This window comes from Heterodontus francisci, chromosome 30, assembly GCF_036365525.1.
Source record: "Heterodontus francisci isolate sHetFra1 chromosome 30, sHetFra1.hap1, whole genome shotgun sequence".
In the NCBI taxonomy this organism is placed as follows: domain Eukaryota; kingdom Metazoa; phylum Chordata; class Chondrichthyes; order Heterodontiformes; family Heterodontidae; genus Heterodontus; species Heterodontus francisci.
In genome coordinates this window covers 22,082,464-22,154,552 of record NC_090400.1, presented here as the reverse complement: position 1 = coordinate 22,154,552, position 72,089 = coordinate 22,082,464, and the positions used below count along the sequence as shown (strand labels likewise).

The 72,089-nt window shown below is 45.0% G+C and overlaps 1 protein-coding gene across 1 annotated transcript; it reads right to left on the bottom strand.

Moving 5' to 3' along the window:
- Positions 1–29,500: 29,500 nt before the first annotated feature.
- On the bottom strand, positions 29,501–37,658 carry fzd9a (frizzled class receptor 9a). Its single transcript, XM_068010200.1, has one exon. The coding sequence runs from the start codon at positions 37,189–37,191 to the stop codon at positions 35,443–35,445; it is 1,749 nt and encodes a 582-aa protein (XP_067866301.1). The 5' UTR covers positions 37,192–37,658; the 3' UTR covers positions 29,501–35,442.
- Between the last annotated feature and the right edge of the window lie 34,431 nt (positions 37,659–72,089).

The window sequence follows — 72,089 nt, the reverse complement described above, 5'->3', positions numbered from 1 at the left end:
GCGATGTGAATATTGGAGATGTGAGTATTGAAGGTGTGTGGATTGGCAATGTGAGTATTGAAGATGTGTGGATTGGCGATGTGAGTATTGGAGATGTGAGTATTGAAGATGTGTGGATTGGCAATGTGAATATTGGAGATGTGTGGATTGGCGATGTGAGTATTGATGATGTGAGTATTGAAGGTGTGTGGATTGGAGTTGTGAGTATTGAAGGTGTGTGGATTGGCGATGTGAGTATTGGAGATGTGAGTCTTGAAGGTGTGTGGATTGGAGATGCGAGTATTGAAGATGTGAGAATTGAAGATGTGAGTATTGGAGATGTGAGGATTGAATATGTGTGGATTGGCGATGTGTGTATTGGAGATGTGAGGATTGAATATGTGTGGATTGGCAATGTGAGTATTGAAGATGTGTGGATTGGCGATGTGAATATTGGAGATGTGTGGATTGGCAATGTGAGTATTGGAGATGTGAGGATTGAAGATGTGTGGATTGGCGATGTGCGTATTGGAGATGTGAGGATTGAATATGTGTGGATTGGCGATGTGGGTATTGGAGATGTGAGTATTGAAGATGTGTGGATTGGCAATGTGAGTATTGAAGATGTGTGGATTGGCAATGTGAATATTGGAGATGTGTGGATTGGCGATGTGAGTATTGAAGATGTGAGTATTGAAGGTGTGTGGATTGGCGATGTGAGTATTGATGATGTGAGTATTGAAGGTGTGTGGATTGGAGTTGTTAGTATTGAAGGTGTGTGGATTGGCGATGTGAGTATTGAAGATGTGAGTCTTGAAGGTATGTGGATTGGAGATGCGAGTATTGAAGATGTGAGTATTGGAGATGTGAGTATTGGAGATGTAAGTATTGAAGATGTGTGGATTGGAGATGTAAGTTTTGAAGATATGTGGATTGGCAATGTGAGTATTGGAGATGTGTGGATTGGTGATGTCAGTATTGGAGATGTGAGTATTGGAGATGTGAGTATTGGAGATGTAAGTATTGAAGATATGTGGATTGGCAGTGTGAGGTTTGGAGATGTGAGAATTGAAGATGTGTGGATTGGCAGTGTGAGTATTGGAGATGTGTGGATTGGTGATGTCAGTATTGGAGATGTGAGGATTGAATATGTGTGGATTGGCGATGTGAGTATTGGAGATGTGAGGATTGAATATGTTTGGATTCGAGATGTGTGGATTGGCAGTGTGAATATTGGAGATGTGTGGATTGGCGATGTGAGTATTGAAGATGTGAGTATTGAAGTTGTGTGGATTGGCGATGTGATTATTGAAGATGTTTGGATTGGCGATGTGAGTATTGAAGGTATGTGGATTGGAGATGTGAGTATTGAAGGTGTGAGTATTGAAGGTGTGTGGATTGGCGGTGATTATTGACGATGTGTGTATTGGCAATGTGAGTATTAGAGATGTGAGGATTGAATATGTGTGGATTGGCAATGTGAGTATTGGAGATGTGAGGATTGAATATGTGTGGATTAGCAATGTGAGTATTGGAGATGTGAGGATTGAATATGTGTGGATTAGCAATGTGAGTGTTGGAGATGTGAGTATTGAAGATGTGTGGATTGGCAGTGTGAGTATTGGAGATGTGAGTATTGAAGATGTGTGGATTAGCAATGTGAGTATTGGAGATGTGAGGATTGAAGATGTGTGGATTGGCAATGTGAGTATTGGAGATGTGAGTACTGAAGATGTGTGGATTAGCAATGTGAGTATTGGAGATGTGAGGATTGAAGATGTGTGGATAGGCAATGTGAGTATTGGAGATGTGAGTATTGAAGATGTGTGGATTGGCGATGTGAGTATTGAGGATGTGTGGATTGGCGATGTGAATATTGGAGATGTGTGGATTGGCGATGTGAGTATTGAAGATGTGAGTATTGAAGGTGTGTGGATTGGCGATGTGAGTATTGATGATGTGAGTATTGAAGGTGTGTGGATTGGAGTTGTGAGTATTGAAGGTGTGTGGATTGGCGATGTGATTATTGAAGATGTGTGGATTGGCGATGTGTGGATTGGCGATGTGAGTATTGATGATGTGAGTATTGAAGGTGTGTGGATTGGAGTTGTGAGTATTGAAGGTGTGTGGATTGGCGATGTGATTATTGAAGATGTGTGGATTGGCGATGTGAGTATTGAAGATGTGAGTCTTGAAGGTCTGTGGATTGGAGATGCGAGTATTGAAGATGTGAGTATTGGAGATGTGAGTATTGAAGATGTGAGAATTGAAGATGTGAGTAATGGAGATGTAAGTATTGAAGATATGTGGATTGGCAGTGTGAGTATTGGAGATGTGTGGTTTGGTGATGTCAGTATTGGAGATGTGAGGATTGAATATGTGTGGATTGGCGATGTGAGTATTGGAGATGTGAGGATTGAATATGTTTGGATTCGAGATGTGTGGATTGGCAGTGTGAATATTGGAGATGTGTGGATTGGCGATGTGAGTATTGAAGATGTGAGTATTGAAGGTGTGTGGATTGGCGATGTGAGTATTGAAGATGTTTGGATTGGCAATGTGAGTATTGAAGGTGTGTGGATTGGAGATGTGACTATTGAAGGTGTGAGTATTGAAGGTGTGTGGATTGGCAATGTGAGTGTTGGAGATGTGAGTATTGAAGATGTGTGGATTGGCAATGTGAGTATTAGAGATGTGAGGATTGAATATGTGTGGATTGGCAATGTGAGTATTGGAGATGTGAGGATTGAAGATGTGTGGATTGGCAATGTGAGTGTTGGAGATGTGATTATTGAAGATGTGTGTATTGGCAATGTGAGTATTAGAGATGTGAGGATTGAATATGTGTGGATTGGCAATGTGAGTATTGGAGATGTGAGGATTGAAGATGTGTGGATTGGCAATGTGAGTGTTGGAGATGTGAGTATTGAAGATGTGTGGATTGGCAATGTGAGTATTGGAGATGTGAGTATTGAAGATGTGTGGATTGAAGATGTGTGGATTGGCAGTGTGAATATTGGAGATGTGTGGATTGGCGATGTGAGTATTGAAGATTTTAGTATTGAAGGTGTGTGAATTGGCATTTTGAGTATTGAAGGTGTGTGAATTGGCAGTTTGAGTATTGGAGATGTGAGTATTGAAGGTGTGTGGATTGGTGATGTGAGTATTGAAGGTGTGTGGATTGGCGATGCGTGGATTGGCAGTGTGAATATTGGAGATGTGAGTATTGAAGATTTAAGTATTGAAGGTGTGTGAATTTGCAGTTTGAGTATTGGAGATGTGAGTATTGAAGGTTTGTGGATTGGCGATGTGATTATTGGAGATGTGAGTATTGAAGATGTGTGGATTGGCAGTGTGAATATTGGAGATGTGTGGATTGGCGATGTGAGTATTGAAGATGTGTGGATTGGAGATGTGATTATTGAAGATGTGTGGATTGGAGATGTGAGTATTGAAAATGTGAGTTTTGAAGGTGTGTGGATTGGCAGTTTGAGTATTACAGATGTGAGTATTGAAGGTGTGTGGATTGGCAATGTGAGTATTGGAGATGTGAGGATTGAATATGTGTGGATTGGCAATGTGAATATTGGAGATGTGAGGATTGAATATGTGTGGATTGGCGATGTGAGTATTGGAGATGTGAGGATTGAATATGTTTGGATTGGCGATGTGAATATTGGAGATGTGAGTATTGAAGATGTGTGGATTGGCGATGTGAGTATTGGAGATGTGAGGATTGAATATGTGTGGATTGGCGATGTGAGTATTGGAGATGTGAGTATTGAAGATGTGTGGATTGGCGATGTGAGTATTGATGATGTGAGTATTGAAGGTGTGTGGATTGGAGTTGTGAGTATTGAAGGTGTGTGGATTGGCAATGTGAGTATTGATGATGTGAGTATTGAAGATGTGTGGATTGGCGATGTGAGTATTGAAGATGTGAGTCTTGAAGGTGTGTGGATTGGCGATGTCAGTATTGGAGATGTGAGTATTGAAGATGTGAGAATTGAAGATGTGAGTATTGGAGATGTGAGGATTGAATATGTGTCTATTGGCGATGTGAGTATTAGAGATGTGAGTATTGAAGATGTGTGGATTGAAGATGTGTGGATTGAAGATGTGTGGATTGGCGATGTGAGTATTGAAGGTGTGTGGATTGGAGATGTGAGTATTGAAGGTGTGTGGATTGGCGATGTGAGTATTGAAGGTGTGTGGATTGGAGATGTGAGTATTGAAGGTGTGTGGATTGGCGGTGATTATTGAAGATGTGTGTATTGGCAATGTGAGTATTAGAGATGTGAGGATTGAAGATGTGTGGATTGGCAATGTGAGTATTGGAGATGTGTGGATTGGCAATGTGAGTATTGAAGATGTGTGGATTGGAGATGTGAGGATTGAAGATGTGTGGATTGGCGATGTGAGTATTGAAGGTGTGTGGATTGGAGATGTGAGTATTGAAGGTGTGTGGATTGGCGGTGATTATTGAAGATGTGTGTATTGGCAATGTGAGTATTAGAGATGTGAGGATTGAAGATGTGTGGATTGGCAATGTGAGTATTGGAGATGTGAGGATTGAAGATGTGTGGATTGGCAATGTGAGTATTGGAGATGTGCGGATTGTATATGTGTGGATTAGCAATGTGACTGTTGGAGATGTGAGTATTGAAGATGTGTGGATTGGCAATGTGAGTATTGGAGATGTGAGGATTGAAGATGTGTGGATTGGCAATGTGAGTATTAGAGATGTGAGGATTGAAGATGTGTGGATTGGCAATGTGAGTATTGGAGATGTGCGGATTGTATATGTGTGGATTAGCAATGTGAGTGTTGGAGATGTGAGTATTGAAGATGTGTGGATTGGCAGTGTGAGTATAGGAGATGTGAGTATTGAAGATGTGTGGATTAGCAATGTGAGTATTGGAGATGTGAGGATTGAAGATGTGTGGATTGGCAATGTGAGTATTGGAGATGTGAGTATTGAAGATGTGTGGATTAGCATTGTGAGTATTGGAGATGTGAGGATTGAAGATGTGTGGATTAGCATTGTGAGTATTGGAGATGTGAGTATTGAAGATGTGTGGATTGAAGATGTGTGGACTGGCAGTGTGAATATTGGAGATGTGTGGATTGGCGATGTGAGTATTGAAGATTTAAATATTGAAGGTGTGTGAATTGGCATTTTGAGTATTGAAGGCGTATGAATTGGCAGTTTGAGTATTGGAGATGTGAGTATTGAAGGTGTGTGGATTGGCGATGCGTGGATTGGCAGTGTGAATATTGGAGATGTGAGTATTGAAGATTTAAGTATTGAAGGTGTGTGAATTTGCAGTTTGAGTATTGGAGATGTGAGTATTGAAGGTGTGTGGATTGGAGATGTGAGTATTGAAGGTTTGTGGATTGGCAGTGTGATTATTGGAGATGTGAGTATTGAAGATGTGTGGATTGGCAGTGTGAATATTGGAGATGTGTGGATTGGCGATGTGAGTATTGAAGATTTAAGTATTGAAGGTGTGTGAATTTGCAGTTTGAGTATTGGAGATGTGAGTATTGAAGGTGTGTGAATTGGAGATGTGATTATTGAAGATGTGTGGATTGGAGATGTGATTATTGAAGATGTGAGTATTGGAGATGTGAGGATTGAATATGTGTGGATTGGCAATGTGAGTATTGGAGATGTGAGGATTGAATATGTGTGGATTGGCGATGTGAGTATTGGAGATGTGAGTATTGAAGATGTGTGGATTGGCAATGTGAGTATTGAAGATGTGTGGATTGGCAGTGTGGGTATTGGAGATGTGAGGATTGAATTTGTGTGGATTGGCGATGTGAGTATTGGAGATGTGAGGATTGAATATGTGTAGATTGGCAATGTGAGTATTGGAGATGTGAGGATTGAATATGTGTGGATTGGCGATGTGAGTATTGGAGATGTGAGTATTGAAGATGTGTGGATTGGCGATGTGAATATTGGAGATGTGAGTATTGAAGGTGTGTGGATTGGCAATGTGAGTATTGAAGATGTGTGGATTGGCGATGTGAATATTGGAGATGTGAGTATTGAAGGTGTGTGGATTGGCAATGTGAGTATTGAAGATGTGTGGATTGGCGATGAGAGTATTGGAGATGTGAGTATTGAAGATGTGTGGATTGGCAATGTGAATATTGGAGATGTGAGTATTGAAGGTGTGTGGATTGGCGATGTGAATATTGATGATGTGAGTATTGAAGGTGTGTGGATTGGAGTTGTGAGTATTGAAGGTGTGTGGATTGGCGATGTGAGTATTGAAGATGTGAGTCTTGAAGGTGTGTTGATTGGAGATGCGAGTATTGAAGATGTGAGTCTTGAAGGTGTGTGGATTGGAGATGCGAGTACTGAAGATGTGACTATTGGAGATGTGAGTATTGGAGATGTAAGTATTGAAGATGTGTGGATTGGCGATGTCAGTATTGGAGATGTGAGTATTGAATATGTGAGAATTGAAGATGTGAGTATTGGAGATGTGAGGATTGAATATGTGTGGATTGGCGATGTGAGTATTGGAGATGTGAGGATTGAATATGTGTCTATTGGCGATGTGAGTATTAGAGATGTGAGTATTGAAGATGTGTGGATTGGCGATGTGAGTATTGGAGATGTGATGATTGAATATGTGTGGATTGGCAATGTGAGTATTGAAGATGTGTGGATTGGCGATGTGAATATTGGAGATGTGTGGATTGGCCACGTGAGTATTGGAGATGTGAGGATTGAAGATGTGTGGATTGGCGATGTGCGTATTGGAGATGTGAGGATTGAATATGTGTGGATTGGCGATGTGGGTATTGGAGATGTGAGTATTGAAGATGTGTGGATTGGCAATGTGAGTATTGAAGATGTGTGGATTGGCGATGTGAATATTGGAGATGTGTGGATTGGCGATGTGAGTATTGAAGATGTGAGTATTGAAGGTGTGTGGATTGGCGATGTGAGTATTGAAGATGTGAGTATTGAAGGTGTGTGGATTGGCGATGTGAGTATTGATGATGTGAGTATTGAAGGTGTGTGGATTGGAGTTGTGATTATTGAAGATGTGTGGATTGGCGATGTGAGTATTGAAGATGTGAGTCTTGAAGGTGTGTGGATTGGAGATGCGAGTATTGAAGATGTGAGTATTGGAGATGTGAGTATTGGAGATGTAAGTATTGAAGATATGTGGATTGGCAGTGTGAGTATTGGAGATGTGAGAATTGAAGATGTGTGGATTGGCAGTGTGAGTATTGGAGATGTGTGGATTGGTGATGTCAGTATTGGAGGTGTGAGGATTGAATATGTGTGGATTGGCGATGTGAGTATTGGAGATGTGAGGATTGAATATGTTTGGATTCGAGATGTGTGGATTGGCAGTGTGAATATTGGAGATGTGTGGATTGGCGATGTGAGTATTGAAGATGTGAGTATTGAAGTTGTGTGGATTGGCGATGTGAGTATTGAAGATGTTTGGATTGGCGATGTGAGTATTGAAGTTATGTGGATTGGAGATGTGAGTATTGAATGTGTGAGTATTGAAGGTGTGTGGATTGGCGCTGATTATTGACGATGTGTGTATTGGCAATGTGAGTATTAGAGATGTGAGGATTGAATATGTGTGGATTGGCAATGTGAGTATTGGAGATGTGAGGATTGAATATGTGTGGATTAGCAATGTGAGTATTGGAGATGTGAGGATTGAATATGTGTGGATTAGCAATGTGAGTGTTGGAGATGTGAGTATTGAAGATGTGTGGATTGGCAGTGTGAGTATTGGAGATGTGAGTATTGAAGATGTGTGGATTAGCAATGTGAGTATTGGAGATGTGAGGATTGAAGATGTGTGGATTGGCAATGTGAGTATTGGAGATGTGAGTACTGAAGATGTGTGGATTAGCAATGTGAGTATTGGAGATGTGAGGATTGAAGATGTGTGGATTGGCAATGTGAGTATTGGAGATGTGAGTATTGAAGATGTGTGGATTGGCGATGCGTGGATTGGCAGTGTGAAAATTGGAGATGTGTGGATTGGCGATGTGAGTATTGAGGATTTAAGTATTGAAGGTGAGTGAATTGGCAGTTTGAGTATTGGAGATGTGAGTATTGAAGATGTGTGGATTGGCAGTGTGAATATTGAAGATGTGTGGATTGGCGATGTGAGTATTGAGGATGTGTGGATTGGCGATGTGAATATTGGAGATGTGTGGATTGGCGATGTGAGTCTTGAAGGTGTGTGGATTGGCGATGTGAGTATTGATGATGTGAGTATTGAAGATGTGTGGATTGGAGTTGTGAGTATTGAAGGTGTGTGGATTGGCGATGTGATTATTGAAGATGTGTGGATTGGCGATGTGTGGATTGGCGATGTGAGTATTGATGATGTGAGTATTGAAGGTGTGTGGATTGGTGATGTGATTATTGAAGATGTGTGGATTGGCGATGTGAGTATTGAAGATGTGAGTCTTGAAGGTGTGTGGATTGGAGATGCGAGTATTGAAGATGTGAGTATTGGCGATGTCAGTATTGGAGATGTAAGTATTGAAGATGTGTGGATTGGCGATGTCAGTATTGGAGATGTGAGTATTGAAGATGTGAGAATTGAAGATGTGAGTAATGGAGATGTAAGTATTGAAGATATGTGGATTGGCAATGTGAGTATTGGAGATGTGTGGATTGGTGATGTCAGTATTGGAGATGTGAGTATTGGAGATGTAAGTGTTGAAGATATGTGGATTGGCAGTGTGAGTATTGGAGATGTGAGAATTGAAGATGTGTGGATTGGCAGTGTGAGTATTGGAGATGTGTGGATTGGTGATGTCAGTATTGGAGATGTGAGGATTGAATATGTGTGGATTGGCGATGTGAGTATTGGAGATGTGAGTATTGAAGATGTGTGGATTGGCAATGTGAGTATTGAAGATGTGTGGATTGGCAATGTGAATATTGGAGATGTGTGGATTGGCGATGTGAGTATTGAAGATGTGAGTATTGAAGGTGTGTGGATTGGAGTTGTGAGTATTGAAGATGTGACTATTGGAGATGTGAGTATTGGAGATTTAAGTATTGAAGATGTGTGGATTGAAGATGTGAGAATTGAAGATGTGAGTATTGGAGATGTGAGGATTGAATATGTGTGGATTGGCGATGTGAGTATTGGAGATGTGAGGATTGAATATGTGTGGATTGGCAATGTGAGTATTGGAGATGTGAGGATTGAAGATGTGTGGATTGGCGATGTGAGTATTGGAGATGTGAGGATTGAATATGTGTGGATTGGCGATGTGAGTATTGGAGATGTGTGGATTGGCAATGTGAGTATTGGAGATGTGAGGATTGAAGATGTGTGGATTGGCGATGTGCGTATTGGAGATGTGAGGATGGAATATGTGTGGATTGGCGATGTGAATATTGGAGATGTGTGGATTGGCGATGTGAGTATTGAAGATGTGAGTCTTGAAGGTGTGTGGATTGGCGATGTGAGTATTGATGATGTGAGTATTGAAGGTGTGTGGATTGGAGTTGTGAGTATTGAAGGTGTGTGGATTGGCGATGTGATTATTGAAGATGTGTGGATTGGCGATGTGAGTATTGAAGATGTGAGTCTTGAAGGTCTGTGGATTGGAGATGCGAGTATTGAAGATCTGAGTATTGGAGATGTGAGTATTGGAGATGTAAGTATTGAAGATGTGTGGATTGGAGATGTAAGTATTGAAGATATGTGGATTGGCAATGTGAGTATTGGAGATGTGAGGATTGAAGATGTGTGGATTGGCAATGTGAGTATTGGAGATGTGAGTATTGAAGATGTGTGGATTGGCGATGCGTGGATTGGCAGTGTGAAAATTGGAGATGTGTGGATTGGCGATGTGAGTATTGAGGATTTAAGTATTGAAGGTGAGTGAATTGGCAGTTTGAGTATTGGAGATGTGAGTATTGAAGATGTGTGGATTGGCAGTGTGAATATTGAAGATGTGTGGATTGGCGATGTGAGTATTGAGGATGTGTGGATTGGCGATGTGAATATTGGAGATGTGTGGATTGGCGATGTGAGTCTTGAAGGTGTGTGGATTGGCGATGTGAGTATTGATGATGTGAGTATTGAAGATGTGTGGATTGGAGTTGTGAGTATTGAAGGTGTGTGGATTGGCGATGTGATTATTGAAGATGTGTGGATTGGCGATGTGTGGATTGGTGATGTGAGTATTGATGATGTGAGTATTGAAGGTGTGTGGATTGGTGATGTGACTATTGAAGATGTGTGGATTGGCGATGTGAGTATTGAAGATGTGAGTCTTGAAGGTGTGTGGATTGGAGATGCGAGTATTGAAGATGTGAGTATTGGAGATGTGAGTATTGGAGATGTAAGTATTGAAGATGTGTGGATTGGCGATGTCAGTATTGGAGATGTGAGTATTGAAGATGTGAGAATTGAAGATGTGAGTAATGGAGATGTAAGTATTGAAGATATGTGGATTGGCAATGTGAGTATTGGAGATGTGTGGATTGGTGATGTCAGTATTGGAGATGTGAGTATTGGAGATGTAAGTGTTGAAGATATGTGGATTGGCAGTGTGAGTATTGGAGATGTGAGAATTGAAGATGTGTGGATTGGCAGTGTGAGTATTGGAGATGTGTGGATTGGTGATGTCAGTATTGGAGATGTGAGGATTGAATATGTGTGGATTGGCGATGTGAGTATTGGAGATGTGAGTATTGAAGATGTGTGGATTGGCAATGTGAGTATTGAAGATGTGTGGATTGGCAATGTGAATATTGGAGATGTGTGGATTGGCGATGTGAGTATTGAAGATGTGAGTATTGAAGGTGTGTGGATTGGAGTTGTGAGTATTGAAGATGTGACTATTGGAGATGTGAGTATTGGAGATTTAAGTATTGAAGATGTGTGGATTGGCGATGTCAGTATTGGAGATGTGAGTATTGAAGATGTGAGAATTGAAGATGTGAGTATTGGAGATGTGAGGATTGAATATGTGTGGATTGGCGATGTGAGTATTGGAGATGTGAGGATTGAATATGTGTGGATTGGCAATGTGAGTATTGGAGATGTGAGGATTGAAGATGTGTGGATTGGCGATGTGAGTATTGGAGATGTGAGGATTGAATATGTGTGGATTGGCGATGTGAGTATTGGAGATGTGTGGATTGGCAATGTGAGTATTGGAGATGTGAGGATTGAAGATGTGTGGATTGGCGATGTGAGTATTGGAGATGTAAGTATTGAAGATGTGTGGATTGGAGATGTAAGTATTGAAGATATGTGGATTGGCAATGTGAGTATTGGAGATGTGTGGATTGGTGATGTCAGTATTGGAGATGTGAGTATTGTAGATGTGAGTATTGGAGATGTAAGTATTGAAGATATGTGGATTGGCAGTGTGAGTATTGGAGATGTGAGAATTGAAGATGTGTGGATTGGCAGTGTGAGTATTGGAGATGTGTGGATTGGTGATGTCAGTATTGGAGATGTCAGTATTGGAGATGTGAGGATTGAATATGTGTGGATTGGCGATGTGAGTATTGGAGATGTGAGGATTGAAGATGTGTGGATTGGCGATGTGCGTATTGGAGATGTGAGGATGGAATATGTGTGGATTGGCGATGTGAATATTGGAGATGTGTGGATTGGCGATGTGAGTATTGAAGATGTGAGTCTTGAAGGTGTGTGGATTGGCGATGTGAGTATTGATGATGTGAGTATTGAAGGTGTGTGGATTGGAGTTGTGAGTATTGAAGGTGTGTGGATTGGCGATGTGATTATTGAAGATGTGTGGATTGGCGATGTGTGGATTGAAGATGTGAGTCTTGAAGGTCTGTGGATTGGAGATGCGAGTATTGAAGATGTTTGGATTGGCGATGTGAGTATTGGAGATGTGAGGATTGAATATGTTTGGATTCGAGATGTGTGGATTGGCAGTGTGAATATTGGAGATGTGTGGATTGGCGATGTGAGTATTGAAGATGTGAGTACTGAAGGTGTGTGGATTGTCGATGTGAGTATTGAAGATGTTTGGATTGGCGATGTGAGTATTGAAGGTGTGTGGATTGGAGATGTGAGTATTGAAGGTGTGAGTATTGAAGGTGTGTGGATTGGCGGTGATTATTGACGATGTGTGTATTGGCAATGTGAGTATTGGAGATGTGAGTATTGGAGATGTAAGTGTTGAAGATATGTGGATTGGCAGTGTGAGTATTGGAGATGTGAGAATTGAAGATGTGTGGATTGGCAGTGTGAGTCTTGGAGATGTGTGGATTGGTGATGTCAGTATTGGAGATGTTTTTGTTTTGTTTTAGAGATACAACACTGAAACAGGCCCTTCGGCCCACCGAGTCTGTGCCGACCAACAACCACCCATTTATACTAATCCTACACTAATTCCATATTCCCACCACATCCCCAACTGTCCCTATCTTTCCCTACCACCTACCTACACTAGTGACAATTTATAATGGCCAATTTACCTATCAACCTGCAAGTCTTTTGGCATGTGGGAGGAAACCGGAGCACCCGGAGGAAACCCACGCAGACACAGGGAGAACTTGCAAACTCCGCACAGGCAGTACCAGGAATCGAACCCGGGTCGCTGGAGCTGTGAGGCTGCGGTGCTAACCACTGCGCCACTGTGTGAGGATTGAATATGTGTGGATTGGCGATGTGAGTATTGGAGATGTGTGGATTGGCAATGTGAGTATTGAAGATGTGTGGATTGGCGATGTGAATATTGGAGATGTGAGTATTGAAGGTGTGTGGATTGGCGATGTGAGTATTGGAGATGTGAGTATTGAAGATGTGTGGATTGGCAATGTGAATATTGGAGATGTGTGGATTGGCGATGTCAGTATTGGAGATGTGAGTATTGAAGATGTGAGAATTGAAGATGTGAGTATTGGAGATGTGAGGATTGAATATGTGTGGATTGGCGATGTGAGTATTGGAGATGTGAGGATTGAATATGTTTGGATTCGAGATGTGTGGATTGGCAATGTGAGTATTGAAGATGTGAGTATTGAAGTTGTGTGGATTGGCGATGTGAGTATTGAAGGTATGTGGATTGGAGATGTGAGTATTGAAGGTGTGAGTATTGAAGGTGTGTGGATTGGCGGTGATTATTGACGATGTGTGTATTGGCAATGTGAGTATTAGAGATGTGAGGATTGAATATGTGTGGATTGGCAATGTGAGTATTGGAGATGTGAGGATTGAATATGTGTGGATTAGCAATGTGAGTATTGGAGATGTGAGGATTGAATATGTGTGGATTAGCAATGTGAGTGTTGGAGATGTGAGTATTGAAGATGTGTGGATTGGCAGTGTGAGTATTGGAGATGTGAGTATTGAAGATGTGTGGATTAGCAATGTGAGTATTGGAGATGTGAGGATTGAAGATGTGTGGATTGGCAATGTGAGTATTGGAGATGTGAGTACTGAAGATGTGTGGATTAGCAATGTGAGTATTGGAGATGTGAGGATTGAAGATGTGTGGATTGGCAATGTGAGTATTGGAGATGTGAGTATTGAAGATGTGTGGATTGGCAATGCGTGGATTGGCAGTGTGAATATTGGAGATGTGTGGATTGGCGATGTGAGTATTGAAGATTTAAGTATTGAAGGTGTGTGAATTGGCAGTTTGAGTATTGGAGATGTGAGTATTGAAGATGTGTGGATTGGCAGTGTGAATATTGAAGATGTGTGGATTGGAGATGTGAGTATTGAAGATGTGTGGATTGGCAGTGTGAATATTGAAGATGTGTGGATTGGCGACGTGAGTATTGAAGGTGTGTGGATTGGCGATGTGAGTATTGATGATGTGAGTATTGAAGGTGTGTGGATTGGAGTTGTGAGTATTGAAGGTGTGTGGATTGGCGATGTGAGTATTGAAGATGTGAGTCTTGAAGGTGTGTGGATTGGAGATGCGAGTATTGAAGATGTGAGTATTGGAGATGTGAGTATTGGAGATGTAAGTATTGAAGATGTGTGGATTGGCGATGTCAGTATTGGAGATGTGAGTATTGAAGATGTGAGAATTGAAGATGTGAGTATTGGAGTTGTAAGTATTGAAGATATGTGGATTGGCAATGTGAGTATTGGAGATGTGTGGATTGGTGATGTAAGTATTGAAGATGTGTGGATTGGCGATGTCAGTATTGGAGATGTGAGTATTGAAGATGTGAGAATTGAAGATGTGAGTATTGGAGTTGTAAGTATTGAAGATATGTGGATTGGCAATGTGAGTATTGGAGATGTGTGGATTGGTGATGTCAGTATTGGAGATGTGAGTATTGGAGATGTGAGTATTGGAGATGTAAGTATTGAAGATATATGGATTGGCAGTGTGAGTATTGGAGATGTGAGAATTGAAGATGTGTGGATTGGCAGTGTGAGTATTGGAGATGTGTGGATTGGTGATGTCAGTATTGGAGATGTGAGGATTGAATATGTGTGGATTGGCGATGTGAGTATTGGAGATGTGAGGATTGAATATGTTTGGATTCGAGATGTGTGGATTGGCAGTGTGAATATTGGAGATGTGTGGATTGGCGATGTGAGTATTGAAGATGTGAGTACTGAAGGTGTGTGGATTGTCGATGTGAGTATTGAAGATGTTTGGATTGGCGATGTGAGTATTGAAGGTGTGTGGATTGGAGATGTGAGTATTGAAGGTGTGAGTATTGAAGGTGTGTGGATTGGCGGTGATTATTGACGATGTGTGGATTGGCAATGTGAGTATTAGAGATGTGAGGATTGAATATGTGTGGATTGGCAATGTGAGTATTGGAGATGTGAGGATTGAATATGTGTGGATTAGCAATGTGAGTATTGGAGATGTGAGGATTGAAGATGTGTGGATTGGCAGTGTGAGTATAGGAGATGTGAGTATTGAAGATGTGTGGATTAGCAATGTGAGTATTGGAGATGTGAGGATTGAAGATGTGTGGATTGGCAATGTGAGTATTGGAGATGTGAGTATTGAAGATGTGTGGATTAGCATTGTGAGTATTGGAGATGTGAGGATTGAAGATGTGTGGATTGGCAATGTGAGTATTGGAGATGTGAGTATTGGCGATGTGAGTATTGAAGATTTTAGTATTGAAGGTGTGTGAATTGGCATTTTGAGTATTGAAGGTGTGTGAATTGGCGATGCGTGGATTGGCAGTGTGAATATTGGAGATGTGAGTATTGATGATGTGAGTATTGAAGGTGTGTGGATTGGCGATGCGTGGATTGGCAGTGTGAATATTGGAGATGTGAGTATTGATGATGTGAGTATTGAAGGTGTGTGGATTGGAGATGCGAGTATTGAAGATGTGACTATTGGAGATGTGAGTATTGAAGATGTGTGGATTGGCGATGTGAGTATTGATGATGTGAGTATTGAAGGTGTGTGGATTGGCGATGTCAGTATTGGAGATGTGAGTATTGAAGATGTGACTATTGGAGATGTGAGTATTGAAGATGTGTGGATTGGCGATGTCAGTATTGGAGATGTGAGTATTGAAGATGTGAGAATTGAAGATGTGAGTATTGGAGATGTGAGGATTGAATATGTGTGGATTGGCGATGTGAGTATTGGAGATGTGAGGATTGAATATATGTCTATTGGCGATGTGAGTATTAGAGATGTGAGTATTGAAGATGTGTGGTTTGGCGATGTGAGTATTGGTGATGTGAGGATTGAATATGTGTGGATTGGCGATGTGGGGATTGGAGATGTGAGTATTGAAGATGTGTGGATTGGCAATGTGAGTATTGAAAATGTGTGGATTGGCGATGTGAATATTGGAGATGTGTGGATTGGCGATGTGAGTATTGAAGATGTGAGTATTGAAGGTGTGTGGATTGGAGTTGTGAGTATTGAAGGTGTGTGGATTGGCGATGTGAGTATTGATGATGTGAGTATTGAAGGTGTGTGGATTGGAGTTGTGAGTATTAAAGGTGTGTGGATTGGCGATGTGAGTATTGAAGATGCGTGGATTGGCGATGTGAAGATTGGAGATGTGAGTATTGAAGGTGTGTGGATTGGCAATGTGAGTATTGAAGATGCGTGGATTGGCGATGTGAGTATTGGAGATGTGTGGATTGGCGATGTGAAGATTGGAGATGTGAGTATTGAAGGTGTGTGGATTGGCAATGTGAGTATTGAAGATGCGTGGATTGGCGATGTGAGTATTGGAGATGTGAGTATTGAAGATGTGTGGATTGGCAATGTGAATATTGGAGATGTGAGTATTGAAGATGTGTGGATTGGCGATGTGAAGATTGGAGATGTGAGTATTGAAGGTGTGTGGATTGGCAATGTGAGTATTGAAGATGCGTGGATTGGCGATGTGAGTATTGGAGATGTGAGTATTGAAGATGTGTGGATTGGCAATGTGAATATTGGAGATGTGAGTATTGAAGATGTGTGGATTGGCGATGTGAGTATTGGAGATGTGAGGATTGAATATGTGTGGATTGGCGATGTGAGTATTGGAGATGTGAGTATTGAAGATGTGTGGATTGGCGATGTGAATATTGGAGATGTGAGGATTGAATATGTGTGGATTGGCGATGTGAGTATTGGAGATGTGAGTATTGAAGATGTGTGGATTGGCAATGTGAGTATTGGAGATGTGAGGATTGAATATGTGTGGATTGGCGATGTGAGTATTGGAGATGTGAGTATTGAAGATGTGTGGATTGGCGATGTGAATATTGGAGATGTGAGTATTGAAGGTGTGTGGATTGGCAATGTGAGTATTGAAGATGTGTGGATTGGCGATGTGAGTATTGGAGATGTGAGTATTGAAGATGTGTGGATTGGCAATGTGAATATTGGAGATGTGTGGATTGGCGATGTGAGTATTGAAGATTTAAGTATTGAAGATGTGAGTATTGAAAATGTGAGTTTTGAAGGTGTGTGGATTGGCAATGTGAGTGTTGAAGATATGTTGATTGGCAGTGTGGGTATTGGAGATGTGAGGATTGAATATGTGTGGATTGGCAATGTGAGTATTGGAGATGTGAGGATTGAATATGTGTGGATTGGCAATGTGAGTATTGGAGATGTGTGGATTGGCGATGTGAGTATTGGAGATGTGAGGATTGAATATGTGTGGGTTGGCCATGTGAGTGTTGCCGAGTTGAGGATTGAATATGTGTGGATTGGCAGTGTGAGTATTGGAGATGTGAGGATTGAATATGTGTGGATTGGCGATGTGAGTATTGGAGATGTGTGGATTGGCGATGTGTATTGGCAATGTGAGGATTGAATATGTGTGGATTGGCAATGTGAGTATTGGAGATGTGAGTATTGAAGATGTGTGGATTGGCAATGTGAGTATTGAAGATGTGAGGATTGAATATGTGTGGATTGGCAATGTGAGTGTTGAAGATATGTTGATTGGCAGTTTGGGTATTGGAGATGTGAGGATTGAATATGTGTGGATTGGCAATGTGAGTATTGGAGATGTGTGGATTGGCGATGTGAGTATTGGAGATGTGAGGATTGAATATGTGTGGGTTGGCCATGTGAGTGTTGCCGAGTTGAGGATTGAATATGTGTGGATTGGCAGTGTGAGTATTGGAGATGTGAGGATTGAATATGTGTGGATTGGCGATGTGAGTATTGGAGATGTGTGGATTGGCGATGTGTATTGGCAATGTGAGGATTGAATATGTGTGGATTGGCAATGTGAGTATTGAAGATGTGAGGATTGAATATGTGTGGATTGGCAGTGTGAGTATTGATGATGTGAGTATTGAAGGTGTGTGGATTGGAGATGTGAGTATTGAAGATGTGTGGATTGGCGATGTGAGTATTGATGATGTGAGTATTGAAGGTGTGTGGATTGGAGATGTGAGTATTGAAGGTGTGTGGATTGGCGATGTGAGTATTGAAGATGTGAGTCTTGAAGGTGTGTGGATTGGAGATGCGAGTATTGAAGATGTGTAGATTGGCGATGTGAGTATTGATGATGTGAGTATTGAAGGTGTGTGGATTGGAGATGTGAGTATTGAAGGTGTGTGGATTGGCGATGTGAGTATTGAAGGTGTGTGGATTGGAGATGTGAGTATTGATGATGTGAGTATTGAAGGTGTGTGGATTGGAGATGTGAGTATTGAAGGTGTGTGGATTGGAGATGTGAGTATTGATGATGTGAGTATTGAAGGTGTGTGGATTGGAGATGTGAGTATTGAAGGTGTGTGGATTGGCGATGTGAGTATTGATGATGTGAGTATTGAAGGTGTGTGGATTGGAGATGTGAGTATTGAAGGTGTGTGGATTGGTGATGTGAGTATTGAAGATGTGAGTCTTGAAGGTGTGTGGATTGGAGATGCGAGTATTGAAGATGTGAGTATTGAAGATGTGAGTCTTGAAGGTGTGTGGATTGGAGATGTGAGTATTGAAGATATGAGAATTGAAGATGTGAGTATTGGAGATGTAAGTATTGAAGATGTGTGGATTTGCGATGTCAGTATTGGAGATGTGAGTATTGAAGATATGAGAATTGAAGATGTGAGTATTGGAGATGTAAGTATTGAAGATATGTGGATTGGCAGTGTGAGTATTGGAGATGTGTGGATTGGTGATGTCAGTATTGGAGATGTGAGTATTGGAGATATTTGGCTTGGCAGTGTGAGTATTGGAGATGTGAGTATTGGAGATGTGTGGATTGGTGATGTCAGTATTGGAGATGTGAGTATTGGAGATGTGAGTATTGGAGATGTGAGTATTGAATATGTGTGGATTGGCAGTGTGAAATTTGAAGATGTGCAGTTTGATGATGTAGGTGTTGAAGATGTTCGTATTTAGATATGTGGAGTGAAGAGTTGCTCATTAAAGTTTTGTGTATTAAAGATGCCTCTGTGGCAGCTGTTTGTGTTTTGGTATGCGGATTGAAGATGTATAGATGAAGATGTGTGTATTGAAGATATGTGTATTTAAGTGCAGATTGAAGATATGTGTACTGAATTAATTGTTTGAAGTATAAATTCCTGCCAACCCAGGAAATGTAAAAAACTTCATAAAGGATCTTTTTATGCCACAACCATATCCTGCTCCAGATGCTCAGAAAACATGCATAACATTATCAGACTTGGTTCTTACAAAAAAACTTTCCAATCGCAGCACTGGGTATGGCCCTATGGTTGCAGTGAAATAGGAAGAATCAGAGAGACAGAGGGGGAGAGAGAGACATCAGAGTGAGAGTAAGAGACAGAGAAAGGGAGAGGGTTGTGTTGGGACAGGCCCTGTTTCTGCCTGTCAGTTCTCAGTACTCGATTGAAGCTACTTCAGTGCCTGCATTTGCACATCAAAAACTTGAAGGATAATGCCTGCAGGCAGGCAGATAATAATGAGTTTGCCTGAAAACAAGAGGAAATAAAACAGAGCTGCAATGATCTATTTATCCAAAGTTCTTACAATAATTTCCTTTTTTACTTTGCCAGCCAAAACGTTAGCAAAATAACAATCAGCGACAAGAGTTTCTTCCCTTCGTCTGTGTATTCTTTGCAATCAGGACCCCAAGCCATCAGCTTCTTAGTTTTTTCACTTTCTCCACAATCCCCTTTGGTTTTCCCCCTGTTCTCCTGAAAGAGTTGATTCTTTCTGGGATATGGTTGCATGAGCATTGACAGCCCTCCATACAACTCTCAAGTCCCATTGTTCATGTGGGAATTTCAGTGATAGTTCAGCCAGACCCTGTGCTTACTTGATGCTCACATATGTCACTTTACTGCAGCTCTGCCAGTGCCTGATTTATTGAATTCAATTTCACAACTTGCCATGTTGAGGTATAGCATAGAAATATTAGGAACAAGAGTAGGCCATTCAGCCCCCTCAGGCCTGCTTCTCCATTCAATTAGATCATGGCTTGTGATCGGAAAAAGGTATAATAGGCTTAATTAGGTAGAATTTAGATATAGTTAATCCTACACCTTTTAGAATTAGAGATTGACTAAATAATCAGTTTTCAAGACTCACTGAAATTCCCCTTTAAGAAGGTAGAGTTAGACATTTCAAGGTCTTTCAAGGTCCCTGTTATAATAGAATGTAAACCAGAAACACCTTTCAAGTTGGGAAATCCATTTCAGCATCTCTGTTGCCAAGGACTTGGAGGATAAACACTAATTGAAATATCCTGTGTGACATCAGTAAGAGGTAGCAATAAACTTAATTAGTTGATGGGGTTGGTGATGTAGACAGATCAGCTCAAAACGTTGTTACAAGCTGCCATAAAAGACAATTATAGATAATAAAATAATAAATGAGAAAAGTGCTTACAAAACAGAAATCAGGTAAACACAATTATAAACATTTTAACCAGATATAAATGCTCACAACTTCAAGAGCAGGGGAATTCTAGCAAAGCATTAAGTGGAGATGTTAGTTAATGATACTACCAAATATGGATTTTAAAAGCAGGAAAAACATGCACAGAAAGGTAACACCTATATGCTCAAAGGTCAGATGATACCTTAGAAACAATATAAACGTGAGAGTTTCTGGAGCAAAAATTAGAAGTGTTGAATTCCTCAACAATACTTCTCACCCTATGGCTTATTTGGAGAAGATAAGGTAAAAGTTTACTTTAAATTTTGATGGATATTCTAAGACATTTTGCAGCAACATTAGCAAGGTTAAACTTTTGGATTCTTTGTTAGAAATAAGATTATGTGTTACATCTCTTAGTAATATTTGATATTGTGATATACCTATCCCCTTAAAAGTGTATTGCACTTTTCTTCTTAAATTCTTAAATAAATATATAAAAGTTAATAAATCGATTCATGTAGCATTCTGTACACAACAAAAGAGCCCCCTCTCTGTGTCTCTTTAAGTGGAGAGATACGTATTGAAGAAAGTTTCCCAGTAAATGTGTGCAAAGGAAACCTGACCCGAGCCCGAATCCTGGACCCGGAGGTCCGACCTGACCCGACCTGAACCTGACACATGTCGTTGGGACCTGTCGGGGTCAGGTCGGGTGGCAGGCCTTTACATCAGTACATGGGTAAAAGCCTGCTACTCGACCCGACCCCAACATGATCCGACATGTGCCGGGTTCGGGTCAGCTTGGGTCGGACTTCCGGATCAGGTATTCGGGCTTGGGTCGGGTTTCCTTTGCACACCTTTATTTCCCAGATCCTTATAATATCTGGGATATTTAGGACTTGGCCATAATTATTTTTAAAATAGGCTATCCGAAAGATGTAATATTCTCTGTTAGATTTCTTTCTTTGAGGAAAAACTAGTTCAATTCTTTCAACCCAAATAAGTATCTATAGGAATTTGAATGGTTTGAACTTAATTAAAGGAGATTCATAGGGATGTACTCCTGATTTGGTTTAGTCGCTATAAGGAGTTAAAGTCATAAATCACTTCAAACTGATCTGCACTGCATTTTCCCACCTTTTCTCCATTTGGTTCCTCATCCTTACCAAGCAAAAATCTATATAATGTGAATGCATGATCTGGGATGGTAGTCCAGTTTATCACCACTAGGCTACTGGACTCACCAAAGGCTTAATTTCAGAATCAGACCCACGAGACCTGAGTCCACTGGCTCCTCAATCTCTGCCACCTCAGTTGCCTCTATTGGGGAATGAATGACTTCTCTTCCACTTTCACTCCTCTGAAACCATTGTGCTCTGTGCATTTTCCTGCACCAATTCCTCATCCCCACTATCTTTCTTCCTCCAAGCAAAATTCTCTGAGCTGGTGAATGCAACAGAGAATGCGGGTGAAACAAAGTGTAACAATCAAGGGCTGTGGCCAGAAGTTGAAGGTCAGAATGGAAGTGCAAGTCACAAAGAAACTGAAAATATGCCAGTGTAACAGAATCCACCAGTAGAGCAAAGGGAGTCAGCGTCTTTGATGAAGACTATTTAATCAATTTCACAGTTCCAACCATTAAATGGAGTTGGTAGTCAAAGTCACGGTTCAGGGTTGCCACAGTCTGAGATGATGGGAGAGCAGAGTCAAGCTAATGGAAATGGAAGAAGATACCCAGAAAGAAAGAGGAAGAAGCTGGATAGGTTAATTGAAAGTATGTAGGAAGGAAGAAGAAATAAGTTGTTCCTTTCATTACTTCTTGTCAAATGATAATAGTTTTGTTAAAGACATATTGGTGTTAAGGAAAAAAAATTTTTTACATGCAAATTACTCGGAAATATTGGTCATATATGTTTTAGTTGTGATTACAGTAACAGTAAGCATGCAACCCAATCTGTTAAATTTCAGATATTGTAGTTGTACTTTGGGAAATTATGTACATTTACCAATATTTCAATGTAAAAGTTTGTTTTAAGTGCTGGGGGAGTGGGCTGAATTTTACAGACCCCCTGACATCGGGGTTCATGGCGGGGGTGGGGCTGGAAAATGCCTCCACGCTTAGGATCGCGGCGGCTCCGTGACATGCGGCCCGTGCGGGCGGACCGCCATTGATTTCACGCAGAAATATAAATTTCAGCCCAGTGTAGAATATTGTAATAGCTGAGCATTTTGTAATACTGCCTCTCTGCTGCCCTCTCTGTTGGGGAGGTGTAAATAAAGTTAGTTCAATAATGGCTGCTTGTTGTGAATCCACATGTTAGTCTTACTCGGTGAAATACACAACACGTCGAGATTTCTGGCTGCTGGGCTCAGTAAAAGACTATAGCAATTGCGCTCACTACTTAACACACACTCACCTGTCTCTGCACAGTTCAATGACCTCTCTGTCACCAACAGCCAAAGTGGCGTACCTCCCTATCAGCTCCATTGCCCGCTCCACATTATGAGTGGGTCACCTGATGTGAGGGATTCCCCTCCCAATCCCAGTGGCCCAACTCTCCCGAGTATTATTTGCCATTTTCTCCTGCAACAAGCGGAACAATATTTTCTAAGGCTGGCATCCGATGGATTTATGTCAGATGCCATCCAACAGCCGATGCAACAGGGAGGAGAAGTGTGAGAAGGAACCTGGGGTGTGGATGTGGATAACTTGGTTTAACCAGTGTTATGGCCAAGTGAGGAGGGGGTCACAGTCGCTCCTCTTCCCCTTTCTCTTATTTGACTGCAACAGGGTTTATTCCTTTTTAAACAGTGGTTGCGCTTACCACCTCCATACTTAACAATCAAACCCGAATTTAAAAATTTTTAAAAATACGCTACACATTCACGCACACATTCACAAGAGAATCAGACACACACAAATAGATTAAAGAGGGAAAAATAGATTTGGTAGTTGGATTAGAGTCCAAAATAAATGGAATTTAAATACACAATCTGTAGAATGGATGTTTCGGTAGTCTTAAGTCTGAAGCTGTATTCTTGAAGTCCTTGGTTGGTCAAAGTGCACTTTGTGGTTGGCCTGCTTTGCTCAGGGTTTTCTTTAAAGCAGATTAGTAGGTGGCTCTCTTCCTCTGGTCTCTGGCTGCAGCAGTCTGTGGGCTTGGAGGGTCCACAGTTGCAGATGGTTTTCAACTTGATGTTTTCTGGAGAGAGAGAGAGAGAAAGGGAAGCATGCAGCCTTCTGCTGCTGCACACACCAAGTTACTGCTTGTCTCTTTGTCCAAGGAAAAAAATAGCTTCCCGCGAGATAGACAGACATGGCTGCTTCAGGTTTTCTGGGACTTTCTAATGAAATTCAAGGTTAGGAATTGGCTCCACAGGCCCCAGGATGCCAATTTACACTTGGACGGGGTTTGCTCTTTCAAAGTCAGTGTTAGGATTGCCTTGACTGTCATGCTAATGAAGCCATTTTAGGTAATTCAATCACATAGCAAGCCAGTGTCCTGGGCCCAAGTTGTTCAAACCTCTGGCTCTGGGTAGATCTTTTGAATATGAAAAGGTGTTCCAGATGCAAATTGCGGTGCCCATCTTGGCTGCTAGTTTTTTTTAAAAAAAGTTAACTACAAGGTTTTCTCCATTAAAAGTCTAATGTAAGTTTCCAACCAATTAAATTAATATTTCTCATTTGGCAGATAGGGTTTTATTGACACCAGCTAGAAACAGCTCCTTGGTTTAGCTAGTGTACCACCCATTGTTGTATTGAGACATTCAAACCAGTTTTAGAAAGACAGCTATTTTCCCTCTCCTGTTTGTTATCCAGTGATAATGGATGGGGACAAGGTGGAGCTTGGCTGGCCTAACATTCTGTTGGCACTCACTGTGTAGTGTCGCATGTGAAAAATGACAACTGGATGAGGCCTTATAGAACAGTGAGTCAGACCTGTCAGAAGAGAACAGGGTGAGAAAATTGGCGGAAAAGAAAGTTTAGGGAAAAATATGTCCTCTTGCTATGAAATGCTATATTTCGGCGATATTACATAGAATTACATAAAATGTACAACACAGAAACAGATAATTCGGGCCAACTAGCCCATGCCATTATTTATGTTACACACATGCCTCCTCCCACCATACTTCACCTAAAACCATCAATTTCTATTCCTTTCACCATCAAGTGTGCATCTAGTTTCTTCTTAAATGAATTTACACTGTTCAGATCAACTGCTCCCTGTGAGCACAAGAACACAAGAAATAGGAGCAGAAGTAGACCATATGGCCCATTGAGCCTGCTCTTGTATGTCTCAATTAGATCGCCTTACATTCTTCTAAACTCGGAAGAATACAGGCCCAATTTACTCAGCCTCTCATCATAGGACAATCACCTCATCCCAGGGACCAATTTAGTAAATCTTCGCTGCACTGCCTCCAGTGCAAGTATATCCTTTCTTAAATGTGTGGAGACCAAAACTGCACACAGTATTCCAAGTGTGGTCTCACCAAAGCCCTGTACAATTTTAGTAAGACTTCTTTATTCCTGTACTCCAATCCTCTTGCAATTATGGCCAACATGCCATTTGCCTTCCTAATAGCCTGCTGCACCTGCATGTTAACTTTGTGCGTTCCTTGTACGAGTGCCCCCAAGTCTCTCTGAACATCAACACTTACCAGCTTCACACCTTTTAAAAAATATTCTGCTTTTCTATTTTTACGACCAAAGTGAACAACTTCACACTTCCCTACATTATACTCCATTTGTCATCTTGTCGCCCATTCACTTAACCTGTCTGTGTCTCTTTGAAGCCTCTCTACATCCTGCCTGCAGCTTACCTTTCCACCGAGCTTTGTATCATCAGCAAACTTAGATACATTACTCTCTGTCTCTTCATCCAAGTCATTAATATAGAGTGTAAATAGCTGAGGCTCCAGCACTGATCCTTGCCGCACCTCACTATTCACTGCCTGCCAACTTGAAAATGCCGTATTTATGCCCACTCTCTGCTTCCTGTCTGTCAACCAATCCTCTATCCACACTAATATATTATCCTCAACACCTTGACCCCTTATCTTTCCTATTAATCTTTTATGTGGCACCTTATCGAATGCCTTTTGAAAATCCAGATATACTACATCTACTGGTTCCCCTTTATCTACCCTACTAGTTACATCCTCAAAAAACTCTAAGAAATTTGTCAAACAGGATCTCCCTTTAGTAAAACCATGCTGACTTGTTCTAATCATACTATGCTTTTCCAAGTGCAATGTTAAAACTTCTTTAATAATAGTTTCCAGCATCTTCCCGACGACTGATGATAACTGGTCTGTAGTTCCCTGTTTCTCTCTACCTCCTTTCTTGAAAAGCGGTGTAACATTTGACAACTTCCAATCTGATGGGACCATTCCTGAATCTAAGGAATTCTGGAAAATCATAGCCAGTGCATTCACTATCTCTGCAGCTATCTCTTTTAGAACCCTAGGATGTAGGCCATCTGGTCCCAGGGACTTGTCAGATTTTAGTCCCTCAAGTTTCTCCAATATTTTTACTTGGCTGATATCAATATCCTTAATTTTCTCACTCTTTTTAGCCCCTAGGTAACTGCCTATTTCTGGTATTGAACTTGTGTCTTCTACTGTGAAGACTGACACAAAATATTTGTTCAATGCCTTTGCCATTTCCTCATTCCCCATGATAATTTCTCCTGTCTCTGCCTCTAAGGGACCGACGTCTACTTTAGCTACTCTCTTCCTTTTAATGTACTTATAAACGCTCTTACAATCTGTTTTTATGTTACTGGCTAGTTTACTTTCATATTCTATTTTTTTCCCTTTTAATCAAATTTTTGGTGGCCCTTTGCTGGTTTTTAAAACACTCCCAGTCCTCAGACTTGCTATTATTTTTTGCAACAATGTAAGCCTGTGGTAGCGGGTTCCACATTCTAACTGCGCTCTAGGTAAAGAGGTTTCTTTTGAATTCTCTATAGGATTTATTGGTGACTATCTTGTATTAATGGTCCCTAATTTTGGTCTCTCCCAGAAGTGGAAACATCTTGTCCACCTCTACCCAATCAAACCCTTTTGTAATTATAAATACTTCTATCAGGTCACCCTCTCTTTTCTAGATTCTTTCCTAATAGTTATAACCTCTCAGCTTTCTGGGATCATCCTTGTAAATCGTTTTGCATCTTTTCTAGTGCCTCTATATCCTTTTTATAACAAGAAGACCAGAACTGTTCACAATACTCCAAGTATGGCCTAAGATTCTACAAAAGTTTAACATAACTTCTCTGCTTTTCAGGTCTATCCCTTGCAAAAAGAACCCCTGAGCTTTGTTTGCTTTATTTCCGACTTTATTAACTGTGTAATTACTTTCAGTGATTGGTGCAACCTGAATCCCCTAGACCCTTTGCTGCTCCACACCATTTATTTTCCAAGGGGTATGTGGCTTCCTCATTCTTCTTACCAACCTTTTGCATCTATATTGAAATTAATTTGCCCATTACACACCCATTCTGCAAGTTTATTAATGTGATCTTGTATTTTGTTGCAGTCTTCCTCAGTATTAACTGTAACTCCGAATTTGGATGTTATTTGCAAATTTTGTGATTGTACTTCCGATTCCCGAGTGCACATCGCTTATTCTATTCCTTTAAAAAGCTTCAGTGTGGCCCAAAAAGACAGAATTCAGGTCCTTTAACGTACCTTTCTTTGGCAAGTTGCTGCACTGTCTACAAAAATCCCCTCTGTGGTCCTGTACCCGCTCAGACACCATGAGCAACACTTGATGGCCCATTGGGTCGACAGTGGCTGGCAAAGGATACAGGCCAGTCGGTCCCATCTTCCCTTCCTGGTCATTGCCAGGTTACCTCAGCTAAGCAGGGATGGTAGTGAGGATTTATAACTAACCACAGTGCCCCAGAGCTAGGGAAAGAAAAATAATCAGCCAGGGTTCCCATTCCTGATTGTTGTAAAGTGGTTACTGAGGGAAGCTGTGCATGTGAATGTCAGTTGAGGAGATGACTGGCTCAGAAGTGGTGCTACTCACAGTTGAATGGCCTTACTTACAGTCTAGGCCCACATGTGAAAATACCTCAGGACCAAGGTACTAAAGGGTGGCTGGTGTTCGTGGAGTGTACCCCAGCATGAAACAGCAGGAGTAATACTTTCTCTGATTCATAGTCTCTGTGAATGTGACTGGCTTACTGCGAGTACAAGGTTGTGGAATTTCAGCATGGAAGGGAAATTAAATTGTCACCCATCATACAGGGAACCTTATGGACAACATACTGCAATCTTGATCTAAATGGTTTACATGTTTTCTGCATGGATTTGATATTTTGAAAATCGTGGGTGTTTGGTTTTGCAAATAAGCCCTAGTATTATTTCAGCCCTTACCTGTCCCACTCTACTCTGCAATCTTTTCCAGCCAGACATCCCTTAGCCTCTGATCTTATGACTGCTCTACCGTGCCTCAACTTCACTAGTGGCAGAAACTTTCGCCAATCTGCTCCTGCACTCTAAACTCTTGAAACTCCTACACCTGTCTTCCCATCTTCCAAAGCTTCCTCCAAGCCTTCTCTCTGCCAGTGCTTTTGGTCACAGCCTCTAATATTTCTGAAAACTCCTGCATGGTGCCTAATCATCCCCCCCAATCCCATCAAGTACCTTGTTCACTTTATGGGGTAGTCATTGAATCTTACTGATCCTATTTCACAAGCATAAATTGGGTGCAACAGGGGTAAATTTTTGGGACCAATTTCCTGCCCCCCAAAGATGCCTGAAAGTTTTCTGAGCTCATTGCAGGTTGGCCATTTTTCAGCCATCCAAGGCAACTGCCTATAACAAGCATGGGCCCTTTGCATATACTGATGGAGGGCCTGGTGCCTATTTTAGGACCACACTTAGAGAAACTGGGCCACTCTAAGCCTAATAGGGATCAGCTTTTCCAGGAGTGGCTGTGGTCTAATATGCACTGCCACTGAAAAGGTCGTTTTTTAAAAAAGTTTGATTGCAACTGGGAGAAGTGCTTGCCCAGGTTTCACAACATTCTTCCAACAGCACTTCCAACATTCACCTTTATAAAATGGGCTAGTTAACAGTTGTAGACAGGAAACCACCTCATATACCCTATTCCCCAGTCATGCTCATCTCTCCTGCAGAGTAAAGAGCAGAGGACCTGCCCTTGGGCAGAACATGGCCATGGCACAACACCAGTTGTAGACCAGGCACTGTGTAGCCTGCAGTGCAGCTCCATGTATGCATAATTTAAACAGATAGATAGGAGAATAATAAAAGGTTTAATAGTTTTTTGCAAGTGATTTTTAAACAGTTGATGACGAGGAGGGAATTGGTTAATACTGTGAATTAGAGCCTGGCCCTTCACCTTAAGACCTACGTTCAAATCTAGCCCTAACTGCTGAGAAGAAAAGCCTCCCTGGTTGTAAGGTCCTCTCTATGTGGCTGTGTCTCAATCCAGTTGCTGTGGGCTTGTGGCCCAACCGCAAAACTGTCCCTAGTTTGAACTCATTGTATTAAAATGGCAATTTCACTCAGGAGGGCATAGGATGACTGATGTAGAGATGTCAAATGTCAGATTGACAGTGAATGCTGAGGTTGGAGGAACTTCAATATAGATCTAGTTCTGTGCTGTACCTAACCAGGGAAATGCTTGATGTCCATGTTAAATGCTTTATTCTCACTCCCTCATCATAATGGCGGCATAGTGGCGCAGTGGTTAGCATCACAGCTCCAGGGACCCGGGTTCAATTCTGGGTACTGCCTGTGTGGAGTTTGCAAGTTCTCCCTGTGACTGTGTGGGTTTTCGCCGGGTGCTCTGGTTTCCTCCCACCGCCAAAGACTTGCAGGTGTTAGGTAAATTGCCCCTAGTGGTGGTAGGGAATATGGGATTACTGTAGGGTTAGTATAAATGGGTGGTTCATGGTTGGCACAGACTCGGTGGGCCGAAGGGCCTGTTTCAGTGCTGTATCTCTAAATAAATAAATGAACACAACATTCATACAATATCTTTATTTCTAAATATATTGGGAAGGTTTCCTCTGTAAAAAAAAAATTCCCAATGGCGAAACCTGTTCTGTAGAAGCGGAACATCTTCAGAGTGATGGATTTTCTGAAATAAATATTTACCCGCAGTGCTGTCTTTTCTCATCTCAGCTGCAGTGAATCCCATTTTTTTAAACCCCCCCCTTGCTTGGGGTCAGAAAGTGTGATGCAGAAATAAAAGTGGACACGGTTTACAAAAAAAGAACCCAAAAATATATATTTGCATTTAAACTATCATGAACATATACAAAAATGATATTCTATTGTTTGTCTTACCATAAATTAATAAATCTACAATCATTGAGTAGACAAAGTGAAGTGAATTACAGGCAATACAATCCATTTGCACAGCCTCCTGTACAGGGCCCAGCTATGACAGATAATGATCACGGGAAGGGAAACGGAGGAGGATACACTTGTTACGATGGCTATTGTCACAAACCAACATTCAATCTCATCCATCACTTCAACTTCTTTCCAGTTTCCTTGTCTTCCCTGAATGCTCAGACTCAAGTCGCTTGAGTGAAGTGCTGGAGAGGGGAGGCTGATGCCCGCTATATCCCAGCTCAATATCCAACACTTTCAGGACACAAGGGGAGAAAATTGGAAGGGATGGGGTGGCATTTTTTAAGACTACCTCAGACTCAGGTATTCCTGATTAGGTTCCTACTGGAGTGGGCATCTTATGAGTCAGGAACAAATCCAGGCAGATAGGGCAAAGGAAAAGGGGTGCGAACCTAGCTTGAGTTCTGATCTTTTATTTTCTGTTCATCAAAATTCATTGGATTCCTCAATAACTTCCCAACTAAAAACGGTGAGGGAAAAATGGCTTGCTATTTAAAAACAGGCTGAGAATCAATTTTTCCAAGCACTATACCCCAATATTTTGTTTTAACATATTCAAAAGATGGCAGCTCTGACTATGCAACACTCCCCCAGTACTGCACTGAAGTCTCATTTTGGATTATGTACTTAGGTCCTGGAGTGGGTCTTGAACCCACAAACAACAAGCATGCTAAGAAGTGAGCCAAACTAACACTATTTGGAGATATTCATGGCATAAAACCTTCCTTATCTTAGGGAGTAACTGAAAACAAATAATAAACACTCTACACTTTGGAAAGAATGGAGAACGTTGGTGACAACCTCTCAGACTTGTGTTAAAAATTAATTACTTCATTCTGAAATTACTGCCATTGCTTTCCCATAACTCACACCTCAGTCCCACCCAGGGCAGGCTGCCACTGACAAGATTCCAACATGGTTCCATTTGGAAGTGTCTTACTAGTAAGAAATATGAAAAATGAGCAACTCAATTTTATTAGCCAATTTCCATTCTTCTCATTGGGTTCGGATCCACTGGCACTGGTGGCCTTCCGGTACCTTGTTCAAATGACCATTCTTCACGTGTGAGTCGAAACAATAAAGAGTCACGAGACTATTTGCCCACAGGGAGCATCATAGTAGAGCCCCATCCTATTCTCCCCCGATGTTGAAATGCATGCACTTTCCAGGTGCGACTCCAGCAAGCAGGAGTGGAAACGCTGTTTGATTGATTGCTCCTTAGCCGTGGGGTGCTGAGGGCAATTTTAATATCCTACTCTCACCCTGACTGAGGACAGCTAACCCCAGTACAGACTGATCTGCGCATTATTCACTGAAATAATCATTGAGAAAGTATAGAGAAGCATAAATCTACTGATAATTATAGCCCTCTGTGTCCTCAACGCTGGGTGATTTATTCAGGAATGTCACCTTTTAGGACCATGCCAATTGTGAAACAAAAACAGACTAGTAAACCAAGTGTAGTACTGCTCATGGCACATCAGGATTATCACACCATCTAATGCACAGTGTATTATTCTGCTGCTGCTACAGATAAACTGTATGTAAACTGGCTTGCCCTGTTAAGACCATAAGACTAATTGTTTTACTCTCACCGGGTCAATTCGAGTCTAAATGCTCTTCGGGACATCCTAAGGCTTGATATTAATGACAGGATGTTTTCTTTTACAGAAGAAATTTCTCTGTACATTGCAAATGACTGCCTTTTGTAATGTGTGACATGCAAAGAACAACAAAGAACAAAGAATAGTACAGCACAGGAACAGGCCATTCGGCCCTCCATGCCTGCGCCGATCTTGATGCCTAACTAAACTAAAACATTTTCCAATGTTTATATGCATACACTAGCAAATCTCTGGTGGTGTTGCTCATGCTGTTGTTTAGGGGTCTTATCAACCAAGTGTGATGAAGAAGGTGTGATCAGGAAGGTATTATAGGAGTTGGGTACAGTACTTATACTAGAGAGTGACTGAAGATAAACACACGACTGTAATGGAACTTTTCTCCAAAACTAATGCACAAGTTGCCCAGTCTCTTCTTTTAGTTACTCCCTTAATCTTTTTGCCCTTCAGTCCACCCAATTATAAACCGTAAATCTTAATCTCTCTGTATGTCTCCCTGAGCTGTCCAAATGGGGGAAAAGGGCACAACCCACCTGCCCCTTCTACACGTACGAGAGTGCAGTGAGTGCTGAATCGCCCAAGATCAGCAGCACTCCACAGGGTGTAAATGTGCCCTCCTCACCCATACTATGCTGTGGCACAGTGCACTGGTGCACCCTGTGCTGGCAGGACTCCCCCAGTAATCAGTAATCTGATAGTCACCAGACTACCACCATTGCTGGTGCAGATACCACATGACCATGACAGAAATTGGTCTTATCTCTACAACAGGAGAAGGGCCCACAATATGGTTAATAAAAAAGTGTAATTGATAGTTTTGGGTAGTTTAATTGAACAGTGCTAAAATGTGGGCTGTTTAAAGGAGCATTGCTTATGTGTTGGGCTGTTTCAAGGGGCAGTGATGATGAATTTGTCCATTTAAAAGGGTGGTGTTGATAGCCTGATTAAAGGGGCAGCACTGTCACGGGGTGGGGGGGAGGAGGGCAGTGGATTTCAGATACACTGGGAGCAGAGTCTGAAATAAGTGCCGTGAGGCCTTCAGTGCAAGTCAATGCTAAGGATAGGTTTGGGCTATACCTGATGCCACATTCATCACGTGGTCTCCATTTCCTCTAGAGTAAGATATTAAAACAGAAAAATATTAGTAGTGGCAGAAACAATCAGTGATGCCTACCTCCCCTCCCTCCCCCCCACATCAAAACGCTCTTAACATCTCTTGTAAGAGCTTTACCGGGGAAAGGTTTGAGCTAGCAGCACGACATTCTGCAGCTCACAGTGTGATCCCCACAATAAGATGCACTGACACTCTCAGACAATCAGACCACTCCCCCCTCCCCCAACCACTGCTCGCCTGTGCACCTCACTCCGTTCCCCTTCAGCATGGGGCTGGGGGCAACGGGTCAGTCAATTCAAAATCACCATAAAAAAATTACAACCAACATACAAAGCAGATATACAACTGTAAAAGAAAACACAAGATGCAATGAGATATCTGTACACATACAATAGCAGAAAGGGATGGGAGCTCTCACTCCCATTCCCTTCAAAAGGAATTATATTGCACAATAGGAACCTCGGGGTCAGTGGGGGGGAAGGGGATTAGGGTATAATTTAAGGCTGATAATTCCACCATTCCATTTTCCAAGTAATGACCCCAGCTGAGGAGAGGGCATTGTCCATTATGAGCTGGCACTCACTCCCCTCCCCCCTCAAATCACTGTGAGAGGGCCTGTGTCTTACAGGCCCTGTAGCAAGCTCCCCTGGCATTGGTACCAGCTGATTATCCTCCCAAAAATTGGCCATCCAGCAATTTGGACAAACTGTTACCACATTACAACCATTCATTTCTCATTAACAAGGAGGCCTCACAATAACCCTTTACTGACAACGGATTAAAGAAATTAACTGCTAATATGCTCAGGGACTGGCTACACCCGTGGTTGGGGGAGGGGAGGGGGCTGCGTGGCTGGGTGCACTTTTTCTTAGGAAATTAATAACAACTTATAAAAGTGGACTCCAGGGTGAAATGTGCCAGATGGAGGCCATCTGATTATTGTAGATACCTGCAACCTATGCTTTCCAAAATTATTTCTCTCCAATTTTTCTCTTCCCCCTGGTGCTAGGGCATGACTCCATGGAGATGTGTCACCCTCTTTCAGCTTGCACTAGTGGCCACATGTAAGGCTGGACAGCAAGGAATGGCAAGATATTTGATTGTGAAGGGCATTGCGACTGAACCTGAGTGTGCCCTCAGCCGACGACACCCACATTTTTCAGTATGGGTGACTCGATAGCAATCAGCAACCAGATTACTACCAGTTTTACCTTGCCTAACCCAGGCAGCTGAGACCCAATTGTACTACATAGCTCTCACTCTGGCTGAGATCAGTTAAGTCAACTCAGACAAGGGATCAAACTGGGAACAACACCCAGCCCTGCACCCCACCCCCCTCCCAGTCTGGATGGCTCAGTACAGAGACACAATTAATGGAATTGAGGGAACATCAGGACGATTCCCAGATTGAGGTGGTTGTGGGCGGGGGGGGGGGGGGGGGGGGAAGCTGGAGGAAATGCAGACAGTGCAAGACATAATCCAAGGCAGAAAAATTTGAGGGAACACATCCACCTTCATCACTCACCATGCCGCCCCCACTAGTACTATTGTACTTTCCCACTGTGCTACTGGGAAATGAGCTTACGAGAAACTTCAATAAAAGAATCAATAGACAGGGGACTTTCAGTAGTTACAGGACCATGCTGATATAGAGTCTGCATCACTCTTATTATCTACACTCTGCAGAAACAATTTAACAGATCTTTTATTAACCTATAGTTATATCATGGATACCTAGGGTCAGTATTGTTTCCACGATACTTGAAGATTAATTTTATCTCCCTCACCTGATAGGGTTAAATATTTTTTTAAAAACGTATTATGGGGCAGAAACTGAGAAATAAAAAGTCCCTTGTGCTGAAATGCAGATTACAAGTTAGAAATGTTTTTGTTGGAAGAATGAAGTGTTTATATGGAAAGTATTAAATGTAAGGGAAAGAAACATTTTAAAACTGGATATTTTACATGGGTGTGAGTGTCGACTGGCCTGGAGAATTAAATAAGCCCCAGGAAGAAAAATCAGACGGTTCTCAGATTAGTTTAAGATTTTATTTTAGAGAACTTTCTGTCGGCCTCTCCTGAAGGAATTAACTGACCCTGTGGTATTTTCTACAGGTACTGATGGCTAGAGTGAGCCCCCACCAGTCCACTGGACAAATGGTCATTCATCATGACTGATCCCCCTGACAGTGAGTTTCAGCGAGTTACTGAAACACAAAGGGGACACCACATCTGCCCTTACACAACAGTTGCACTTCCAGCAGCAGTTGCTGGATAACAGTGGATAACACCGACTGCTGGGTGCTGAGGCCAACTGTAAGTCCTCACTCAACCCACTGCCTCTGACTGACAGCACGGATCAGGAATTAACCCTGGGACCTCCTGCTTCTCACTGCTTGAAACTGCCATTTATTCAAAGAGAATTGTGTGGCAAAACATCAGAGATCTTTTTTAAATAATTAAGTATCTTTGGGAATGACTGAGAAATTATCGTAAAAATGTATTTTAGGATTAAAAAAACATTTAAAACATTATCAATATTTAGCATTTTTCATTACACGCTTTGATACTGTACACCCCCGCAATTCAACTATAAAGTTTTGAAAATGAGACAGTTCCAAGCTGCATGACTGCAAAGAGAGATTGATAACATTTTCCCTTCTACAGGCTTGGCATGGTGACATTCAGAAGCACTCAGCACTAAAGAAAAAAATTTCCAGTTTCAGCTCAAAATTAATCAAAACTCTTCCACCCGTCTGATCTGAGCGGTGGATGCCTCACTCTTGGTGATATTAGGAAGCCATCCACCCTCTGAAAGACTGCTATCCCCCAGTATTCTACACGCCAACAGGTCTTAGAATGGGAATTATCGTCAACCTTTACATGGATTTTACAGGAATTCCTAAACAAATCCTTTAGGTTAAGAGACATCAGTAATGTGACTATTAGAACTAGTAAATCACGTGGCCAAGGGGCTGGTCCCTGAGCCGTATACTGGGTAGTGGACTCACACTGGACGACTGTTCTGCTGGCATTTTTACCTGGTATTTGTTACACATGGGTTGGATTGTCCAGGTAAGGGTCCGTTTTGCTCATGTGGACCATGACAGAAGGTGCCTTGTAATGGCAATGGCTGGCAGAGCAGTTGACTCCACTGCAGGGCTTCCCTCGAGTCCTCACTGACAGCTTTCTGCTGCACAAGCTCTGCCAAGTCTGGAGGGTCTTGGAGCTCCAGACCCATATCCCACTGGTGATCCCCACCACCAAGGACATGAAGATCTTCAGCATGAAGACAGCTACCGTTGGCACTGAGACGTCCAAAGTGCAGTCCAGAATCCTTCTCCCTGGATAGGCCAGGCAAGGCTGCTCAGAGGCTAGCACCTTCCAATAATCCATGTTCAACCTTTCGTAGAAATAGCAGACGATGACACATGTGGCTGGGACAGTGTAAAGTATGGAGAAGACTCCAATCTTCACCATCAACTTCTCCAACTTCTCCGTATTGGTGCCCCCAGTCTTCATGATCCTGCGGATGTGAAAGAGAGCCACGAACCCGGTTAGAATGAAGGAAGTCCCTATCACCAAGTAACAGGACAGAGGGATGAGCACAAAGCCAGTTAGAGCATTGACGTCCATACTGCCCACGTAGCACAGACCCGTCAACTCATCACCCGCCACCTTCCTCATAGTCAGTATAATGATGGTCTTCATGGCTGGAACACCCCACGCAGCCATATGGAAATAGCTGCTATGAGCTTCAATGGCCTCATGGCCCCATTTCTTGCCTGCAGCCAAGAACCAGGTTAAAGTCAAGATGACCCACCACAGGGAGCTGGCCATACCAAAGTAATACAGGATGAGGAAGACGATGGTGCAGCCTGTGCTCTCCAGCCCCTCCTGGATGACATATAGCTCTCCATTCTCCCGGTCGCACGCAATATTTTCAGCCCCGGCTACCGAGCGAATGATGAAAGCCACCGAGTAGACATTGTAACACATGGACAGGAAGATGATGGGTCTCTCAGGATACTGGAAGCGGTGAGGATCCAGCAGGAATGTTAGCACGGTGAATGCAGTGGAAATGAAGCAAAGTGTGGACCAGACAGCCATCCAGATGAAGGCAAAGTCTTTATCCCCCTTGGACCAGTAGACATCCACCCCTGGAGAGCATTTGGGGGCACAGGTCAGACTCTTCTCTACGTACTGGAACTTGTCAGGATTGTCACAGGAGCCAAGTGGCCCTTGGTTCCTGCCATCTGCACTCCCGGGCAGCCTGGCTCTGGGTGCCACGGGCAGCATACCTTGTCCCTTTTGCGGCTCACCAGTAGCATTCTCGGGCGCTTCCATGCACAATGCGTTGGGGTCGTTCCTGGTGGGGAGCTTGCTGCAATCCAAAGACTCCGGCCATCCAAAATTGAACTGAGCCATGATGGGGGCGCAGCGCTGGCGCGCTTGCTCACACATGGGTCTGCAGGCTGGGATGGAGGTGGAAACTTGGTCAGTGCACATGGGGGCATAGAGGGAGCAGAGGAAGAGCCTGAGGTGGACATGACAGCCATACTCGACCAAAGGGGCGAACTCGTGCAGCTTGATTGCAGCTTCCCGCTGGTTCTGGTGGCCCATGTAGTTGGGCATTCTGGTCATGTTGTAGCCAATTCCCAGACACATAGGGATTTCGATCGGCTCGCATTTGGCTTCTCTGCCTCTCTCGTGGTCGATTGAGCCGATGCCCCAGCAACTCCCGAGCAATAGAGATTGGGAGAGGAGCGCGATGAACAGCCCGTGGAGAAACCGCTCCATTCTACAGCACCTTTCAGAGAGTTAGTTGCGTGAATGTTGCCTGATGCCTCACATCGACATATCCTTAGGATCAGAATGCAGAGAAGCCAAGGTGCGGAACTGCTGCGAACGGGACTGCAAGCTTCAAATCAGCGGCCCGTTTAAATACTTCCGCCGACTCATTCAATCCTTCGAAGTGAGGCGGTTGTCAAACTTTCCAGTGAGCGTTTCCAGCACAAGCCCCAGCGCTTGCAGTGTTGTTTCGAAGCTGCAAGTGCGCTCGCAAAACAGGGGCTCGGATCCAAATCCTCAATGAAATGAAATGATTTTGTTTTTCGCAAACAACAGGAGAGAGTTCTCCAAATGCTGGCCAGCTCTGCACTTCACACTGTCTCTCCACTCTTTGTTGAAAGCAGCAGATGCTGGCGCCAGCTCTGGCTCGGGAGTCCCGGGGAGATTGATGGGCAGGAGTGAGGGGGGGTGGGTGAAGGTGACAAGGGGCGGGGGGACAGAGCTGATACACAGCCCGCTCCACGGTGTCTGCTGCCCAAGCTGCAGAAACTGAACCTGGCAACAGCTCCAGTCCCGGGGCGACATGAGGGCGGGGCTAAGCACCGCGGGCCCCGCCCCTGACCACCTCCCATTGGCTCCTGCAACCCCCTCGCGCCGCTCTTACCACACATTCATCGGCTGCCACTCCTGCCACTCAAGCACGAAGTGGGCGGCCTGTCAGTCAAATTCTGAGCCGACACCGATTGCAAAACCGAGTGGAGTCTTTTCTCAATTGGTGTCACCCCCTACTGACCGAGTGAGTTGAGCCTCTCCCTTTTATTCTGAATGTACATATAAATTCAGCAAAAATTAAGTGTTTGCAAATCTTTGAATAATGCAATAATAATTATAATATTAATTATAATAAGGCATCCAAAAAGTTGCCAATGTGCAACATGCTTGTGCAATTCTCACCTTGAAACGTTCCTTGCTCATGAAAAATGCCGACGTTTTAAATTCAATCTTGTTTTCTCGAAGGTCTGTCGCTGTTCTGCAGAATGCAACATTTATTACAGCGGATTTCTCACCCATTTCAAAATTCTGTACAATATTTCGCTGGTGATTAAAATAATTCTGCTCTCTCTCTCAGCGACAAGTTTAAGTGCTGAGGGAGAGTTGATTTTCAAGCCACTTGTCTGTAGGTTAGATGCAAAGTGTTGAGACTGTTAAAGTCATATTTTTACCCAGAAACTGAGTTTCTTTTAAACGCCTTAAGCCAAGTCTCCGGCAAGTTATACAGTCAAGGAGCTGTAGGGTAGAACGAACACGTACAGTTTGAAATGTTTAGCCAAAGTATTCACTTAATCCACAAAAAAATCAGATTAAAAGAAGCAATGAATATAATTTCCCCAAACTATTCCACAATAATCTTGTTCGTTTGAAAATGACGAGAGACAAACATTTGACGTTTTATTGTTACTAAACTTGAAGCTGCTTTAAGAAAGAATTTAAACGTTAAAATAAAACTCGAAGAATGTTCGATTTTTGTGCGATGTTTTTCTTTAATCCTATCCCTCGACACCAGCAATAGTACAAACATTACAAATATACGCCCTCTACAACGCTGTATCCCCGTACCTCCCCTTTACTGTCCTCTCGGTGTTTAAAATGTTGCCAACAAACAAAAACTTTTCCTCTCTGCAGACGTTAACAGGGCCGCTATTTCTAGCACTTTCTGTTTTTATTTTAGATTTTCACCACTTGCCGTTTTCCTGTTTCCATACAGTTGTGCGATTATTTAAGGTTTCCCCATAATCTGGTGTTATTTTTACATTTCAGTCCCACTGCACACTTTATTTGCAAACACAGTGCTGTTTGTGCTGCTGTTGCTGTGGCCCCCGAAGCTGCTTCTTTTAAAAAAAATGTCAATTCTGTCAGAATGGATCAGTCTCTTTAATTCTCTTTTGAATCCCTGTCATTGAGGAGACCGTCCTTAAAGAAGCTGTGAATGCCATTAGCTCGCTTTCCAAAAAGTCTTTTCACCTCTGCGAAGGGCACAAGAGCCGATTCGAGGCAATAACAAAAAAGGATGGAACCCCGGGGAGAGAGTGAGAGGAAGGAGCTGGGATTTGGGGCATATCTTTGCACGGTTGCATTTGTCACTCTCTCTCTTTCAAAGTGCTTCTGTTCTCAGCCTCATTGGCGCCTTTCATTCAAACAATGCTCTGCCCTTTTTGAGTTGAAAGTAGGAATATTGAAAGTAAAAGGAGTTCTCTATCAGCCTTATTCCCTCAGTCTTTCCATCACTTGTCTCTGTCTAGCTTGTTTGCCTGTCTGTCTATTTATCCATTCATCTATCTATCCATGTGACTCCTATCTATCTATCTATCTATCTATCTATCTATCTATCATTGTTTCGCTGCATGTTATTTCTCACGTTGTCTGTCTCTATAAGTGCAATTTTCTATATTCATGTCTCTAACACAGAAATCACTTTCTGTCTCTGTGCTGGCCCATTTTTTTCTGGACTGTCTGTATAAACACACATATTCACGCACGTACATACATGTCTATATGTCTGCACACAGTATGTGTACATACATGCACACATACATGGGTGTACACAGATACATGCGATTCATGATGGGTCCCAGTGATCAAGATACGCAGAACTGGAGAAAGGAGCATAATGGGAGATTTCCTGCGTCTGTACTCCTGCAACTTGCGGACTCCTCGCCCATGATTTCAGTCCGTTCATTTTAGTGGTAAACTTGCCCTAATGACCGGAGAGATGAGGGGAAAGTTGCCAATTTGCTGCTCCCAACGGTGGGGGCTACAGTCCTGTCCACCGGATTGTCCATTTCTGTGAGTGTGCCTCCCACTGGGAACACCAGGTCAGTACATTCCCCTACAACCCAAGCGAATAAAACATTGTCTGGAATGAATAATACAAACGGAAGCAGGTTATTTGACCATAAGTGTAGCACTAGGAATTGTAAGTGTAAAATGAACAGTGATCAGAAGGATTGGGTTCACTCTCAGATTAATGAAATGCATGGTGAAAGGCTGGGAGCCACTTTTTGCTGCCTGTGGGAGATTGAGCAACTGTGACAAGTCTGCAGCCATCTTCACATCGGCATCCGTTTGGGTTTTGGGAGACGGGGAGCACGTATGTTCCTCGGCATTTGCTCTGGTTCTGGCCCTGGCCCATTTGCCAGTAAGTCGAGCTGCTGAGGCAGCCGTGTGAGCCTAAGTCTGCTGCTGGCTCCGGGAGCCCAGCTTTAGAGGGACAAATGTTTCAGGACACTGATCACCCAGGATGGGTGAGCGGATTGTTCACGGCTGGAGTAGAGGATATCCCAGCACTCTTGGTACTTCATCCTTTCGCTATTACTTGTCTGAGTGTTTGGGTAAAAATCTTTATCACCTCCCCACTCCCCGCATAGTTAAAGGAAGGAGCAGTGCACAGTTGGCACAGGGACAAAAATACGCCTCATTTTTATAGCAATCTCATCATTTTTCAACAAATGGTAGGATTTCTTTTGAGGTTTTATGCTTCTTTCACGTGTAAAAATTCCAAAACACCAAATAACCTCAAGGACGTAACTCCAGCTGTTTTGCTCCCATACTATAGCACAGAGGAAGTGATATTACCATCACTAACAGGCTTATTTTCAAATTGCTTAGGTAAGTGCTTCAAGTTTATGCTGAAAATGACAGATTAAAAATAGGATTAAGAGAATACAGCGTTCGCGACTTCAACCTTCACTGCTGCTGCCAACGTAATCAATTAAACCAACTGAACCAGACAGACCAGGAAGGCTCAAGTCCCATTCTTAGTCTGTGCTGAGTTCACTGATCTCAACCAGGGAGGGCGTGGGGACCGAATAATTTGCCGCAGTGTTGCACTGAATGAAATTAAGTGGGCCCTCTTTATAAACACTGAAGTGTAGCAGTTTGAAACAGCTGAGTGACTTGTTAGGCCAATTAGGAGTCAATCACATTATGGGATTGGAGCCACACATAGACCAAGTAAGGACAGGTTTCCTTCCCTAACAGATATTGGTGAAGACATTCTGAATTAATTAGGTTTTAACAGCAATTTGACAGCTTCATGTTAACTTTTACTGAGAATTCCAAAACTTCTAAACTGAATAGAAATTCTCAAACTGTCCCTGGTGGGATTTAAACTCTGGATCGTCAGCAGAGGTCTCTGGATTAATGGTCCTGTAATATAGTCATTGTGCTACTGAACCCTTTTGTGTTTCAATGCCTGCTGACACTCAATGTCTTGGCCCACATATGTGTGAGGTATTGGGAGGGAGCAACCAGAGCCTGTAGAATGGTATCACAGTGGGGTTTATTGTTTTCAGCAGAGATGGGGAGAAAACTGGAAACAAGTGACAACCTCGCCATGAAAAAGCCAGAAAGAAGTTTTAGATGGATCCTCATTGCAATTTGGCTTTAAAAGCTTTCCTAATGTTGAGACATACTCCCAGACATTGGCCTATGAGACACAGCTCTAATGTTAGATTTGGATTTGTTGCACAGCAGGGCTCCAGGGCATGCCACAGAGTAGTGTTCCAGCCCAGTGTATTTCATAGAGCAGAGCTCCATCCCAGGGCATGTCACAGAGCAGAGCTCCATCCCATGGCATATCACAGAGCAGAGCTCCATCCCAGGGCATATCACAGAGCAGAGCTCCATCCCAGGGCATGTCACAGAGCAGAGATGCAATCCAGACAGCAGAGTTTCTGGTCAAGGCTTGTCATAAAGAAAAGGGCATCAACTATGACTCTGCCATGATCTAAGGCAAATGTAAGGTGGTGGGCAAAATGTCATGAAGAAGGTAACAGCAGGCTAACTCTCAGCCTCTGTTCAAATCCCTCCATTGCCCCAACCTTCCCTTTCTCTATAACCTCCTCCAGCTCTACAACCCTTTGAGAACTCTGTATCTTTCCAACTCTGACCTTGTCATATGCATTCACAACTTCCATGTCCCAGCATTGGTAGCAGCACCTTCAGCTTCCTTAAACCTCTCTGCCTCTCCTCCTTTAAGACACTCCTTAAAACCTATCCCTTTGACCAAACATTTGGCCACTTCTCCTAATGTCCCTTTCTTTGGCTCAGTGTTAATTTTTATCTGATTACATTCCTGTGAAGAACCTTAGGACATTTTATTGAATGAGAGTTGTTATTATTGAAGTGAGATTGAGTGAAGTAACTGGAGTTCGTTCGCTTTGACAGTCGCTCTATTTGTTCACTGACTGCCTGTAAATTAATCAGCTTATGATTCATTTCTGGCTTTGTCTCACTAAGTATTTCTCAGTTTGCCTTTTAGAAAATTAGAGACATGCATGAGGGCATGTGTGAATGACACGATATCCAGTTCAGATCACAAAGGAATCCTATTGCTACAATGCTGGGTTGTGCTATTGCATCATTCGATATTAAGAAGTATGGGCACACTTTTGAATAGAAGACGCTGGACTGATTATGGGAATGACCAGTGCCTTTGTACCTGAAACATTATTTAAGGTAAGAGCTGAAACAATGAATAGGGACACTACAGAGATCAAGATGGTCTTGGGGTTAAAAGATTATTAAGAGATGTGGGAGTGAACTTGGACAGCAAGCCAATAAGTAAATCACCCTCACTCTCCAGATGGTTGGAGAGCTGGACAAGCACACCTATGGATTCGAATCCCAGCAAGGAATCAATGACTTAGGGAAAATTGGCAGCAGGGGAGTAAATCCACAGAAAAAAGGTGGAACAACAGATTTAGGTTAAAAAATAATTGCCTAGTGTAGTTTGCTTTTTGTTTGTGGGATGGGGCATCGCTGACTAGGCTAACATGTATTGTTCATCACTAATTGCCCTTGAACTGAGTGGCTTGCTAGGCGATTTCAGAGGACATTTAAGAGTCAACCACCCATGACAGTGCAGCACCAAAGAGTCCAAAAGATTTCTGTGCTTAGGTCCTGGAGTGGGGGGCTGAGCTTGTAAACTCAGAGGAAAGAGTGCTGCCACTGAGCCATGCTGCTCTACATTTCTGAGTTAGAGAGAGGAAACTTATCCAGGGCTCCTCCTCCCTCTTCGGGAACATACATGCGCATGGACGACGGGTGAGAGTGGGATTAAGCTTGACTGTGATGCCCTCCACAATTAAATAGCCTTCTAACCTGCAATGTTTCGGCTCACACATGAAGAATGATCACTTAGGTCAGGTACCAGAGAGCTCTCCGCTCTGTGAAATTTAGCACCTTTAGGGAAGAAGGGGAAAATCTGAGGAGAAAATGAGCAAATTGCTTTTTTTTGGAAAGAGAAACAAAACTAGGTTAGCAGCTGCGCTGGACACCAAGTGAGGGACCTTCCCGCGGGTGTTCAAGTTTAAGGACTTAAACAATAACAAAGCTGTTTATAACTTTTAGATAAGAGGAGCTGTGGAACTGCAGCAGGTGTGAATCTCACATTTACAGCACCTCATGTTGCACTATTTGTGTCAATCATTAATCTCCTTCAATGACAAATGAAAAATACAACAATAACATGTATCTTATATTGACATCAGTGCCTATCAGAGAAGAAAATTCAATATCAAGACCACCAATGGTTAGGGGATACTGAAAATGATCTTTGAAACCAAAGTTCAATGTTTGATATTAGATTTGTAGATTTATTACAATACCAGCCTGGCAACTATTGTATATATCACTGCAATGCAACATTGGTACTGATACTGCATGTATTTCTCCAGACCCCTAGTTTCTGCATAATTGTTCCATCCGACATAGTGGGCCCCTGCTCTTGATTGATTGGGTAACTACTAAAATAAACTTGGAGCAGCCACTGCATGTACGGATCCAGCCTCACATTGGTGCAGTTGCTGCATGTACCAGTCCAGCCTCAAATTGATGCAGTTATTGCATGTATTAATGCATTCTGCATTGCTACATGTACTTTGCCTCCATGCCAGTCCTGAGCTCTACATAGAGAGATACAGCACTGAAACAGGCCCTTTGGGTCTGTGCTGACCTTCAACCACCCATTTATACTAATCTTACATTAATCCCATATTCCCTACCACATCCCCACAATTCTTCTACCACCTACCTATACTAGGGGCAATTTACCTATCAACCTGCAAGTCTTTGGCTGTGGAAGGAAACCAGAGGACTCGGTGGAAACCCACATAGTCATAGGGAGAACTTGCAAACTCCACACAGGCAGTACCCAGAACTGAACCCAGGTCGCTGGAGCTGTGAGGCTGTAGTGCTAACCACTGTGCCACCCTATTGAGTTTACACTAGCTCAGCACCCTGGTGGCAGTTTTTGCTTGAGAATAAGGTTAGACAAGATAATATCAGTTCCATAATTTTGGAAATTTAGTATGGAAGTGTTACAGATTCACATCAGTTCTCATAGTTGTAACATGTTGTCTCGTGTCAGCGTAGCAGCAGAAATTGGGCTTTGATGAACCTACAGAACTTCTAACCCTGGACAGAAACCCAAAGAAGATTTAAGAGATTGAAAATATGAAGGGCTGCGGAAATGTGATATGGCCGATATGGCCAAATAAGTTTGAGATTTTCGGTCCCAATGTGGTCAGGTACCACATGAGGTAAAGATGGGATCCTGAGTGGAATTCTTCCCTTTCCTCACTTTGAATTAAAGCTTTATACAGTAGCCTCCATGGCTGAAGCTCAGAGCAAACGTGTCCCACCCTTCCCTCCGCTGAAGCTCAGAGCAAACGTGTCCCACCCTTCCCTCCTCATCCACTTGAATTGGTTCTTTCAGACTTGCCTGTCTAACTTTGATTGGCGAGTTTCTGCATATTTGTTCTATCAGCCATAGTGAAGCCCTGCCCTTGTTTTTTTTTTAGAATTACAGCACTGAAACAGGCCCTTTGGCCCACCGAGTCTGTGCCGACCATCAACCACCCATTTATACTAATCCTACATTAATCCCATATTCCTACCACATCCCCACCTGTCCGTATATTTCCCTACCACCTACCTATACTAGTGACAATTTATAATGGCCAATTTACCTACCAACCTGCGTCTTTTTTGGCTGTGGGAGGAAACCAGAGCACCTGGAGGAAACCCACGCAGACACAGGGAGAACTTGCAAACTCCACACAGGCAGTACCCAGAATTGAACCCGGGTCGCTGGAGCTGTGAGGCTGCGGTGCTAACCACTGCGCCACTGTGCCGCCCAGTTATTGGGTAACTGGTGAAGTACACCTGGAACAGCCAGTGATTTGTACCCAGCTATGTTGACACTAAAAGAACCAAAGGTTGTCACAGAAAGTTGAATTGTGCAATAAAAAATATAAAGTAAATCATATGATGACAGTGCAATATGTACATTCGAAAAATACAGATCAGCAGATAATTATTCTGAAATGTGGGTGAGTTGGGCCGAAGGGCCTGTTTCTGTGCTGTATAACTCTATGACTCTTTGAGCCTATTGATCAGCACAGGAATCAGCTGTCATAGAAACTGTGGGAAATGTGCTTTAGAAACTCCAATGTGGTCGATCAGAATATGGATTTTAGTGCCCCCATGTGTTTACCCAACACACTGACATGTACACAAATGAAAAGACGATAAACATTGGGCTAGATTTTGCTGTAGCAGGGCACCTAATGGCGTCTGCCATTTAGTTAGACTTGCACCTACACTCTGCAGCTCTGGCAAAAGCTAACTAAGTTAAGCTAACTAAATGCAAGCTGATAACAGCACAACGGGAGAAAGAGTGAAGGTATCTGGGACCTGAGTGAAATGGGCCAGTGACAAGGAATCTCCTTAACCAATCAGATTGAAATATTGGGAACTAAACAGTGGAAGGACTGGGATGGAGGATGAATTAGAGTGGGTGAATTCAATGTCAAATCAGGAATAGAGAGAGAAATAAAAGAGAAGGAAAGAAAGATTGGATTAACAGAGAGAGAAAAAAGAGACAAAAAGGAAAAGAAAGATTTTTTAAAAAGTGATGTTTTTATAATCTCCGAAAGCAATTCACAACCTGAAGGAAAGAGACTCCACACTTGTAATAGTTAATTTTCAAGACCAGAGAGGTTGATTGACAAGAATTAACAATTATCATGCTATTAAAATGGTCCTCATTCTAATTGCTAGTCTTAAATATCTGTGACCTCTTTAGTTTGTATCGACCATGCTAATATAGCAACTCAATGCATTTCAATGATGAGGCAGACAGCAAGATGATATTTTTGGGAAGCTAACAGTGGAGTGGTACAACTTGAACAGCAACTTTTGATTATTTGCATTTAATCACACATCGACCACTCACTTGAAGTTATCTTAGCAGATACGCATAAATAACAGTGGCACCATTAGCATCACCATTATTTTGGCAGCAAATTCTGGTCCAATATGGAATAGAATTCCTGGTGCGAAGCTTTATTGGTTGGGAGTGTATGATAGGCAGAGAGATCAGCAGGAATTTTCTGTACTACTTGCAGACACTGCATTATGGGCAATTTCCAGCTTGCAGACCAGAAGCTGCTGCTGGCAAAATGCATGACGTTCCTAATGGTAACTTAGCAGCAGCATGAAGGGAAGGAGATATCACACAGTCAGAGGTGCAAGAGGCTTTGGTTGCTGCCAGAAACAGAAGAGAGTCAAAGATGGAAATCTGCACACTGCTGTTTTTTTTTCTCATATTCAATGTGTGGTTATTGACAATGAACTCAATCGTTGAGGCACTCCTTAAATGCTCCAGTATATCAGGGCAATGACGCCACACTCTATCCAGTACACAGAGTGATTCCCTCACACCCTGTCCAGTACACAGAGTGATTCCCTCACACCCTATCCAGTACACAGAGTGATTCCCTCACACTCTATCCAGTACACAGAGTGATTCCCTCACACTCTATCCAGTACACAGAGTGATTCCCTCACACTCTATCCAGTACACAGAGTGATTCCCTCACACCCTATCCAGTACACAGAGTGATTCCCTCACACCCTGTCCAGTACACAGAGTGATTCCCTCACACCCTATCCAGTACACAGAGTGATTCCCTCACACCCTATCCAGTACACAGAGTGATTCCCTCACACCCTATCCAGTACACAGAGTGATTCCCTCACACCCTGTCCAGTACACAGAGTGATTCCCTCACACCCTATCCAGTACACAGAGTGATTCCCTCACACCCTATCCAGGACACAGAGTGATTCCCTCACACCCTATCCAGTACACAGAGTGATTCCCTCACACCCTATCCAGCACACAGAGTGATTCCCTCACACCCTATCCAGTACACAGAGTGATTCCCTCACACCCTATCCAGTACACAGAGTGATTCCCTCACACCCTATCCAGCACACAGAGTGATTCCCTCACACCCTATCCAGTACACAGAATGATTCCCTCACACACTATCCTGTACACAGAGTGATTCCCTCACACCCTATCCAGTACACAGAGTGATTCCCTCACACCCTATCCTGTACACAGAGTGATTCCCTCACACCCTATCCAGTACACAGAGTGATTCCCTCACACCCTATCCTGTACACAGAGTGATTCCCTCACACCCTGTTCAGTACACAGAGTGATTCCCTCACACCCTATCCAGTACACAGAGTGATTCCCTCACACCCTGTTCAGTACACAGAGTGATTCCCTCACACCCTATCCAGTACACAGAGTGATTCCCTCACACCCTATCCTGTACACAGAGTGATTCCCTCACAACCTGTTCAGTACACGGAGTGATTCCCTCACACCCTATCCAGTACACAGAGTGATTCCCTCACACCCTATCCAGTACAGAGTGATTTCCTCACACCCTGTTCAGCACAGAGTGACTCCCTCACACCCTATCCAGTACAATGAGTGATTCCCTCACACCCTGTTCAGTACACAGAGTGATTCCCTCACACCCTGTTCAGTACACAGAGTGATTCCCTCACACCCTATCCAGTACACAGAGTGATTCCCTCACACCCTGTTCAGTACATGGAATGATTCCCTCACACCCTGTCCAGTACACAGAGTGATTCCCTCACACCCTGTTCAGTACACAGAGTGATTCCCTCACACCCTGTTCAGTACATGGAATGATTCCCTCACACCCTGTTCAGTACACAGAGTGATTCCCTCACACCCTATCCAGTACAGAGTGATTCCCTCACACCCTGTTCAGTACACAGAGTGATTCCCTCACACCCTATCCAGTACAGAGTGATTCCCTCACACCCTATCCTGTACACAGAGTGATTCCCTCACACCCTATCCAGTACACAGAGTGATTCCCTCACACCCTGTTCAGTACACAGAGTGATTCCCTCACATCCTATCCAGTACACAGAGTGATTCCCTCACACACTATCCAGTACACAGAGTGATTCCCTCACACCCGATCCAGTACACAGAGTGATTCCCTCACACCCTATCCAGTACAGAGAGTGATTCCCTCACACCCTATCCAGTACACAGAGTGATTCCCTCACACCCTGTTCAGTACACAGAGTGATTTCCTCACACCCTATCCAGTACACAGAGTGATTCCCTCACACCCGATCCAGTACACAGAGTGATTCCCTCACACCCTATCCAGTACAGAGAGTGATTCCCTCACACCCTATCCAGTACACAGAGTGATTCCCTCACATCCTATCCAGTACACAGAGTGATTCCCTCACACCCTATCCAGTACACAGAGTGATTCCCTCACACCCTATCCAGTACACAGAGTGATTCCCTCACACCCTATCCAGTACAGAGAGTGATTCCCTCACACCCTATCCAGTACACAGAGTGATTCCCTCACACCCTATCCAGTACACAGAGTGATTCCCTCACACCCGATCCAGTACAGAGAGTGATTCCCTCACACCCTATCCAGTACACAGAGTGATTCCTTCACACCCTATCCAGTACACAGAGTGATTCCCTCACACCCTATCCAGTACAGAGAGTGATTCCCTCACACCCTATCCAGTACACAGAGTGATTCCCTCACACCCGATCCAGTACACAGAGTGATTCCCTCACACCCTATCCAGTACAGAGAGTGATTCCCTCACACCCTATCCAGTACACAGAGTGATTCCCTCACATCCTATCCAGTACACAGAGTGATTCCCTCACACCCTATCCAGTACACAGAGTGATTCTCTCACACCCTATCCAGTACACAGAGTGATTCCCTCACACCCTATCCAGTACAGAGAGTGATTCCCTCACACCCTATCCAGTACACAGAGTGATTCCCTCTCACCCTATCCAGTACACAGAGTGATTCCCTCACACCCTATCCAGTACACAGAGTGATTCCCTCACATCCTATCCAGTACACAGAGTGATTCCCTCACATCCTATCCAGTACACAGAGTGATTCCCTCACACCCTATCCAGTACACAGAGTGATTACCTCACACCCTATCCAGTACAGAGTGATTCCCTCACACCCTGTTCAGTACACAGAGTGATTCCCTCACACCCTATCCAGTTCAGAGTGATTCCCTCACACCCTATCCTGTACACAGAGTGATTCCCTCACACCCTATCCAGTACACAGAGTGATTCCCTCACACCCGATCCAGTACACAGAGTGATTCCCTCACACCCTATCCAGTACAGAGAGTGATTCCCTCACACCCTATCCAGTACACAGAGTGATTCCCTCACATCCTATCCAGTACACAGAGTGATTTCCTCACACCCTATCCAGTACACAGAGTGATTCCCTCTCACCCTATCCAGTACACAGAGTGATTCCCTCACACCCTATCCAGTACACAGAGTGATTCCCTCACACCCTATCCAGTACACAGAGTGATTCCCTCACACCCTATCCAGTGCACAGAGTGATTCCCTCACACCCTATCCAGTACAGAGTGATTCCCTCACACCCTTTCCTGTACACAGAGTGATTCCCTCACACCCTATCCAGTACACAGAGTGATTCCCTCACACCCTATCCTGTACACAGAGTGATTCCCTCACATCCTATCCAGTACACAGAGTGATTCCCTCACACGCTATCCAGTACACAGAGTGATTCCCTCACATCCTATCCAGTACACAGAGTGATTCCCTCACACCCTATCCAGTACACAGAGTGATTCCCTCTCACCCTATCCAGTACACAGAGTGATTCCCTCACATCCTATCCAGTACACAGAGTGATTCCCTCACACCCTATCCAGTACACAGAGTAATTCCCTCACACCCTGTTCATTACACAGAGTGATTCCCTCACACCCTGTTCAGTACACAGAGTGATTCCCTCACACCCTGTTCAGTACACAGAGTGATTCCCTCACATCCTATCCAGTACACAGAGTGATTCCCTCACACCCTATCCAGTACACAGAGTAATTCCCTCACACCCTGTTCAGTACACAGAGTGATTCCCTCACACCCTATCCAGTACAGAGTGATTTCCTCACACCCTGTTCAGCACAGAGTGACTCCCTCACACCCTATCCAGTACACAGAGTGATTCCCTCACACCCTGTTCAGTACACAGAGTGATTCCCTCACACCCTGTTCAGTACACAGAGTGATTCCCTCACACCCTATCCAGTACACAGAGTGATTCCCTCACACCCTGTTCAGTACATGGAATGATTCCCTCACACCCTGTCCAGTACACAGAGTGATTCCCTCACACCCTGTTCAGTACACAGAGTGATTCCCTCACACCCTGTTCAGTACATGGAATGATTCCCTCACACCCTGTTCAGTACACAGAGTGATTCCCTCACACCCTATCCAGTACAGAGTGATTCCCTCACACCCTGTTCAGTACACAGAGTGATTCCCTCACACCCTATCCAGTACAGAGTGATTCCCTCACACCCTATCCTGTACACAGAGTGATTCCCTCACACCCTATCCAGTACACAGAGTGATTCCCTCACACCCTGTTCAGTACACAGAGTGATTCCCTCACATCCTATCCAGTACACAGAGTGATTCCCTCACACCCTATCCAGTACACAGAGTGATTCCCTCACACCCTATCCAGTACAGAGAGTGATTCCCTCACACCCTATCCAGTACACAGAGTGATTTCCTCACACCCTGTTCAGCACAGAGTGATTTCCTCACACCCTATCCAGTACACAGAGTGATTCCCTCACACCCGATCCAGTACACAGAGTGATTCCCTCACACCCTATCCAGTACAGAGAGTGATTCCCTCACACCCTATCCAGTACACAGAGTGATTCCCTCACATCCTATCCAGTACACAGAGTGATTCCCTCACACCCTATCCAGTACACAGAGTGATTCCCTCACACCCTATCCAGTACACAGAGTGATTCCCTCACACCCTATCCAGTACAGAGAGTGATTCCCTCACACCCTATCCAGTACACAGAGTGATTCCCTCACACCCTATCCAGTACACAGAGTGATTCCCTCACACCCGATCCAGTACAGAGAGTGATTCCCTCACACCCTATCCAGTACACAGAGTGATTCCTTCACACCCTATCCAGTACACAGAGTGATTCCCTCACACCCTATCCAGTACAGAGAGTGATTCCCTCACACCCTATCCAGTACACAGAGTGATTCCCTCACACCCGATCCAGTACACAGAGTGATTCCCTCACACCCTATCCAGTACAGAGAGTGATTCCCTCACACCCTATCCAGTACACAGAGTGATTCCCTCACATCCTATCCAGTACACAGAGTGATTCCCTCACACCCTATCCAGTACACAGAGTGATTCCCTCACACCCTATCCAGTACACAGAGTGATTCCCTCACACCCTATCCAGTACAGAGAGTGATTCCCTCACACCCTATCCAGTACACAGAGTGATTCCCTCTCACCCTATCCAGTACACAGAGTGATTCCCTCACACCCTATCCAGTACACAGAGTGATTCCCTCACATCCTATCCAGTACACAGAGTGATTCCCTCACATCCTATCCAGTACACAGAGTGATTCCCTCACACCCTATCCAGTACACAGAGTGATTACCTCACACCCTATCCAGTACAGAGTGATTCCCTCACACCCTGTTCAGTACACAGAGTGATTCCCTCACACCCTATCCAGTTCAGAGTGATTCCCTCACACCCTATCCTGTACACAGAGTGATTCCCTCACACCCTATCCAGTACACAGAGTGATTCCCTCACACCCGATCCAGTACACAGAGTGATTCCCTCACACCCTATCCAGTACAGAGAGTGATTCCCTCGCACCCTATCCAGTACACAGAGTGATTCCCTCACATCCTATCCAGTACACAGAGTGATTTCCTCACACCCTATCCAGTACACAGAGTGATTCCCTCTCACCCTATCCAGTACACAGAGTGATTCCCTCACACCCTATCCAGTACACAGAGTGATTCCCTCACACCCTATCCAGTACACAGAGTGATTCCCTCACACCCTATCCAGTGCACAGAGTGATTCCCTCACACCCTATCCAGTACAGAGTGATTCCCTCACACCCTTTCCTGTACACAGAGTGATTCCCTCACACCCTATCCAGTACACAGAGTGATTCCCTCACACCCTATCCTGTACACAGAGTGATTCCCTCACATCCTATCCAGTACACAGAGTGATTCCCTCACACGCTATCCAGTACACAGAGTGATTCCCTCACATCCTATCCAGTACACAGAGTGATTCCCTCACACCCTATCCAGTACACAGAGTGATTCCCTCTCACCCTATCCAGTACACAGAGTGATTCCCTCACATCCTATCCAGTACACAGAGTGATTCCCTCACACCCTATCCAGTACACAGAGTAATTCCCTCACACCCTGTTCAGTACACAGAGTGATTCCCTCACACCCTGTTCAGTACACAGAGTGATTCCCTCACACCCTGTTCAGTACACAGAGTGATTCCCTCACATCCTATCCAGTACACAGAGTGATTCCCTCACACCCTATCCAGTACACAGAGTAATTCCCTCACACCCTGTTCAGTACACAGAGTGATTCCCTCACACCCTGTTCAGTACACAGAGTGATTCCCTCACACCCTGTTCAGTACACAGAGTGATTCCCTCACATCCTATCCAGTACACAGAGTGATTCCCTCACACCCTATCCAGTACAGAGTGATTCCCTCACACCCTAAACAGTACACAGAGTGATTCCCTCACACCCGATCCAGTACAGAGTGATTTCCTCACACCCTATCCAGTACACAGAGTGATTCCCTCACACCCTGTTCAGTACATGGAATGATTCCCTCACACCCTGTTCAGTACACAGAGTGATTCCCTCACACCCTATCCAGTACACAGAGTGATTCCCTCACACCCTGTTCAGTACACAGTGATTCCCACACACCCTATCCAGTACACAGAGTGATTTCCTCACACCCTATCCAGTACACAGAGTGATTTCCTCACACCCTATCCTGTACACAGAGTGATTCCCTCACACCCTGTTCAGTACACAGTGATTCCCTCACACCCTATCCAGTACACAGAGTGATTTCCTCACACCCTATCCAGTACACAGAGTGATTTCCTCACACCCTATCCTGTACACAGAGTGATTCCCTCACACCCTGTTCAGTACACAGTGATTCCCTCACACCCTATCCAGTACACAGAGTGATTCCCTCACACCCTATCCAGTACACAGAACGATTCCCTCACACCCTATCCTGTACACAGAGTGATTCTCTCACACCCTAAACAGTACACAGAGTGATTTCCTCACACCCTATCCAGGACACAGAGTGATTTCCTCACACCCTATCCAGTACACAGAGTGATTCCCTCACACCCTATCCAGTACACAGAGTGATTCCCTCACACCCTATCCAGTACACAGAGTGATTCCCTCACACCCTATCCAGTACACAGAGTGATTCCCTCACACCCTATTCAATACACAGAGCGATTCCCTCACACCCTATCCAGTACACAGAGTGATTCCCTCACACCCTATCCAGTACAGAGTGATTCCCTCACACCCTAAACAGTACACAGAGTGATTCCCTCACACCCTGTTCAGTACACAGAGTGATTCCCTCACACCCTATCCAGTACACAGAGTGATTCCCTCACACACTATCCAGTACACAGAGTGATTCCCTCACACCCTATCCAGTACACAGAGTGATTCCCTCACACCCTGTTCAGTACACAGAGTGATTCCCTCACACCCTATCCAGTACACAGAGTGATTCCCTCACACACTATCCAGTACACAGAGTGATTCCCTCACACCCTATCCAGTACACAGAGTGATTCCCTCACACCCTATCCAGTACACAGAGTGATTCCCTCACACCCTATCCAGTACAGAGTGATTCCCTCACACCCTATCCAGTACACAGAGTGATTCCCTCACACCCTATCCAGTACACAGAGTGATTCCCTCACACCCTGTTCAGTACACAGAGTGATTCCCTCACACCCTGTCCAGTACACAGAGTGATTCCCTCACACCCTATCCAGTACACAGAGTGATTCCCTCACACCCTATCCAGTACACAGCGTGATTACCTCACACCCTATCCAGTACAGAGTGATTCCCTCACACCCTGTTCAGCACAGAGTGATTCCCTCACACCCTATCCAGTTCAGAGTGATTCCCTCACACCCTATCCTGTACACAGAGTGATTCCCTCACACCCTATCCAGTACACAGAGTGATTCCCCCACACCCTATCCTGTACACAGAGTGATTCCCTCACACCCTATCCAGTACACAGAGTGATTCCCTCACACCCTATCCTGTACACAGAGTGATTCCCTCACATCCTATCCAGTACACAGAGTGATTCCCTCACACCCTATCCAGTACACAGAGTGATTCCCTCACATCCTATCCAGTACACAGAGTGATTCCCTCACACCCTATCCAGTACACAGAGTGATTCCCTCACATCCTATCCAGTACACAGAGTGATTCCCTCTCACCCTATCCAGTACACAGAGTGATTCCCTCACATCCTATCCAGTACACAGAGTGATTCCCTCACAACCTGTTCAGTGCACAGAGTGATTCCCTCACACCCTATCCAGTACAGAGTGATTCCCTCACACCCTATCCAGTACACAGAGTGATTCCCTCACACCCTAACCAGTACACAGAGTGATTCCCTCACACCCTATCCAGTGCACAGAGTGATTCCCTCACACCCTATCCAGTACACAGAGTGATTCCCTCACACCCTATCCAGTGCACAGAGTGATTCCCTCACACCCTATCCAGTACACAGAGTGATTCCCTCACACCCTATCCAGTGCACAGAGTGATTCCCTCACACCCTATCCAGTACACAGAGTGATTCCCTCACACCCTATCCAGTACACAGAGTGATTCCCTCACACGCTATCCAGTACACAGAGTGATTCCCTCACACCCTATCCAGTACACAGAGTGATTCCCTCACACCCTATCCAGTACACAGAGTGATTCCCTCTCACCCTATCCAGTACACAGAGTGATTCCCTCACACCCTATCCAGTACACAGAGTGATTCCCTCACACCCTATCCTGTACACAGAGTGATTCCCTCACATCCTATCCAGTACACAGAGTGATTCCCTCACACGCTATCCAGTACACAGAGTGATTCCCTCACATCCTATCCAGTACACAGAGTGATTCCCTCACACCCTATCCAGTACACAGAGTGATTCCCTCTCACCCTATCCAGTACACAGAGTGATTCCCTCACATCCTATCCAGTACACAGAGTGATTCCCTCACAACCTGTTCAGTGCACAGAGTGATTCCCTCACACCCTATCCAGTACAGAGTGATTCCCTCACACCCTTTCCTGTACACAGAGTGATTCCCTCACACCCTATCCAGTACACAGAGTGATTCCCTCACACCCTATCCTGTACACAGAGTGATTCCCTCACACCCTATCTTGTACACCGAGTGATTCCCTCACACCCTATCCAGTACACAGAGTGATTCCCTCACACCCTATCCAGTACACAGAGTGATTCCCTCACACCCTATCCAGTACACAGAGTGATTCCCTCACACCCTATCCAGTACACAGAGTGATTCCCTCACACCCTATCCAGTACACAGAGTGATTCCCTCACACCCTATCCAGTACACAGAGTGATTCCCTCACACCCTATCCAGTATAGAGTGATTCCCTCACACCCTATCCAGTACACAGAGTGATTCCCTCACACCCTATCCAGTACACAGAGTGATTCCCTCACACCCTATCCAGTACACAGCGTGATTCCCTCACACCCTATCCAGTACTCAGAGTGATTCCCTCACACCCTATCCAGTACAGAGTGATTCCCTCACACCCTATCCTGTACACAGAGTGATTCCCTCACACCCTATCCAGTACAGAGTGATTCCCTCACACCCTATCCAGTACAGAGTGATTTCCTCACACCCTGTTCAGCACAGAGTGACTCCCTCACACCCTATCCAGTACACAGAGTGATTCCCTCACACCCTGTTCAGTACACAGAGTGATTCCCTCACACCCTGTTCAGTACACAGAGTGATTCCCTCACACCCTATCCAGTACACAGAGTGATTCCCTCACACCCTGTTCAGTACATGGAATGATTCCCTCACACCCTGTCCAGTACACAGAGTGATTCCCTCACACCCTGTTCAGTACACAGAGTGATTCCCTCACACCCTGTTCAGTACATGGAATGATTCCCTCACACCCTGTTCAGTACACAGAGTGATTCCCTCACACCCTATCCAGTACAGAGTGATTCCCTCACACCCTGTTCAGTACACAGAGTGATTCCCTCACACCCTATCCAGTACAGTGATTCCCTCACACCCTATCCTGTACACAGAGTGATTCCCTCACACCCTATCCAGTACACAGAGTGATTTCCTCACACCCTGTTCAGCACAGAGTGACTCCCTCACACCCTATCCAGTATAGAGTGATTCCCTCACACCCTATCCAGTACACAGAGTGATTCCCTCACACCCTATCCAGTACACAGAGTGATTCCCTCACACCCTATCCAGTACACAGAGTGATTCCCTCACACCCTATCCAGTACAGAGAGTGATTCCCTCACACCCTATCCAGTACACAGAGTGATTCCCTCTCACCCTATCCAGTACACAGAGTGATTCCCTCACACCCTATCCAGTACACAGAGTGATTCCCTCACACCCTATCCAGTACAGAGTGATTTCCTCACACCCTGTTCAGCACAGAGTGACTCCCTCACACCCTATCCAGTACACAGAGTGATTCCCTCACACCCTGTTCAGTACACAGAGTGATTCCCTCACACCCTGTTCAGTACACAGAGTGATTCCCTCACACCCTATCCAGTACACAGAGTGATTCCCTCACACCCTGTTCAGTACATGGAATGATTCCCTCACACCCTGTCCAGTACACAGAGTGATTCCCTCACACCCTGTTCAGTACACAGAGTGATTCCCTCACACCCTGTTCAGTACATGGAATGATTCCCTCACACCCTGTTCAGTACACAGAGTGATTCCCTCACACCCTATCCAGTACAGAGTGATTCCCTCACACCCTGTTCAGTACACAGAGTGATTCCCTCACACCCTATCCAGTACAGAGTGATTCCCTCACACCCTATCCTGTACACAGAGTGATTCCCTCACACCCTATCCAGTACACAGAGTGATTCCCTCACACCCTGTTCAGTACACAGAGTGATTCCCTCACATCCTATCCAGTACACAGAGTGATTCCCTCACACCCGATCCAGTACACAGAGTGATTCCCTCACACCCTATCCAGTACAGAGAGTGATTCCCTCACACCCTATCCAGTACACAGAGTGATTTCCTCACACCCTGTTCAGCACAGAGTGATTTCCTCACACCCTATCCAGTACACAGAGTGATTCCCTCACACCCGATCCAGTACACAGAGTGATTCCCTCACACCCTATCCAGTACAGAGAGTGATTCCCTCACACCCTATCCAGTACACAGAGTGATTCCCTCACATCCTATCCAGTACACAGAGTGATTCCCTCACACCCTATCCAGTACACAGAGTGATTCCCTCACACCCTATCCAGTACACAGAGTGATTCCCTCACACCCTATCCAGTACAGAGAGTGATTCCCTCACACCCTATCCAGTACACAGAGTGATTCCCTCACACCCTATCCAGTACACAGAGTGATTCCCTCACACCCGATCCAGTACAGAGAGTGATTCCCTCACACCCTATCCAGTACACAGAGTGATTCCTTCACACCCTATCCAGTACACAGAGTGATTCCCTCACACCCTATCCAGTACAGAGAGTGATTCCCTCACACCCTATCCAGTACACAGAGTGATTCCCTCACACCCGATCCAGTACACAGAGTGATTCCCTCACACCCTATCCAGTACAGAGAGTGATTCCCTCACACCCTATCCAGTACACAGAGTGATTCCCTCACATCCTATCCAGTACACAGAGTGATTCCCTCACACCCTATCCAGTACACAGAGTGATTCCCTCACACCCTATCCAGTACACAGAGTGATTCCCTCACACCCTATCCAGTACAGAGAGTGATTCCCTCACACCCTATCCAGTACACAGAGTGATTCCCTCTCACCCTATCCAGTACACAGAGTGATTCCCTCACACCCTATCCAGTACACAGAGTGATTCCCTCACATCCTATCCAGTACACAGAGTGATTCCCTCACATCCTATCCAGTACACAGAGTGATTCCCTCACACCCTATCCAGTACACAGAGTGATTACCTCACACCCTATCCAGTACAGAGTGATTCCCTCACACCCTGTTCAGTACACAGAGTGATTCCCTCACACCCTATCCAGTTCAGAGTGATTCCCTCACACCCTATCCTGTACACAGAGTGATTCCCTCACACCCTATCCAGTACACAGAGTGATTCCCTCACACCCGATCCAGTACACAGAGTGATTCCCTCACACCCTATCCAGTACAGAGAGTGATTCCCTCGCACCCTATCCAGTACACAGAGTGATTCCCTCACATCCTATCCAGTACACAGAGTGATTTCCTCACACCCTATCCAGTACACAGAGTGATTCCCTCTCACCCTATCCAGTACACAGAGTGATTCCCTCACACCCTATCCAGTACACAGAGTGATTCCCTCACACCCTATCCAGTACACAGAGTGATTCCCTCACACCCTATCCAGTGCACAGAGTGATTCCCTCACACCCTATCCAGTACAGAGTGATTCCCTCACACCCTTTCCTGTACACAGAGTGATTCCCTCACACCCTATCCAGTACACAGAGTGATTCCCTCACACCCTATCCTGTACACAGAGTGATTCCCTCACATCCTATCCAGTACACAGAGTGATTCCCTCACACGCTATCCAGTACACAGAGTGATTCCCTCACATCCTATCCAGTACACAGAGTGATTCCCTCACACCCTATCCAGTACACAGAGTGATTCCCTCTCACCCTATCCAGTACACAGAGTGATTCCCTCACATCCTATCCAGTACACAGAGTGATTCCCTCACACCCTATCCAGTACACAGAGTAATTCCCTCACACCCTGTTCAGTACACAGAGTGATTCCCTCACACCCTGTTCAGTACACAGAGTGATTCCCTCACACCCTGTTCAGTACACAGAGTGATTCCCTCACATCCTATCCAGTACACAGAGTGATTCCCTCACACCCTATCCAGTACACAGAGTAATTCCCTCACACCCTGTTCAGTACACAGAGTGATTCCCTCACACCCAGTTCAGTACACAGAGTGATTCCCTCACACCCTGTTCAGTACACAGAGTGATTCCCTCACATCCTATCCAGTACACAGAGTGATTCCCTCACACCCTATCCAGTACAGAGTGATTCCCTCACACCCTAAACAGTACACAGAGTGATTCCCTCACACCCGATCCAGTACAGAGTGATTTCCTCACACCCTATCCAGTACACAGAGTGATTCCCTCACACCCTGTTCAGTACATGGAATGATTCCCTCACACCCTGTTCAGTACACAGAGTGATTCCCTCACACCCTATCCAGTACACAGAGTGATTCCCTCACACCCTGTTCAGTACACAGTGATTCCCACACACCCTATCCAGTACACAGAGTGATTCCCTCACACCCTGTTCAGTACACAGAGTGATTTCCTCACACCCTATCCTGTACACAGAGTGATTCCCTCACACCCTGTTCAGTACACAGTGATTCCCTCACACCCTATCCAGTACACAGAGTGATTTCCTCACACCCTATCCAGTACACAGAGTGATTTCCTCACACCCTATCCTGTACACAGAGTGATTCCCTCACACCCTGTTCAGTACACAGTGATTCCCTCACACCCTATCCAGTACACAGAGTGATTCCCTCACACCCTATCCAGTACACAGAACGATTCCCTCACACCCTATCCTGTACACAGAGTGATTCTCTCACACCCTAAACAGTACACAGAGTGATTTCCTCACACCCTATCCAGTACACAGAGTGATTTCCTCACACCCTATCCAGTACACAGAGTGATTCCCTCACACCCTATCCAGTACACAGAGTGATTCCCTCACACCCTATCCAGTACACAGAGTGATTCCCTCACACCCTATCCAGTACACAGAGTGATTCCCTCACACCCTATCCAATACACAGAGCGATTCCCTCACACCCTATCCAGTACACAGAGTGATTCCCTCACACCCTATCCAGTACAGAGTGATTCCCTCACACCCTAAACAGTACACAGAGTGATTCCCTCACACCCTGTTCAGTACACAGAGTGATTCCCTCACACCCTATCCAGTACACAGAGTGATTCCCTCACACACTATCCAGTACACAGAGTGATTCCCTCACACCCTATCCAGTACACAGAGTGATTCCCTCACACCCTGTTCAGTACACAGAGTGATTCCCTCACACCCTATCCAGTACACAGAGTGATTCCCTCACACACTATCCAGTACACAGAGTGATTCCCTCACACCCTATCCAGTACACAGAGTGATTCCCTCACACCCTATCCAGTACACAGAGTGATTCCCTCACACCCTATCCAGTACAGAGTGATTCCCTCACACCCTATCCAGTACACAGAGTGATTCCCTCACACCCTATCCAGTACACAGAGTGATTCCCTCACACCCTGTTCAGTACACAGAGTGATTCCCTCACACCCTGTCCAGTACACAGAGTGATTCCCTCACACCCTATCCAGTACACAGAGTGATTCCCTCACACCCTATCCAGTACACAGCGTGATTACCTCACACCCTATCCAGTACAGAGTGATTCCCTCACACCCTGTTCAGCACAGAGTGATTCCCTCACACCCTATCCAGTTCAGAGTGATTCCCTCACACCCTATCCTGTACACAGAGTGATTCCCTCACACCCTATCCAGTACACAGAGTGATTCCCCCACACCCTATCCTGTACACAGAGTGATTCCCTCACACCCTATCCAGTACACAGAGTGATTCCCTCACACCCTATCCTGTACACAGAGTGATTCCCTCACATCCTATCCAGTACACAGAGTGATTCCCTCACACCCTATCCAGTACACAGAGTGATTCCCTCACATCCTATCCAGTACACAGAGTGATTCCCTCACACCCTATCCAGTACACAGAGTGATTCCCTCACATCCTATCCAGTACACAGAGTGATTCCCTCTCACCCTATCCAGTACACAGAGTGATTCCCTCACATCCTATCCAGTACACAGAGTGATTCCCTCACAACCTGTTCAGTGCACAGAGTGATTCCCTCACACCCTATCCAGTACAGAGTGATTCCCTCACACCCTATCCAGTACACAGAGTGATTCCCTCACACCCTAACCAGTACACAGAGTGATTCCCTCACACCCTATCCAGTGCACAGAGTGATTCCCTCACACCCTATCCAGTACACAGAGTGATTCCCTCACACCCTATCCAGTGCACAGAGTGATTCCCTCACACCCTATCCAGTACACAGAGTGATTCCCTCACACCCTATCCAGTGCACAGAGTGATTCCCTCACACCCTATCCAGTACACAGAGTGATTCCCTCACACCCTATCCAGTACACAGAGTGATTCCCTCACACGCTATCCAGTACACAGAGTGATTCCCTCACACCCTATCCAGTACACAGAGTGATTCCCTCACACCCTATCCAGTACACAGAGTGATTCCCTCTCACCCTATCCAGTACACAGAGTGATTCCCTCACACCCTATCCAGTACACAGAGTGATTCCCTCACACCCTATCCTGTACACAGAGTGATTCCCTCACATCCTATCCAGTACACAGAGTGATTCCCTCACACGCTATCCAGTACACAGAGTGATTCCCTCACATCCTATCCAGTACACAGAGTGATTCCCTCACACCCTATCCAGTACACAGAGTGATTCCCTCTCACCCTATCCAGTACACAGAGTGATTCCCTCACATCCTATCCAGTACACAGAGTGATTCCCTCACAACCTGTTCAGTGCACAGAGTGATTCCCTCACACCCTATCCAGTACAGAGTGATTCCCTCACACCCTTTCCTGTACACAGAGTGATTCCCTCACACCCTATCCAGTACACAGAGTGATTCCCTCACACCCTATCCTGTACACAGAGTGATTCCCTCACACCCTATCTTGTACACCGAGTGATTCCCTCACACCCTATCCAGTACACAGAGTGATTCCCTCACACCCTATCCAGTACACAGAGTGATTCCCTCACACCCTATCCAGTACACAGAGTGATTCCCTCACACCCTATCCAGTACACAGAGTGATTCCCTCACACCCTATCCAGTACACAGAGTGATTCCCTCACACCCTATCCAGTACACAGAGTGATTCCCTCACACCCTATCCAGTATAGAGTGATTCCCTCACACCCTATCCAGTACACAGAGTGATTCCCTCACACCCTATCCAGTACACAGAGTGATTCCCTCACACCCTATCCAGTACACAGCGTGATTTCCTCACACCCTATCCAGTACTCAGAGTGATTCCCTCACACCCTATCCAGTACAGAGTGATTCCCTCACACCCTATCCTGTACACAGAGTGATTCCCTCACACCCTATCCAGTACAGAGTGATTCCCTCACACCCTGTTCAGTACACAGAGTGATTCCCTCACACCCTATCCAGTACAGAGTGATTCCCTCACACCCTATCCTGTACACAGAGTGATTCCCTCACACCCTATCCAGTACACAGAGTGATTCCCTCACACCCTATCCTGTACACAGAGTGATTCCCTCACACCCTATCCAGTACACAGAGTGATTCCCTCACATCCTATCCAGTACACAGAGTGATTCCCTCACACGCTATCCAGTACACAGAGTGATTCCCTCACATCCTATCCAGTACACAGAGTGATTCCCTCACACCCTATCCAGTACACAGAGTGATTCCCTCTCACTCTATCCAGTACAGAGTGATTCCCTCACACCCTTTCCTGTACACAGAGTGATTCCCTCACACCCTATCCAGTACAGAGTGATTCCCTCACACACTTTCCTGTACACAGAGTGATTCCCTCACACCCTATCCAGTACAGAGTGATTCCCTCACACCCTATCCAGTACAGAGTGATTCCCTCACATCCTATCCAGTACACAGAGTGATTCCCTCACACGCTATCCAGTACACAGAGTGATTCCCTCACACCCTTTCCTGTACACAGAGTGATTCCCTCACACCCTTTCCTGTACACAGAGTGATTCCCTCACACCCTATCCAGTACACAGAGTGATTCCCTCACACCCTATCCAGTACACAGAGTGATTCCCTCACACCCTATCCTGTACACAGAGTGATTCCCTCACACCCTATCCAGTACACAGAGTGATTCCCTCACACCCTATCCTGTACACAGAGTGATTCCCTCACACCCTATCCAGTACACAGAGTGATTCCCTCACACCCTATCCAGTACACAGAGTGATTCCCTCACATCCTATCCAGTACACAGAGTGATTCCCTCACACCCTATCCTGTACACAGAGTGATTCCCTCACATCCTATCCAGTACACAGAGTGATTCCCTCACACCCTATCCTGTACACAGAGTGATTCCCTCACACCTTATCCAGTACACAGAGTGATTCCCTCACACCCTATCCTGTACACAGAGTGATTCCCTCACATCCTATCCTGTACACAGAGTGATTCCCTCACATCCTATCCAGTACACAGAGTGATTCCCTCACACCCTATCCAGTACACAGAGTGATTCCCTCACACCCTATCCTGTACACAGAGTGATTCCCTCACACCCTATCCAGTACACAGAGTGATTCCCTCACACCCTATCCAGTACACAGAGTGATTCCCTCACACCCTATCCTGTACACAGAGTGATTCCCTCACACCCTATCCAGTACACAGAGTGATTCCCTCACACCCTATCCTGTACACAGAGTGATTCCCTCACATCCTATCCAGTACACAGAGTGATTCCCTCACACACTATCCTGTACACAGAGTGATTCCCTCACATCCTATCCAGTACACAGAGTGATTCCCTCACACCCTATCCTGTACACAGAGTGATTCCCTCACACCCTATCCTGTACACAGAGTGATTCCCTCACACCCTGTTCAGTACACAGAGTGATTCCCTCACATCCTATCCAGTACACAGAGTGATTCCCTCACAACCTGTTCAGTACACAGAGTGATTCCCTCACACCCTATCCAGTACACAGAGTGATTCCCTCACACCCGATCCTGTACACAGAGTGATTCCCTCACACCCGATCCTGTACACAGAGTGATTCCCTCACACCCTATCCAGTAAAGAGTGATTTCCTCACACCCTGTTCAGCACAGAGTGATTTCCTCACACCCTATCCAGTACACAGAGTGATTCCCTCACACCCTATCCAGTACACAGAGTGATTTCCTCACACCCTATCCAGTACACAGAGTGATTCCCTCACACCCTATCCAGTACACAGAGTGATTCCCTCACATCCTATCCAGTACACAGAGTGATTCCCTCACACCCTATCCAGTACACAGAGTGATTCCCTCACATCCTATCCAGTACACAGAGTGATTCCCTCACACCCTATCCAGTACACAGAGTGATTCCCTCACACCCTATCCAGTACAGAGTGATTTCCTCACACCCTATCCAGTACACAGAGTGATTCCCTCACACCCTATCCAGTACACAGAGTGATTCCCTCACACCCTATCCAGTACACAGAGTGATTCCCTCACAACCTGTTCAGTACACAGAGTGATTCCCTCACATCCTATCCAGTACACAGAGTGATTTCCTCACATCCTATCCAGTACACAGAGTGATTCCCTCACACCCTATCCAGTACACAGAGTGATTCCCTCACATCCTATCCAGTACACAGAGTGATTCCCTCACACCCTATCCAGTGCACAGAGTGATTCCCTCACACCCTATCCAGTACACAGAGTGATTCCCTCACACCCTATCCAGTACACAGAGTGATTCCCTCACACCCTATCCAGTACACAGAGTGATTCCCTCACACCCTATCCAGTACACAGAGTGATTCCCTCTCACCCTATCCAGTACACAGAGTGATTCCCTCACATCCTATCCAGTACACAGAGTGATTCCCTCACACCCTATCCAGTACACAGAGTGATTCCCTCACACCCTATCCAGTACACAGAGTGATTCCCTCACACCCTATCCAGTACACAGAGTGATTCCCTCTCACCCTATCCAGTACACAGAGTGATTCCCTCACACCCTATCCAGTACACAGAGTGATTCCCTCACACCCTGTCCAGTACACAGAGTGATTCCCTCACACCCTATCCAGTACACAGAGTGATTCCCTCACACCCTATCCAGTACACAGAGTGATTCCCTCACACCCTATCCAGTGCACAGAGTGATTCCCTCACACCCTATCCAGTGCACAGAGTGATTCCCTCACACCCTATCCAGTACACAGAGTGATTCCCTCACACCCTATCCAGTACACAGAGTGATTCCCTCACACCCTATCCAGTGCACAGAGTGATTCCCTCACACCCTATCCAGTACACAGAGTGATTCCCTCACACCCTATCCAGTGCACAGAGTGATTCCCTCACACCCTATCCAGTACACAGAGTGATTCCCTCACACCCTATCCAGTACACAGAGTGATTCCCTCACACCCTATCCAGTACACAGAGTGATTCCCTCTCACCCTATCCAGTACACAGAGTGATTCCCTCACACCCTATCCAGTACACAGAGTGATTCCCTCACACCCTGTCCAGTACACAGAGTGATTCCCTCACACCCTATCCAGTACACAGAGTGATTCCCTCACACCCTATCCAGTACACAGAGTGATTCCCTCACACCCTATCCAGTACACAGAGTGATTCCCTCACACCCTATCCAGTGCACAGAGTGATTCCCTCACACCCTATCCAGTACAGAGTGATTCCCTCACACCCTTCCTGTACACAGAGTGATTCCCTCACACCCTATCCAGTACACAGAGTGATTCCCTCACACCCTATCCTGTACACAGAGTGATTCCCTCACACCCTATCCAGTACACAGAGTGATTCCCTCACACCCTATCCAGTACACAGAGTGATTCCCTCACACCCTATCCAGTACACAGAGTGATTCCCTCACACCCTATCCAGTACACAGAGTGATTCCCTCACACCCTATCCAGTACACAGAGTGATTCCCTCACACCCTATCCAGTACACAGAGTGATTCCCTCTCACCCTATCCAGTACACAGAGTGATTCCCTCACATCCTATCCAGTACACAGAGTGATTCCCTCACACCCTATCCAGTACACAGAGTGATTCCCTCACACCCTATCCAGTACACAGAGTGATTCCCTCACACCCTATCCAGTACAGAGTGATTCCCTCACACCCTATCCAGTACAGAGTGATTCCCTCACACACTATCCAGTACACAGAGTGATTCCCTCTCACCCTATCCAGTACACAGAGTGATTCCCTCTCACCCTATCCAGTACACAGAGTGATTCCCTCACACCCTATCCAGTACACAGAGTGATTCCCTCACACCCTATCCTGTACACAGAGTGATTCCCTCACACCCTATCCAGTACACAGAGTGATTCCCTCACACCCTATCCTGTACACAGAGTGATTCCCTCACATCCTATCCAGTACACAGAGTGATTCCCTCACACCCTATCCTGTACACAGAGTGATTCCCTCACACCCTATCCTGTACACAGAGTGATTCCCTCACACCCTGTTCAGTACAAAGAGTGATTCCCTCACATCCTATCCAGTACACAGAGTGATTCCCTCACACCCTATCCTGTACACAGAGTGATTCCCTCACACCCTGTTCAGTACACAGAGTGATTCCCTCACATCCTATCCAGTACACAGAGTGATTCCCTCACAACCTGTTCAGTGCACAGAGTGATTCCCTCACACCCTATCCAGTACACAGAGTGATTCCCTCACACCCGATCCTGTACACAGAGTGATTCCCTCACACCCGATCCTGTACACAGAGTGATTCCCTCACACTCTATCCAGTACAGAGTGATTCCCTCACACCCTGTTCAGCACAGAGTGATTTCCTCACACCCTATCCAGTACACAGAGTGATTCCCTCACACCCTATCTTGTACACCGAGTGATTCCCTCACACCCTATCCAGTACACAGAGTGATTCCCTCACACCCTATCCAGTACACAGAGTGATTCCCTCACACCCTATCCAGTACACAGAGTGATTCCCTCACACCCTATCCAGTACAGAGTGATTCCCTCACACTCTATCCTGTACACAGAGTGATTCCCTCACACCCTATCCAGTACAGAGTGATTCCCTCACACCCTATCCTGTACACAGAGTGATTCCCTCACACCCTATCCAGTACAGAGTGATTCCCTCACACCCTGTTCAGTACACAGAGTGATTCCCTCACACCCTATCCTGCACACAGAGTGATTCCCTCACACACTATCCAGTACACAGAGTGATTCCCTCACACCCTATCCAGTACAGAGTGATTCCCTCACACCCTATCCTGTACACAGAGTGATTCCCTCACACTCTATCCAGTACACAGAGTGATTCCCTCACACCCTATCCTGTACACAGAGTGATTCCCTCACACACTATCCAGTACACAGAGTGATTCCCTCACACCCTATCCAGTACAGAGTGATTCCCTCACACCCTATCCTGTACACAGAGTGATTCCCTCACACTCTATCCAGTACACAGAGTGATTCCCTCACACCCTATCCTGTACACAGAGTGATTCCCTCACACTCTATCCAGTACACAGAGTGATTCCCTCACACCCTATCCAGTACAGAGTGATTCCCTCACACCCTATCCTGTACACAGAGTGATTCCCTCACACCCTATCCAGTACACAGAGTGATTCCCTCTCACCCTATCCAGTACACAGAGTGATTCCCTCACATCCTATCCAGTACACAGAGTGATTCCCTCACACCCTATCCAGTACACAGAGTGATTCCCTCACACCCTATCCAGTACAGAGTGATTCCCTCACACACTATCCAGTACACAGAGTGATTCCCTCTCACCCTATCCAGTACACAGAGTGATTCCCTCTCACCCTATCCAGTACACAGAGTAATTCCCTGACATCCTATCCAGTACACAGAGTGATTCCCTCACACCCTATCCAGTACACAGAGTGATTCCCTCACACCCTATCCAGTACAGAGTGATTCCCTCACACACTATCCAGTACACAGAGTGATTCCCTCACACCCTATGCAGTGCACAGAGTGATTCCCTCACACCCTATCCAGTACAGAGTGATTCCCTCACACCCTTTCCTGTACACAGAGTGATTCCCTCACACCCTATCCAGTACACAGAGTGATTCCCTCACACCCTATCCTGTACACAGAGTGATTCCCTCACACCCTATCCAGTACACAGAGTGATTCCCTCACACCCTATCCTGTACACAGAGTGATTCCCTCACATCCTATCCAGTACACAGAGTGATTCCCTCACACCCTATCCTGTACACAGAGTGATTCCCTCACACCCTATCCTGTACACAGAGTGATTCCCTCACACCCTGTTCAGTACACAGAGTGATTCCCTCACATCCTATCCAGTACACAGAGTGATTCCCTCACACCCTATCCAGTGCACAGAGTGATTCCCTCACACCCTATCCAGTACAGAGTGATTCCCTCACACCCTTTCCTGTACACAGAGTGATTCCCTCACACCCTATCCAGTACACAGAGTGATTCCCTCACACCCTATCCTGTACACAGAGTGATTCCCTCACACCCTATCCAGTACACTGAGTGATTCCCTCACACCCTATCCAGTACACAGAGTGATTCCCTCACACCCTATCCAGTACACAGAGTGATTCCCTCACACCCTATCCAGTACACAGAATGATTCCCTCACACCCTATCCAGTACACAGAGTGATTCCCTCTCACCCTATCCAGTACACAGAGTGATTCCCTCACATCCTATCCAGTACACAGAGTGATTCCCTCACACCCTATCCAGTACACAGAGTGATTCCCTCACACCCTATCCAGTACACAGAGTGATTCCCTCACACCCTATCCAGTACAGAGTGATTCCCTCACACCCTATCCAGTACAGAGTGATTCCCTCACACACTATCCAGTACACAGAGTGATTCCCTCTCACCCTATCCAGTACACAGAGTGATTCCCTCTCACCCTATCCAGTACACAGAGTGATTCCCTCACACCCTATCCAGTACAGAGTGATTCCCTCTCACCCTATCCAGTACACAGAGTGATTCCCTGACATCCTATCCAGTACACAGAGTGATTCCCTCACACCCTATCCAGTACACAGAGTGATTCCCTCACACCCTATCCAGTACAGAGTGATTCCCTCACACACTATCCAGTACACAGAGTGATTCCCTCACACCCTATCCTGTACACAGAGTGATTCCCTCACACCCTATCCAGTACAGAGTGATTCCCTCACACCCTTTCCTGTACACAGAGTGATTCCCTCACACCCTATCCAGTACACAGAGTGATTCCCTCACACCCTATCCTGTACACAGAGTGATTCCCTCACACCCTATCCAGTACACAGAGTGATTCCCTCACACCCTATCCTGTACACAGAGTGATTCCCTCACATCCTATCCAGTACACAGAGTGATTCCCTCACATCCTATCCAGTACAGAGTGATTCCCTCACACCCTATCCTGTACACAGAGTGATTCCCTCACACCCTATCCAGTACACAGAGTGATTCCCTCACACCCTATCCAGTACACAGAGTGATTCCCTCACACCCTATCCAGTACAGAGTGATTCCCTCACACCCTATCCAGTACAGAGTGATTCCCTCTCACCCTATCCAGTACACAGAGTGATTCCCTGACATCCTATCCAGTACACAGAGTGATTCCCTCACACCCTATCCAGTACACAGAGTGATTCCCTCACACCCTATCCAGTACACAGAGTGATTCCCTCACACCCTATCCAGTACACAGAGTGATTCCCTCACACCCTGTTCAGTACACAGAGTGATTCCCTCACACCCTATCCTGCACACAGAGTGATTCCCTCACACCCTATCCAGTACACAGAGTGATTCCCTCACACCCTATCCAGTACACAGAGTGATTCCCTCACACCCTATCCAGTACACAGAGTGATTCCCTCACACCCTATCCAGTACACAGAGTGATTCCCTCTCACCCTATCCAGTACACAGAGTGATTCCCTCACATCCTATCCAGTACACAGAGTGATTCCCTCACACCCTATCCAGTACACAGAGTGATTCCCTCACACCCTATCCAGTACACAGAGTGATTCCCTCACACCCTATCCAGTACAGAGTGATTCCCTCACACCCTATCCAGTACAGAGTGATTCCCTCACACACTATCCAGTACACAGAGTGATTCCCTCTCACCCTATCCAGTACACAGAGTGATTCCCTCTCACCCTATCCAGTACACAGAGTGATTCCCTCACACCCTATCCAGTACAGAGTGATTCCCTCTCACCCTATCCAGTACACAGAGTGATTCCCTGACATCCTATCCAGTACACAGAGTGATTCCCTCACACCCTATCCAGTACACAGAGTGATTCCCTCACACCCTATCCAGTACAGAGTGATTCCCTCACACACTATCCAGTACACAGAGTGATTCCCTCACACCCTATCCTGTACACAGAGTGATTCCCTCACACCCTATCCAGTACAGAGTGATTCCCTCACACCCTTTCCTGTACACAGAGTGATTCCCTCACACCCTATCCAGTACACAGAGTGATTCCCTCACACCCTATCCTGTACACAGAGTGATTCCCTCACACCCTATCCAGTACACAGAGTGATTCCCTCACACCCTATCCTGTACACAGAGTGATTCCCTCACATCCTATCCAGTACACAGAGTGATTCCCTCACATCCTATCCAGTACAGAGTGATTCCCTCACACCCTATCCTGTACACAGAGTGATTCCCTCACACCCTATCCAGTACACAGAGTGATTCCCTCACACCCTATCCAGTACACAGAGTGATTCCCTCACACCCTATCCAGTACAGAGTGATTCCCTCACACCCTATCCAGTACAGAGTGATTCCCTCACACCCTATCCAGTACAGAGTGATTCCCTCTCACCCTATCCAGTACACAGAGTGATTCCCTGACATCCTATCCAGTACACAGAGTGATTCCCTCACACCCTATCCAGTACACAGAGTGATTCCCTCACACCCTATCCAGTACAGAGTGATTCCCTCACACACTATCCAGTACACAGAGTGATTCCCTCACACCCTATGCAGTGCACAGAGTGATTCCCTCACACCCTATCCAGTACAGAGTGATTCCCTCACACCCTTTCCTGTACACAGAGTGATTCCCTCACACCCTATCCAGTACACAGAGTGATTCCCTCACACCCTATCCTGTACAC

Bases quoted from the DNA above. Each gene is read 5' to 3' on its own strand.
- fzd9a (XM_068010200.1), bottom strand. From the start codon at position 37,191: ATGGAGCGGTTTCTCCACGGGCTGTTCATCGCGCTCCTCTCCCAATCT.